The 71,846-nt window shown below is 49.1% G+C and overlaps 2 protein-coding genes across 2 annotated transcripts; one reads left to right on the top strand and one right to left on the bottom strand.

Annotated features, from left to right (window-relative positions):
• The first annotated feature begins 19,821 nt into the window (after positions 1–19,821).
• On the top strand, positions 19,822–22,236 carry LOC136509280 (probable glycerol-3-phosphate acyltransferase 3). Its single transcript, XM_066504091.1, has 2 exons — positions 19,822–20,662; positions 20,785–22,236. Exons 1-2 carry the CDS (start codon positions 19,868–19,870, stop codon positions 21,754–21,756), a joined length of 1,767 nt encoding a protein of 588 aa, XP_066360188.1. The 5' UTR covers positions 19,822–19,867; the 3' UTR covers positions 21,757–22,236.
• A 3,288-nt stretch (positions 22,237–25,524) lies between these two features.
• Positions 25,525–51,625, bottom strand: LOC136507598 (F-box/FBD/LRR-repeat protein At1g13570-like). Its single transcript, XM_066502267.1, has 6 exons — positions 51,536–51,625; positions 50,206–50,996; positions 49,996–50,014; positions 49,422–49,577; positions 49,014–49,322; positions 25,525–25,886 (listed from the first exon to the last, which is right to left on the bottom strand). The coding sequence occupies exons 1-5, from the start codon at positions 51,623–51,625 to the stop codon at positions 49,017–49,019; spliced, it is 1,362 nt and encodes a 453-aa protein (XP_066358364.1). The 3' UTR covers positions 25,525–25,886; positions 49,014–49,016.
• Positions 51,626–71,846: the final 20,221 nt, after the last annotated feature.

Here is a 71,846-nt window from a genome sequence, read left to right as displayed (position 1 = left end):
GAGCGTCTGGAGGCCTACGACGATCATGCTGCTGCCCTTGCCGAAATCACAAACCCCCAATCCGTCCTCAACAAGTTATTTGAGGAGTAGTTTGTATTAGGATGAACTTTTATAAATAATCTCGTCCTTTGGAATAATATTTACTTTGATTCTTTTCGGTAAAATTCCACTTGCGACTGTCAGAAAAAATGCTGAAAACAACCCAGTTTCAGATAACATTTTTGTGCTAGAGGCGATGCAAACTGCATCGGCTATTTTGTGCTAAAGGCGATATGAATGATATCGGCTATTCTCAGTCTTGTATCCGATTTTTAGGCTAAAGGCGATATGAACAATATCGGCTATTCTCAATCTTGTATTCGATCTTTAGGCTAAAGGCAATTTTTTCCTTGTCGTTTTTTCTGATCTACATTCACGAACCAACCTCAACACTGGGGTAGTATTTCTTAAGAAATCTTCCATTGATAGCTCTGGTAAACTCTTCCCCAAATAAAGTCTTCAATATGTATGCATTGCCAGGTACACACTCTACTATTCGGAAAGGACCTTCCCAATTTGGAGACCATTTGCCGAACGCTCTATCCTTTGTTCCAACCGGCAATACAGTTTTCCAAACCAAATCTCCTTTTGCGAATTGCTTCAGCCTAACCCTTTTGTTATAATACTTGGCGACGCGTAATTTATTTTTCTCAATATTTTCTAATGCCTCAAGACGAATCAAATGTAAATCTTCCAATTCATCCATCATCAGATTCTTATAGTTTTCTTCTGCTAATTCTTTCTGTAAAATAACTCGCCTTGATCCTGACCGCAGTTCCCATGGTAACACAGCATGATGTCCATAAACCAGTTCATAGGGAGACGTTTGAGTGGACCCATGACAAGCCATTCAGTAAGCCCACAATGCTTCATTAAGAACCAAGTGCCATTTCCTTGGTTTTTCATCAATCTTCTTCTGGATAATTTTAATCATAATCTTATTTGATGCTTCTGCCTGACCATTAGCTTGTGCATAATAAGGAGAAGAATTATACAACTTAATCCCCATACTTTTGGCAAAGTCACAGAATTCTGAAGAAGTAAATTGAGTTCCTTGATCAGTTGTTATAGTCTGAGGAATCCCAAATCTGTGAACTATATGTTCCTTAACAAAACTGATCATATTCTCTGACGTTACCTTCTTCAAAGGGATAGCTTCAACCCACTTGGTGAAATAATCCGTGGCCAAGAGTACAAATTTGTGTCCCTTACTAGAAGGAGGATTGATCTGACCAATTAAATCCATACCCCACCCTCTGAACGGCCAAGGCTTGATTATAGGATTCATAGCAGACGCTGGAACTTTTTGAATATTGCCGAATTTTTGACAATTGTGACACCCTTTGTAATATTCAAAACAATCTTCCAACATAGTTGGCCAAAAATAACCAGTTCTCCTAATTATCCACTTCATCCGATAAGCCGACTGATGTGCACCACACAATCCTTCGTGAACCTCATACATCACTTTCTTGGCCTCTTCTTGACTTAAACATTTGAGCAACACTGCATCGATGGACTTGTAATATAACTGATCATCAAGAAACACAAATCTGATAGCTTTATACCTGAGTTTTCGGGAAACCTTTTGAGATGGATCTTTCAAATAATTGGTAACTTTGTATCTCCAATCACCATTTACTTGATCAGTATTTAAAACACCTTCTTCTATAGCAAAAATTTCCCGACTCTCTCGATATCCAGAAGCAGCTTGAGCTAACTTATTTGCTTCTTCATTGCACTCTCTAGGGACATGATGCAAGGTTACTACCAGAAAATTCTTCAAAAGTTCTCTACATTCCTCATAATATTCTCTTAACACATTGTTCTTGCATTCATACTGACCATTCAATTGATTAATCACCAACTCAGAATCCCCAAAGATTTCGACAGCAGCGGCCTTTACTTCTATAAGAAGCCGAAGCCCTCTAATCAATGCTTCATACTCTGCCTGATTATTAGTAACATGAAATTCAATAGGAACCGCGTATTCAAAAGTTTTTCCTTGTGGGGAAATCAAGAGAATACCAGCACCACCACCTTTGTTTACAAGATGATCCATCGAAGAACAAAGCCCAAGGCACAATGCTTACCACCTCAACAGAAAGATCCCGATGTTGGGTAATAAAATCGGCAATAATTTGACCCTTCACCGCCTTTGCCGATTTATATCTTAAATTAAATTCCGACAACGCTAAAATCCATTTGCCAATTCTTCCATTCAAAATCGGCATTGATAACATATGTTTGATTACATCAAAACTAGAAACCACCACGCATTCGGAATTCAACAAATAGTGCCGAGATTTGGTACATGAGTAATATACACATAAGCAAAGTTTTTCTGCAGCCGAATACCTTGTTTCCGGGTCTAACAACTTTCGGCTAAGATAAGCTATGACTCTTTCTTTTCCTTCAAACTCTTGCATAAGGGCCGATCCTATCGTTAGGCTATCGGCCGACACATACAACTTAAAAGGCTTGTCAAGTTGTGGAGGTACCAGCACAGGTGGTGCTTTCATATATTGTTTGATCTCATCAAAAGCCTTTTGTTGTATGTCACCCCATACAAATTTTTGATCTTTCTTGAGCTTCAATAAAGGGGAAAAGGGTAAAACTCTTTCTGATAGATTGGATATGAATCTTCTTACAAAGTTGATTTTGCCTAACAATGATTGCAATTCTGTGAGATTAGTTGGCGGCACAACTTTGTCTATTGCTTCCATGCTCTTCTTACCAACTTCAATTCCTCCTTTATGAACTAAAAATCCTAAAAACTCACCAGCCGAAACTCCAAAGGCACATTTGTTTGGATTCATCTTCAAGCCATGCTTTCTTGTGCACTCCAGAGTCTTTCTTAAATCGGCTAAATGTCTTTCATGATTTCTAGACTTGACTACTACATCATCGATGTAGATTTCTACAATCTTGCCAATCAGCTCGTGAAAAATATAATTCATAGCTCTTTGATAAGTTGCACTGGCATTCTTTAACCCAAACGTCATGACTATCCACTCGAACAAACCAATATGACCAGGACATCTGAAAGCTGTTTTCGAAATATCTTCTATTGCCATAAAAATTTGGTTATAGCCAGCATTACCATCCATAAAACTAATGACCTCATAACCTGCTGCTGCATCTACTAGCAAATCGGCAACTGGCATTGGGTAACCATCCATGGGAGTTGCCTTATTAAGATTTCTGAAATCTATACAAACTCTCATTTTTCCATTTTTCTTGTATACCGGTACTATATTCGAAATCCACTCTGCATACTTGCATGGCCGAATGAAGTTTGCTTCTATTAATCTTTCAACTTCCTTCTTTACATCGGCCAATACCTCCTCTTTGTATATCTTCCGTGGAGGTTGTTTGTAAGGACGAAATCTAGGTTTAATGGGTAATCGATGCTCAACAATGGAACGATCCAATCCAAGCATTTCCGTATAATCCCAAGCAAAACAATCTTTAAACTCTTTCAACAGGTTTATCAACTTTGACTTATATTCTGGGTCTAACTTCGCACTAATATACATCGGCCTTGGCTTAGAATCATCACCAACATCAATTTCTTCCAATTTATCAGCCGACATAAAACCACGTCCCAACTTTCCTTTGTTGCCATCGACAGGATTTTCCATTAAAAATTACTATGAGAGCCGACTGCTTGGATCGGCTGTTGGTCCTCGCTGAAAACATTCACAGGACCTTCTTTCCACACTTTTCCGGAGAAACAATCAACGCCTTCATATTCCCAATAGGTAGACTCTGTGGCAGCAACACTTACCGAATCATCAGCATGTACAATTTCAACATCATCTCCAATCCATTGAATGAGAATTTGATGCATGGTTGAAGGAATGCAGCAATTAGCATGGATCCAATCTCTGCCCAAGAGTAGACTATATGCCCCCTTGCCATCAATGACAAAAAAGGTAGTAATCAGAGTTTTCGATCCAATGGTCAACTCGACATGGATAGCACCTCGGGTATCGGAAGGATTGCCAGCAAAGTCTCTGAGCACCATGTCAGTTTTCAACAATTCTTCATTAGTCATCCCAAGTTTCCTGAAGGTAGTATAAGGCATGATATTGATAGCAGCCCCTCCATCGACAAACATCTTAGTTAAAGGCTTGCCATTGACATATCCCTTTAAATAGAGTGGTCTCAAGTGACGATTCTTGATTGGTTTATCAAAAACAGCCTGCTGTGTTAATACAAGCTGAGCCATCAAATCCTGACATTCACTTTCATCAAAATCAGAGTACACCTCTTCTTGGACATCTTGGCTTTCGGGAGCTATAAACTCTGATGGGAGGAAGAAAGCCATGCAAGCATTAGCCGAAGGACCACATCCATCAGGCTTCTTTTTAGGACGCCATATTTGCTTTGTTTCGGCAACTTCCAATTCCAGCTCCCTATTCCTCAACCGTTGCACTCTTCTTTTCTGACTTTTCCTCAGGCCTGGAGGACACCACTGTCCTTTTTGCCATACGTATTTATAGAAGTCAGCTTCCTCATCATGCACTCTATTATGAATCCAACCCGAACCTGCAACTCTTTTCCTTTGCTGATTCTCAAAGCCACTTATCTTTAAGCGCCGATCATCTTCAGGAACCTTCGTTCCAAGTCTTTCATAGACGGGACGGCGGTTGACTCGAGATTGCCTATACTCGGAGTACTGAACACTACACTCCGGACAATTATTTCTTGCAGGCAACCTCAAACCTTCATTCCAACAATGCCTAAAGAACGAACAACCCCAATGAGACTGCTCCTGTTCTGTCATGTATTCTTCTTGCTCCCTTCGGTATACTTCTTCCTCATACCTCCGGCATTCTTGCATAAACCATTGCTTCTTACAGTATTCCTTCTCTTGTTCCCTCTGCCACTTGTTTAGCAAAATACGTGATGTAACTCTGGGTTTGGAAGTTTGACCTTTCTCGGTTCGGCTATTCTGAAACCGAACTCGTTGCTGCAGCTCTCTACTGGTGACTTGCCGATCTGGGTCAACAGCACCACTCTCCTTTGCTCTATCAGAAGTCAACACCTTCACCTTGCCCTTACCCTTGAGATCATTGGCAGAGACCATATTCACAGAGAAAGAAATCATATTTTGTGGAAAAGGTTGATCATCAATTTTCATCTTACCATCAAACCTCAAATGTCCCTCTTGGATAGCTTTCTGGATTCGTATTCTGAATACTCGGCAATCATTAATAGAATGAGAATTAGTGTTATGAAAACCACAATACTTTTTGTCCTTCACTCCTTCAGGACGTAGCATAGGATGTCCTTCTGGTAGCTTGATGCGTCCTTCCTTTATCAACAATGCAAAAAGTCTGTCTGCCTTAGTAACATCAAAATCATAGGTTCCCTTTTGTTGTTTCAACCAGCGTTGACTAACTTGAGTGGGTTCCTTTGCCCAATTTAACTCAGCTGCAGCTATCTCATCTTCATCAATATACTCAGTCGCTTCATCCAGAAAGCCTTGATACACCTCATTAGTGGCACTGTTCTTCTGAAAGCGATTATCTCTCCTGAATCCTTGGGCTTGATTACTCATAGCTGCTAAACGCTGTGCAAGTTGACCAAGATCATCAAACTCTAAACCGAACAACTTCTCCCTGATATTCGGCAACATTCCTGCTATAGCTATTCCAGGTAGTTGATCATCTGGTAAATTTAGAGAATAACACATATTCTTGGTCTCCCTAAACCTGCGAAGATACTCTAATGGTGTCTCATTTGTTCTCATCCTCAGACTCATGAGATCAACCAACTTCTTCTCATTAGTACCCGTATAGAAATATGAATGAAACTTCTGCTCTAGTTCTGCCCACGTACCAATGGAATGAGCTGGTAGAGACGTGAACCATGTGAAAGCTGGTCCTGTAAGAGACAAAGGAAAATATCGAATCCTCCAAGCTTCATCTGAAGCAGCTTCTCCAAGCTGCATTAAGTATCGATTGACGTGCTCTATGGTACTAGTATCATCTTGACCAGAAAACTTAGTTAAATCTGTTGGAGGCTTCACCCTTGGAGGTAACGCCACTCTGTTGTACCATTCTAGATAAGGAGACTTGTATGAATAGGATTGATTCTTTGGCTTCAAGCCGAACTGATTTTGCATCATATCAGCCATCCTGTGCATCAAAACATCAATGCCTGGATCCTGATTTCCTTGTACTTGCACTCCAGAAGGCAATCCTGAAACACTTCTATACCCTGGATTTGGCACAGCATTGATAGCACTGTAATCAGTAAATTCTTGATACCCATCACCATACATATTCTTTTGCAATCTGTTTGATATTGGAGAAACTCTATAAGCTGAAGGTGGCACTTCCCCTGTGGTACCAAATGTCATCTGGCCATAGGTGGGATGTGATTGCTTTTCAGTATGAGTCAATCCACCTATATTTGAAGGTGACGCTACTTCTTTCCCAACAGGCTTCTCTTGATGCTTTAGAACATTGAAAAGCGTCGGCCCACTGAGTGGTCCAACATTTTCTTCGAAGTATTTATCAACCATTGGACCAAAAGTATTGATCATGATCGCCCGAAAGGTATTCAGAAAAGCTGTGTGATGGTTTGTCATGGTTTCTCCCATGGCTTTATAGACCAGGGCTGCCATCTTCTGAGCATCTTCCTCTTCAGTGTAATCAGTTTGATGCGGAAGAAGAACCCTTGGCATTGACTGCTTTTGAAACACTTTATTGCTCTTGTTTTTGGAAAAAGACATCAAACACTTCTGTTGGTATTGCTCACATGCTTGAAGCACTAAATCCTTGTAATTATCTGGCAATTCTGCCATGCTTACATCCAGAACATGATCATTGTTGATCTCAGATGCCATCTTGAACTAACAGATGGTCCCACCGAGCGTGCCAAAAAGTGTGTTGACACAAAATGTGACGTACTGTGCCTCACACACAGCAAGCCGAAAAGCGTGGCTTCAATCGGGTTCCCGGGTGTTTCGTGATCCGGAAGCGTGCCAGTCAGTTTGACCTGAAAAAACTAACAAGGGATAAAACAATTAAATGTCAAACCGGAACATGTCGGGTAATACCGGACAGTTCCACATATACGGCCCTGAAGCCACTTACAACGACATACGGCTATAGAGAGCTGTCTGCCAACAAGTTCATAAACCATTCAGCTAATCGTAGGGTAAATGCACGTAAAGACCTAATTGCCGAATGCATGTGCATGGGAAGACATGTTTGAACAAGTGAAATTAACTATGAGTTAATACACAACCAAGCTCGGCAATCCAGCCGAATTGGGATCCATGAAGAAGGAACGTACAAATAAAAGCGATTAAACTAAACTAAAACCTGCATCTGCCGCACGACACCTAGTTTCGTTAAAGCTTAAACGTGATTAACATGCATGAACCCGCAACATGTGACAATCTAGATTAAGACAATTCAACCACTATGAGCATGTTATCTATTTTGCAAGGGTAATATAAAAATAAACAATGATCGTTGAAGCACGAATAAAACCACAAGAGAAAGAAGGCCGAACAATATCAATCTAGATTGGGCAGAAGTGTGTTACAAATATATAAGAGGTTTAAAACATGCAACACTGGATAACTTAATGAATCTATTTAGATTTGCCATATCTAATATAGAGCCGATAACTATCTCGCTTTCACTAAGCATATGAGTAAACGCCTGCCGCACGGTATCTACTCATAAACGAAGCATAAGCAAAGACTTCTTGATTGTCAAGCAAAGATCCGCCGCACGACCATTGAAAACAAACAAGACTACTTGCACCATGTCTAAATCCACCGCATGATACTAAACATGATAACAAGGTTGTCGGAACTTACGGAGGTCGACGGATCGATGATTCCTCTCGAAGAACTCGACGACACGACAAGAGGACTCGAAAGTTGGCACGGGGCCGGTTGTATTGATTTGGTTGTGAACCCTTATTACAATGGTCGAGGGTCAATATTTATACCCTAGACAAAATGTGAGTCCTAAAGGACTACGATTTACAAAGGAACTTCTAAACAAACTTGGAAACTTACGATTCCTTACCCTAAACTTATAGATTCCTTTATTAATACAACTCTCATCTTTCCGATCGGTCTTGCCTGCCATCTTCTGTTTTCCCGAATGGAGTTACCGCCTTCCAGAATAACCGACCGCACAAGCATTTAGCCGACCGCTTGCGTTGTTTGCCGAACACCCTTCTTCCCGCATGTGGGTCTACCTGTCATCTTCCAGAATCGACCAAAATCCAGTGTTAACACTCTTCAAGATTCCAAACTTCATTGCGAGTGAAGTTGTTCAACTCTTCATGCATGGCATTGATCCAATCCGGATCTTTTAGAGCTTCTTCTACCTTGGTAGGCTCATAGCAAGAGACAAAAGAGTGATGAGCAATAAATGAGGTAAGTTTTTGAGATCGAGTCATCACCCCCTTTGTTGGACTCCCTATGATGAGATCTTGTGGATGATCTTGTAGGAGAGGTGTATTTCTTCTATTGACCACTTGAGGAGGAGGTTGTGGAGCATCAACATCTTGTGCTTGTACCACCATTTGCTCATGGGAGATATGAGTATCTTCATTTTCTACTCTCCCAACTTTTTCACCATCTTGTGGTACATTTGATAAAGAGGGTTGGTTAATGACTTGTACATCATCTTCATCATCTTTTGGCTTGATGTCTCCCACCAGAATATTCTTCATAGCCTCCCTCAATGGTTCATCACCTACATCATCAAGATTCTCATGTGCTCCTTGGGAGCCGTTAGATTCATCAAATTCCACATCATATGTTTCTTCAACCAAGCCGGTGGCATGATTAAATACTCTATATGCTTTGGACTTCAATGAGTAACCAACAAGAAAACCTATATCACAACGCCTTTGAAACTTCCCTAGGTGTTGCCGCTTCTTGTAGATGTAGCACTTGCAACCAAACACCCTAAAGAAGGAGACGTCCGGCTTCTTCCCATTGAGCAACTCATATGGTGTCTTGACAAGGAACTTTTGAAGAAATAGGCGGTTGGATGCATAACATGTGGTGTTGATTGCTTCCGCCCATAGAGCTTCGGGGGTGTTGTACTCATCTAGCATTGTCCTTGCAAGAGTGATCAAAGTCCGGTTCTTCCTCTCAACTACACCATTTTGTTGAGGAGTATAGGTTGCGGAGACTTCATGTTTGATTCCAACTTCATCACAATAAGCTTCTATGTTTGTGTTGTCAAACTCTTTGCCATTGTCACTTCTTATCTTCTTGAGCTTCACTTCAAATTCATTTTGAGCTCTCTTGGCAAACTTCTTGAAACAAGATGCAACTTTGGATTTGTCATGAAGGAAGAACACCCATGTATATCTTGAATAGTCATCCACAATCACAAGACAATAGAGATTTCCTCCCAAACTCTTGTATGTTGTTGGTCCAAATAAATCCATGTGTAGGAGTTCTAGCACTCTTGTGGTTGACATGAAAGCTTTGGTTGGATGAGTGTTTGCAACTTGCTTGCTGGCTTGACATGCACTACAAAGCTTGTCCTTCTCACACTTCACATCCTTCAACCCTCTCACCAAATCATTCTTCATAAGCTTCTTGAGTGAGCTCATCCCAACATGAGCAAGTCTTCTATGCCATAGCCACCCAAGTGTTGTTTTGGTGAATAGGCAAGTCTTCAAGTTTGCATCTTCGGAGGTGAAGTCAACTAGATATAAGTTGTTGTATCTAAATCCATTGAATATCACTTGATTGTCATCTAACTTGGATACAACAACCTCCTTCTCGGTGAATAGGCATTGAAAGCCAAGATCACACAATTGCCCAATGGATAGCAAGTTGAAGCTTAATGAAGCAACATAGAGCACATTGGAGATAGAATGATCATTTGATATTGCCACTTTGCCCAATCCTTTAACCTTGCCCTTTAAATTATCTCCAAATGTTATTTTCTCTTGTCCATCTACCTCTTCATCTAGTGAGGTGAACATACGAGGATCACCGGTCATATGTTGAGTGCAACCACTATCAATAACCCAATGACTTCCACCGGTCTTGTAGTTCACCTACACACAAGAGATTCAAGCTTTAGGGATCCAAGCTTGTTGAGGGCCCTTCACCTTCTCAACAAGTGACTTAGCCACCCAAATTTTCTTAGGCCTACTCTTGTTGGGGGGACCTAAGAACATGACTTTCATCTTTCCACTCGAATCTTTTCTAAGCATGTAGTGAGCATTGAAAGCAAAGGGTCTAGCATGCTTGGGCAAGGGTTGTGGTGGTGGAGTTTGACACTCATGAGCAAAGTGGCCTTCTTGTCCACACTCAAAACATCTCTTTGGCTTTGGCTTTGGCTTTGATTGTTGGTGTTGAGCTTGAGCCTTCTTCTTCTCTACACTTGCCATATATCCAATGCCACTTCTATCCATCTTCATGACGGTATTCATGAGTAGCTCACTTTGGAGATGCTTGCCTCTAGCAAACTTGCTCAATCCCACCTTGAGATGCTCTTTCTCCATCTTAAGCTTCTTGTTCTCTTCCTTGAGAATATCATTGTTCTTCTCCTCCTTGAGTTTCTTGATTTCTTCTTTTAGGTTCTCATTCTCAAGGATCACCTCTTTGTCATGATCAAGAGTTTCTAGCACAATGGTGTTGTGACTTTTCATCTCTTCAAGATCTTTCATGAGCTTCTCATTTTCACTCTTGAGCTTGACATACTCATCATAGTCATTGCACTCAACCACTTGCTTGCCCTTGCTACTAGATCCATGCTCAATGCTTTCATCAATTAAATCATCACATGAGGTAGCTATATCACTCTTAACAACATGGTTAGTAGCATCATGCGGCTCATTTGGTAAGAATTCTTGTGCAATAATAAGGGTATCATAATTGATCTTTAGAGTTGCATATTCATCTTTTAGCTTATTGTGACTAGTGATAAGCTCATTGTGCACCCACTCAAGTTTATCATTTTTATCTTTAAGCTCTTTCTTAGAAGATTTGAGCTCCTTGAGTTTGGATGATATAGAATCATATGTTTCCTTGAGCTCATCATTAGCCTTTTCTAATGTATCACACTTAGCTAAGAGTGAATCATTTTTAGCATCAAGTTTTTCATTTGTAGCTCTACTCTTTCTAATGATCTTAGTATATTTTCTTAGTATTTTGACAAGATCATCATAAGTAGGTGAGTCATCATCATCGCTATCACTATCATCATCACTAGCATGTTCATCATCACTACTATCATCACTCTTAGTTACCTTGCATTCACCTTTGGCCATAAGGCATAGGTGTGTAGAGGATGATGGCGATGGTGGTGGTGAAGATGCAAGATCAATAGCAATGGCGGCCACTTTTTCATCGTCACTATCATCATCGGATGATCCACTTGATGAATCAATGTCCATGAGCCAATCACCGACAATGTAGGCCTTACCACTCTTCTTCTTCTTGTAGAACTCCCTCTTTTTGCCATCTCTCTTCTTGTATGGCTTGTTCTTCTTCTTTTCATCTTCATCACTTGAATCATCTTTCTTGCCCTTGTTCTTGAACTTGTCTTTCTTGGGCTTTGTGCATTGATGAGCTAGATGACCAAGCTCGCCACAATTGTAGCAATCCATCTCGGAGATTGGCTTTCTTCTTGAGCTAGTGAAGAACTTCTTCTTCTTGCCATCAAACTTGATGCCACTCTTGTTTAGCCTTTTTAGCATCTTGGTGGTCTTCTTCACCATGAGGGCAAGGCTTTCTTCATCATCTTCATCACTTGAGCTCTCATACTCAAGTCTTGTTTTGCCCTTGTCTTGGCTAGCTTTGAATGCTAAGTCCTTCTCTTTCTTCTTTGTAGAGGATGAGTCATCTTGTGGTGTGATGTGCATGTACATCTCATGAGCATTGATCTTTCCCAAGATGTGTGTCGGTGTAGCAGCGGAAAGATCACCTTGATGTAGCACGGTCACAATGTGCCCATATTTGTCAATGGGGAGGACACTCAAGATTTTTCTCACAATGTCGGATGGTGACATTTGAGTGAGTCCAAGCCCATTGACTTCCTCTACAAGAACATTTAATCGAGAATACATCTCATTAGCACTTTCTTTGGGAAACATCTCAAAAGAATTTAGCTTTTTAATCACAAGATGATAGCGTTCCTCACACTCACTCTTGGTTCCCTCATGGAGTGCACAAACGTCCGACCATAGTGCATGGGCGTCTTTGTGGTTCCTTACACGATTAAACACATCTTTGCAAAGGCCTCTAAAGATGGTGTTGCGAGCCTTTGCATTCCATTTTTCATAATTCACTTCATCGCCTTGAAGTTGTGTGGCATTCCTAGGTGCTGGGAACCCTTGAGAGGCGGCTTTAAGAATTCCAACATCTAGAGCTTCTAAGTAAGCCTCCATGCGGATTTTCCAATATGGAAAATCATCTCCCTCAAAGATAGGAGGAGGTCCATCCCCGTGAGACATCTTGCTCTAAGCGATTAAGCTTAAAACCATGAGCATGAGGCTCTGATACCAATTGAAAGGATCAAGATGCCCAAGAGGGGGGGGTGAATTGGGCTAATTCTAAATTCTCTTGCAATAATCAAATCCTACGGATAGCCCAATTAACCCCTTGTGCCTAGAAAAGTGTTTATATCAAACTAATGCACAACAACCTCACAACCTATGTTCCAAACTTACTCTAGCAAGCAATTCTATGGATGTAAAGCAAGTATTGAATTGCTCAAAGTAAATACTCAAAGTAAGTGCTCAAAGTAAGTAGAGAGAGAAAGGAACGCGGCGATGTTTTGCCGAGGTATCAGAGAGTCGCCACTCCCCACTAGTCCTCGTTGGAGCACCCGCGCAAGGGTGTAGCTCCCCCTTGATCCGCGCAAGGATCAAGTGCTCTCTACGGGTTGATTCTTCGACACTCCGTCGCGGCGAATCACCCAAAGCCGCTCACAACTTGAGTTGGGTCACCCACAAGCTCCGCCGGGTGAACACCAAACTCCCGATCACCACCAAGCCGTCTAGGTGATGGCGATCACCAAGAGTAACAAGCACGAACTCTCACTTGACCACGCGAAGCCTAATGAGAAGATGGATGCACACTTTGCTACTCTTGATTTGCTAGTGAGGCTACTCTCTTGGATTCTCAAATCACAAATACCTCACTAGGACCTTGCTCTTCTTGGCACTCACAAATGTGTTTCTCGGCTATTGGAATGAGCAAAAGATACTCCACTCACGAGTGGAGCTTCTATTTATAAGCCAGCCTGAAAAACGAACTGTTATGAGCTTCTGCGGGACGACCGGACGCTCCGATCGCTATGACCGGACGTTCCGGTCAGTTCAACCCGCGAACAGTTTTCAAGTGATGACCGGACGCTGTCAGGGTCCGGTCAGTACCGACCGGACGCGTCCGGTCGCTCTTGGATGCTTACTGTAAACGACCGGACACTGGATACTCAGGGTCCGGTCACACTGACCGGACGCGTCCGGTCACTCTTTCCCAAGTCTGGACCCTTACTAGAGTCGACCGGACGCTGGCCCTCAGCGTCCGGTCACATGACCTCCCAGCGTCCGGTCACACCAGACTTGATCCCCTTGGTCAAATGAACTGACCGGACCCTACGGCCAGCGTCCGGTCGCACCGGAGCCAGCGTCCGGTCAGTGTTTGACCCTCCATTCACTTCCAACTTCCGAACATATGTGAATGAAGTTTGCTCCAAAAGATCTTAGGCATTCATAGGAGCTACCTAGAGCTAGTTTTAACAAGTGTGCACCACACCTAACTCACTAGACTTAACTAGGTCAAGCTACCCGTTCATACCCCCCTTCATAGTACGGCCAAAGGAAAAACAAAGTCCTAAACTACTATAAGTGTCTCTCCAACTCCAATTGACACTTAGAACTAGTTATCCTTAACCTTGTCGTCCATCCTTTGAAAACCGAAACGATTTCCATCGAAGGGGCATGACAACCTCGATTGCCCAATCGATCTCCATTACCATGACCTAACTTAATTGCCTCTGCAAAACACACATTAGTCATAGTAATCTTGTATTGACATTAATCACCGAAATCCAACTAGGGGCCTAGATGCTTTCAAGGCCAACTTTGGCTTATTAACTGTTCAATATTATTAATTCTACTGCTTTGTTCAGGCTATGGATTAGAGATGAATACGAGGGGTTCCATGGTGCATTAGCTACCAATTTGAAGGATGCACTAATTATATTCATTTTGCCTTTCAAGCAGGAGTGCCACATAGAAGGAGCATAGCTATGTCATTTGGTTATGTAAGTCTGTATAGATCAGTACCTTTAGTATGCTCTATGTACCACCTGTGTTAGGACATCAGTTGAGAAAAGATGTTATGGTAGCATCCATTGTTATTATAAAAAGTACTCTTGTTTGTGAACATGATTTATAGATGTAATGATTATATATATGTATGTTTTGTGTCCATGTATTAAGGGCCCAGCTAAATTACTAACTATTGTGAAACCAAATTAAATTATGTCACCATCGCTATACGTATGATGTGGCAGGGATCAAAAGCATATCACCGCTGAATCCTTTAGTAACCCGACACCGACTAAACGATCATCAAAGGCGAATTGTGGTGCAAGGTGACGGTGACCATGACTTTTGTACTAGTGGATCAAACGTTGAAGCGATGGTGGTGTTAACCTCTACATAGACATCTCAGCCATCGAACCGACAGTGAACCTGCACCACTGATAGTCAGGTCAAAGTACAAGGCGGTGGTGCTGGTGACCACTACATAGGCGGTTGATATGCCCACACAATGGTTTTGATAGCCTCGACATAGGTGGATCATTTGCCAATGAGGCGGTGTTAGTGTACATCCACAGCCGGGTCATGCTCCAATACGACTGAAGTAAGGACCTAATCATGGATGGATCATAAGCCAATCGACGGTGTTAGTGTACGCCACAGTCGGTCCCAAATGGCGACGGTGAAGGCTACGACTATCATTGTCGACAGCTTACTGTCGAGACCAAAATTGGACTACAATGTGGGTTACGACACGCTGTGAAAGGTGCGAGTGTAGTAGTGGCAGGGGGCTGAGCATTAGGTCATTTTGACCTGTGCATCTAGTCACCTCGAGTAGGGCTCTGTGATGAGTCCAATGGCTCTATTTCATGGGGGCTTCTATTTAAGCCCCATGGCTGGCTCTAGCTCACTCACTTGGCCATTTTCATTGACATAGCAACCTAGTGAGCTAAACCAAAGCCCTCCCACTCATCTCCATAATTGATTCATCATCTTTGTGAGATTAGGAGTGAATCTAAGTGCATTGCTTGAGTGATTGCATCTTAAGGCACTTGGTGATTGTGTTTCGCTGTGGATTTCGCTTGTTTCTCTTGGTGGTTGCCACCACCTAGATGGCTTGGTATAGCAAGGATCATCGAGCGGAGGAAGGTGCTTGTCTCTGGCTCCGATCATGGTGATTGTGAGGGATTCTTGACCTTTCCCCGACGGAGAGCCATAAGGTACTCTAATGGATTGCTCGTGGCTTGTGGATCCTCATCTTGTGTTGGTTGTGCAGCACCCAATTACGGGTTAGGTGTGTGATGCCTATTAGCGCGTGAACCTCCAAGTAAGTGAATCGCCACAATAGAGACTGGCTTACCGGCAAGCAAGTGAACCTCGAAGGAAAAATCTTGTGTCATCATTGTCTCCTTGGTATTCATTGATATTCTTGATTGATCTCTTGCCACGGCGGTATATCCTCACTACTCTACCTTGCATTTACTTTCTTAGTGTAGCTAAGCTCTTTAGTGTAGTTAGTTTTGAGAGCTAGCTTTCTTGCTTGTGTAGTTTGGTTAGTGAGGCTCTTTAGTTAGTCTTTGAGAGCTCACTAACTTAGTGGCAGTGACCTAGCCTTTGTGTGCTTAGAGACTATAGCAACTAGAATTATGGTATGTGGCTTGCATTTTCAGTATGCTAGCGCAAAACTTGCTTCGCCTCATATTTGTCTAACCACTTGGCTTAGTGTTGTTGTAGATTTTTAATAGGCTATTCACCCCCCCCTCTAGCCATTAGGACCTTTCAATGTCTCAAGTGTTTCATCTGTTTTCTTTTGTATGTTGCAAGTGTTGCATCGGGATGTTTCAAATATAGATCGGAATGTTGCACATGTTGCAATGGTGTTTCAACTATATGTCTCAAATGTTTCATCTATTTTAGATGTATGTTGCAAATGTTTCATCTGGATGTTGCAAAAGTAGATTTGATGTTGGAATGATGTTGTAGTTGGACCCACCTACCACAGCCACCTGCTTGCAGCTACTAGGCCTATGTGCATGCTGTGGGAGTGGAGGGGCATGAGCGGTAGACGCGAGAAATGAGAGCGAGCGCAGATCGAGACGTAGCCCCACGTGGGCATGCACATGCACTAGAAACGGAGCAGCGTGGGTCCCCACGTGAAGCAGGCGTAGACATCCATGCGAGCGTGTGGGCGGGCATAGCTAACGCGAGTGTTCGGACGCTAGCGCTCAGATCAGGCGTCCAGCGCTAGCAGTCCCCTAAATTATAAGATACTCTAGGTGAATTAACTCATCAAGTCCAATCACATGTTTAACTATCGCAAGTTTGTACCACAAGGCTCATATGGTAACTACAAAGTCTTTACATAGTTAAAGGATGGTTTACGTACATCATTTGCATTATCCCATAATTTATCCTAAAATTCCTATATAGAATGCATATATTTGATTAGTAGGTCACCACTGAAGCACCGTAACAAAGTTGTATACATATATCCATCCTTTTAGCATTCGATCACATACAGTTCCATATTTAATCTTGAGAATTTGTGTGTGTTTTTTTAAACAAAGGCAGGAGCTCTGCCGCTCAATTAAGACAAAAGCATTTATGTACAAGAGGGCTAGCCAACGGGATGTCAAAAAGGGCACCCGATAGGCTAACCAACCCACATGGCATAGCTGAGCACTAACACGGCACACTACCATGGGTTGTCATTGCCGAGCATGGCTAAAGACGCCAGCAGCTTCGACTTCTCATGGCAGTCCACACACAAGCCACCCACCAACGAGCCCGAAGCAAGCGGCCACAACCGGTCATCGTTGCCAAGCTCAAGCACCCCGCAAAGAGCATCTCCGACTTCCAATCATGGCCACACGCCTCACCTCCAGCACTTGCCGACCCTTAGCAGGCCCTAGCCTACGATGAAGGTGGGGGCTTACCGCGTGTCATCATTGTCGAGCCACATCCCTGACGCAGTAGCTTCAGCTTCTCATAGCAAGACCTGCCTCCATGAGTCATCGAGGCGCCAAGAAGCGAAGAACAATCACCGAGGAGACATCGAGGCCACGACGAAATCCAAACGTGATGCCTTCAGGAAGGTAGCGACGCCGATGGCGCCACCGTTGCACGTCCAAAGTGGACCGGGCTTTCACCCTTGGATGATAGTGCTAGAGGGGATACACGACGCCCCCAACGGAGAAAGCGGCGCCCACAGGTGTCACCGGCGCTAGGCTTTTGCCCAAGGAGTCCTCTAGCATGAACGTCAGGCCAAGAAGCAAGGCCCCTTGCCATCCATCATTGCCTTTGTCGTTGTCCGGCCGCTCCACAGTAACCCCTTTAGAGGGGCCTCGAAGCGCCGGCTGCACGCAGCTACTACACAGCTGTGTCGGTTGTCACCCCCTCCGGCTAGGCAACGTGGAGCCGAACCTAACTCCGCTGCTCGCAAAACACTGCCGCACGACCAATGCCTCAGCCGGCCGCTGTCGCCAGCTCTTGGCATGTGCTGCTGATGCTGCAACCCGACGTCAGCCACCACCAGACATATACCCCACCCCTGTGGGCACCGCCCCTTGCCTAGTGGCGTTAGAACCGGCAGTAGAGCACCGGTGTCGACACCCTTTGTTGTCGCCTCCGCCTTGGCCAGCCACCGCCCTCGCTAGCCCTCCGAGAGAGTGCCAAGTCAAGGAGCTGGAGCTTCAAATCTGGCCGCGTGGACACTAGATCTAGCCGCCCAGGACTCGATCCAGCGATCCAGGCCAATGCCGCCGTCACCGCCAAGTCTAGAGGAAGGGACGGGAGAGGGAGAAGGGGATCCGCCACCGTCCCCACACGCATAGTTGGCCAAGCAGCCTAAGCCCGTCGGCCCAGCCCAAGGCCCATTTTTTTGGCCCAGCACGAAGGCTAGCGGGCCCGGGGTGGCCTGGCTCGGAGGAGCAGGCCGTGCCTAGGCCTTACCCCAGGCACGTGGGTCGGCACGGCATGGCCTGCTACAGAGCAGCCGGCCCGCTAGTGGCCCAGCCTACTGCCTCTCGGCCTCCCCACGCCCCCTCGCGCCCCGCCCCACATATATAAGCAGCTCGCCCAGTCGCCTCGCCCATCTCCGCTCCGCTCTATGCCCTCGCGACCTCCCTCTCCGCTCCGCTCGGCCACGCTGCCCACGCACCGTGCCCCTCCTCCCTTAGTCCCTCCTCGTGACCTCCCTCTCCCACTCCCTCCTCCATCTCTCCAGACAGTGGTGGCAGGCGGCGCCGTCCTCCCCCACCCTCTCCCTCAGATCTGGCGAGCAGCCAGCGACGGTGGCACCCTCTTCCTCAGATCTGGCGAGCCAGCGACGGTGGCACCGTGGCGCCCTCCCCCACCCTCTCCCTCAGATCCGGTGAGCCCAAGGTGGCCCAGGTGGTGGCATCTGCTGTGGGAGCGACCGGGAGCAACAGTCGCGCCCTCCCCCACCCTCTCCTAGATCCAGCCCCGTCCTCCTGGATCCGGTCTTCTCCGCGCGCGGCGGCGGCTTCGCGAGTGGCTGCGCGACCCCGAGCGTCGGCGTCTTCGCGTGGATCCAGCGGGGGCCGAAGGGGCCTCTCTGGTGGCGCGCCACGGCCTCGCTCCTTGGTGATGGATCCGATCCAGGAGCGCGGCGTGGGGATGGGGCCTCCTCCCCTGGTCAGATCCGACGGCGGCGTGGTACGGGGACGCCGGATCCGCGCGGGGATGCAGCGGCGGCGGTGGAGCTGCGCGGAGCAGTCGAGCTCGCCGGTGGGCTTTGGGATTTTTTTGTTTTTTAATTCATTAATCGTGGGCTGGCACAGCCCGTGATTCTAGTCATGCTTCGTGGGCCGGGCCGGCATGGAAATCGGCCCATAGGGCCGTGCCTGGGCCAAAGACCAGGCCCGTGGCCCTGTGAGGCACGGCCCCGGAGGCACGGCGTGCCGTGCCGGCCCGTTGGCTATCAGGCCGTGCTGGCACGGGCCCGTGCTGGGCCGGGCCTGGCCAGCCTGTTGGCCATATATACCCAAGCGCTAGCCGGACACTAGCCGACGCCGCCAACAGCCGTGTCGGATGCCCCCGCCAGGCTCCACGCAGCCCGTGTGCGAGGAGAACCGCCGGCTCGCTGTTACCTGTGCCACCAAATCGCGAGGAGAGAAGGAGCCCCGCCACCGACTGCGTGGCAGGAGGAGGGAAGGGAAGGGGCGGCTGCTAGGGTTTAGGAGGGCGTGGCCGCCCGTGTCACCTGCGCGGGGGAGCCACGCGGGGCGAGAGATTTACATCCGATACAGTGATTGTGCTTGTTCTTCTCGGTGTTTGCCCAGAATTTGTGTTGTGTGCAGTGGCATTTATGACTATCCCTTTCCACCATTTCATCACTCCAGCAAGGCAGCAACAAAGTACGGAGAAACACTCTCTAAACTTTGCTATATATACTGTATAATGTGTGTTTAGGCATTATAATGCTATAGTCGTCAGTTGCCCGCAGTGGTGCAATGCAATAGCGGCTAGCAAGCTAGCAACAGAAGCAAAGCACGTAGCTAGCTGGCTCCTGGCTTCCATGGCGTGGAAGATGTTGCCTGCGGCTAGCGAGCTCTTTCCAGCGCTCGTCCGGGCCGGCAAAGCCACTCCTCCCCGGCCACCGCCACCAGCTGCACGCAACAGCCCATCGTCCACCGTCCACAGGCACGCCCCTCCTCCCGCGGCACGGCTCTCCGGCGGCGCGGGGACAACAACAACGACGCTGGTAGTCGACGTCGACGGCGCCCTGCTCCTGTCGCGCTCGCTCTTCCCCTACTTCATGCTGGTCGCCCTCGAGGCCGGCGGCTTCCTCCGCGCCCTCGTCCTGCTGCTCCTCTACCCCGCCATCCGCTGCTGCTGCTTCTGCCGCCGCCTCGGCGGCGGCGACCTGGCCGTGCGCGCCATGGCCGCGGTCGCCTTCTGCGGCCTGCGCGCGCGGACGTTCCGCGCCGGCCGCGCCGTCCTGCCGCGGTGGCTCCTGGAGGACGTGGCGGACGAGGCGCTCGACGCCGCGCGGCGGGCCGGCGACGACCCGGCAAGGGTGGTGTGGGCGAGCGCCATGCCGCGGGTCATGGTGGAGCCCTTCCTCAGGGAGTACCTGCAGGTGCCGGCCGCCGCAGCCGTCGCGGCGAGGGAGATGAAGACGGCGTGGGGGTTCTACACCGGCCTCATGGAAGGAGACGAAGACTGCGAGGCGGTGCGGATGGTGACGAGGAAGAGGACGACGACCAAGACGGCGGCGTCGGCACGGGAAGGCGACGACGTGGACGTCGTTGGGTTCTCTGCTGGAGGCTCCGTGGAGTTCCTCTCCAGTCCTCTCGCGTCCATTTGCAAGGTCCTAGCTTCCTTTGATTAACTGCTCTTGAATTGATTGATCCCAATTCCCATGCACGACAGCGATGTATCCTTCTTGGCTCCTTGCTGACTACCACCGATCATGTCTCTCCATCTCTGCAGGAGGTGTACGTAGTGAGCCCGGAGGAGCAGAGCAAGTGGCGGCGCCTGGCGCGGCGCGACTACCCTACCCCGCTCGTCTTCCACGACGGCCGGCTCGCGTTCCTGCCGACGCCGCTCAACACGGTGGCCATGTTCACGTGGCTGCCCCTGGGAGCGGCGCTCTCCATCCTCCGCCTCGCCATCTCGCTCGCGATGCCGTACAGGGTCGCCACGGCGCTCCATGCCGCCACGGGCCAGTCGTGGCGCCTCCGCGGCTCGCTCCCCCTTCCACCGCGGAACGGCAGCAGCGGCGGTCAGCTGTACGCGTGCAACCACCGCACGCTGATCGACCCGGTGTACGTGTCCATCGCGCTGGACCGCCCCGTGCGCGCCGTGTCCTACAGCCTGAGCCGCTTGTCGGACCTGCTGTCCCCGATCGGCGCCACCGTGCGCCTGGCCCGGGACCGCGCCCGCGACGGCGCCGCCATGGCGCGCCTGCTGGCGCGCGGCGACAGCGTGGTGGTGTGCCCCGAGGGCACCACCTGCCGGGAGCCCTACCTGCTCCGCTTCAGCCCGCTCTTCGCCGAGCTCGGCGGGGACGCCGGCGTCGTGCCCGTCGCGCTGGCGGCCGAGACCGCCATGTTCTACGGCACCACGGCCAGCGGATGGAAGGCCGTCGACCCCTTCTACTACCTGTCCAACCCCAGGATGTGCTACACGGTGCAGTTCCTCGACAGGGTGGACACGGCGGACGTGAGCGGCGACGGGAAGAAGGCCGCCAGCGCCGACGTGGCCAACTGCGTGCAGCGGCTCATCGCGGAGGCGCTCGGCTACGAGCGCACCATGCTCACCAGAAAGGATAAGTACCTCATGCTCGTCGGCAACGATGGCGCCGTCGCAGCGCCGCCAATAAGAAGTAAGCTAGCGCGCGTGCCGACATGCATTCGTTTGTTCGTGGCTTCGTGCTCATTGGCTGCACATATGAGTATATGACCATATCCGATATCGATTGAAGCTGTTTGTTTTGATTTATTAATTTTCGTTCCGGCCTCCCACCTTTTGCGAGTAGTACATCAGACCCAAAATAAGTGCACATTTCGTACTTTGACGAGTCAAACAAATCTCAAGTATGACCGTAGGAAATAGTATTAGTATTTGTATATCTGAATAGGATTAGTATAAAAATATATGATGTGATTAATCTAATAATAACTATTTGATATTATAAATCTTAGTATTTTTTATACCAATTTGGTCAAATTTAAATTTGTTTGACTCCTTAAAACGTGAGATGTGCACTTATTTGGGGACGGATGGAGTATATATGTACGATGTACTAGTAGAATGTAGTGGTTCATGTGTATAGGAAAATGTACTGTACTTAAGGAAAGAGTATTATGTCACATTCACCATTATATGAGTATACATATACATATACATATAAGAAGATGAGTTTGTTTGTACTTCAACGTATAATATTAAAGTTTTCGTTATGGGTTGCTAAGCACCGTGCGATATAGTCAGCCTCATGCAAGGGCTATAAGTTAGGTTAACGACAAAAGATCCCATATATACTCGATGTTTACTTAAATTTCTCTCTTTTATTAGTTTGTTTATTATTCAGGGCAAAACATCCATGTAATCTAGACAAGCTAAACTAATAGCCGTCTAAACCTGATGATAAACTTGATTAAACAGACACGGCCGGGCCATCTTGTACTAGAATTTAAACGCCGCTGTACTTTTGGTGAACAGTGGTTTCAACATGTACCACTAGCCACACGAAAAGTCTCAACTCTGCAATTGTTTGGTACTAGAAGAGAAAGAGATTCATATGTACCCTTTAGACTCCAAAAGAGTAATTTGTGTTTTACCAGCCAGAGTCAGGTACCAATTATATTGTTGCAGTGACCTCATCTCTGAAGGCAGTCTGGTTTAGTTCCAAATTTGGGTTGCTTTGTCAGGTTGGTCACCCAAGGGTATGCTCGCCCGACAAGTTAACTTTGTCACCTTCGTTACGTTCGAGTGAGAAAAAAAATGGCTCAACAACATGGGCACGACATCTAAATGAAACTGAAACACTTCTATTTCTGTAATTCTGTTGAATGTTGTGCTGTGGCATTCAGAAAACAAGACGGAAACGGTAGGATGGTTACATTTACACGACCATCCTTTTCTGGGTAATAGTAATTCCAGGCAGTCACATGCAGTAAGCAGGAACGTCAGCGTCAACGAAAAATGTCTTTGTTTCTTAACCTCTAGTTCTTGTGCGTCTCCCAAACTCGCGAGAATTCCGGTCCGGTGGCATTCAGTTACTGTAGCTCAACCATGTTATCCCTACACATCACACATTTCAGTTTTCAGATATATAAGCATTCAAGTTTCACTAGCATGGCTGCAGATTCTGGAATAATGGTAGCATGGGCACTAATAAATGAGTTCGATGAGATATTCTTTTCTTGTTCGCTTGTCTTATGAGGCGTACTTTTTCAGCGAAAGAACAGTGGTTTTCTCTCACAGCGAATCAGTGAACAGTACTTTTCATCTTGTCTTTTCAGCGAAGCGACGTTTGCCATTCAAGGGTTTAGCGGCAAATGATGAGTCTGGCATTTCTATAGCTCATAAAGCATTATTACCACTTCTGCATTGGACTGACGGACCGTTTGAAGAACTTGCAAGAAAAAACGATCAGATGAGACCAGAACTGCTACAGGAATGGGTGCAATTAAAGTGCCAAGAAGCCAAGGTTTTGGACCAGGAAGAATAATAGAATATGATCATGTAGCCAGTATGTATTTGTACTGCATTTTTTGCACTCATGCTTTGCTAGCTGTTTGTACTATATATGTAATAGCAGCAGCTAGGGGGATCTAGTTTGGGTCTTCTTAAAATAGATTGTACTATGTAGGAAAAGCGATGTATTAACATACAACCAGAAAAATGAGTACACAAAGGATGGTGTTTTAGGCGTCAGTTTGGTCTACAATTATACAACTTTAGTCGTTTTTTTTCTTTTTTATTTTATGACTAGTAGTAATAAAATTACCATTTTATTAAAATACTTTTCATGAAAAAAAGCAATGATATTTTGCATGTGTTACCTATCCAAAACAATTCCTCTAAAATCAACAATCAAAGCTAAATAGGTTACAGTATTTTGACTGCATGCTTTCTAAAACATCACATGCCTGTAAACGAGCAAGCACATTGTGCAGTTTCTGGTGTCCACTAAAAAACAAATTTAAATCAATGCCGAAGATCATTCCTGGTGGGAACAATAAATTCCCTGGACTTTAGAATTTGGTAGAAGACAATAACGACAACACTGGTGCTATTGGGCTGATAGCAACCGTCCACAGAAATTTGTGCTGCGTACTAATAATCTCTCAAACTAGAAATCTAGAATCGATAGGAAGAAATAGATCACATTAATAAGGCGGCATCATCTAGTGTGTAGCCACAAGTTTTATCTAAGTTCCTAAGTTCCTCAATCCTGATCACAACATCTGGCAAGCTGAAAACCTGGACGAAGTCAAATGGAAGCCCAGACCAGCAGCAGCAACATATTGACCAGGTTCAGAAGCATCTTAACCGCATAAAGCGTGTGAGATCATGTAGTGCTTGTGAGGCCAGTCAGTCAGACTGCAGCGCAGCAGGGAGCTGAGGGCAAAAACTCCTACTTAGCCCTCGTCTGATTTTGAGAGCTCAAACTCATAAAAAAAAACTTTCCAACTGAGCCCCTATTCAAACCCCGATGGATGAGTAACTATCATTTCTCTCTCCTAAACTCCCAGATATAGGAGTCCCTCATCCTCTCCCCTATTCTTCCTTTCTCTCTTCTCATAAAGCTGACAAATGGATCAATAAACAAGACCCATGTCAATACAGTGTAAAGTAGGAAAAATTTAGGAGATCTATTAGAGTGCGGTAAGGAGCAGAGGATAAAATATGGATGATGAACTCTCACGTAAAGGAATAGGAGGGCAAAATTTGAGAGTTTGGTTGGAGTTGCCCTGAAGAAGCTCTTGTTGACGGCGAGAGGGCAGGTTGCCCAGACCAACGAAGATCGCGTTCTGAGTTCAGTGCTGGGCGGCCTGTCGGCGGCAGTCGACGCCGCTCGTCGGCCAATTGAGCGGCGGCGCATGTCACAGACCTGGTAGATCAGGTAGTTATTGGGTCAGCTTTTTGGTCAGATTCAAACTTGTTCGACACGGTGGTCAACTCTCATCATCGTGCTCATGCAGTAGCATCAACACAAATTACAGGCTGGCCAAATAAAGGTCAAATCAGACAGTTAGCAGTTGAGACCGACGGATCAGCTCGGTCTGCAATCTCTTGATGTTAGGGTAAAATGCTGCTTATAGTCAGTTCAGACTGAAAAAGGCGCAGATTTTTTTTTTTAAGTAAAGGCGCAGCTTGTCTCCATCTGTGTCGAGACAATTACTACTGTACAGCTATAAACATTGACCAGCAACGTAATATCATCCATCAACTAGAGCAATGTGAATCTGTTAGCCAGGCTTCCTTTAAAGCCCTGATGATGTGAGATCTATTAGTGCTCAACTTTGTTTTTTCTTCTTTTGTCTTCTGAAAACCTTGCTCAACATGACAACAGGGAATTGCAGTGCAGTAAACTTAAAACGTGTCAGAGTTTTATCTTTACGACTTTACCCAACCCAACTACGTGTGTTTGGCAATTGCAAAGGCTTAGGAACGATAATAAACTAGCTTTATCAAATGTGAACTATAAAACCATAACAACCCAAGTACCCCACACAGATTATCCGTCGGAGAAAAGAGGAAACGGTCACCATTTTCATAGGCCTGCATTATGCAACCTACCTGCTAGCACGAGGAAATCCAACTGAAAGTACCAGAGGGAAGTTCTACTCCCAGTGCGCAACAGTGCTTAACTACGGAGTAGAAACTAATTACAACCAACAAGTACAATTGCCTCCACAATCATGCATACAGGAGTTAAGTCAAACCCTAGTGACCAAAAGAGACTCTCTTTACTTCCCCTTCCCTAGAAGCTGCAAAAGCTCCTCAGTTGTCAGTTCCAATGCCAGGTCGTCAGGCATACCTTCCACACTTCAAGCTAGCACATTGTGTTACTTGTCAACCTGCAAAACAATTTGAATGTAAGCAAACGAGGAGCATATAATGCTATGAAATTATGAAGTTTCAAAACTAAAGGCATTAGTATGTAAGGAGCTTGGTGCAGGTATATTTCTAGGAAAATACACATAACGAACATGTCAGTTTAAGTGTTCTATCATGTTCGGAGACTGGTGCCAAGATCGTGTGAAGAAATCAATGACGTATACTCTGTGTTGAGAAGGTCACATTAGAGAAGTATATGGGTTTAAGAGTAAATGAAAGCTTTAAGGTTCCAGCATGTTTTTTCCCTCTCAAGAACGTGCAGGCTACATGCCATTATATTAAGGAGGATGAAAGGTTGGCAACCGATACAAAGGCAAACAAACTGAAAGAACAGAAACAAAAACAAAAATACCAGAACCAAACAAAAAACAACAAAAATGAAAACATAAGATGCCAAACAAAACACACGCTAACACAAACTCTAACAAGAACTCTGAATGCTAACTGAAGTCGCATGTTATGAAACTCATTGCTGAGGGACAATGCTATGGGTGAGGTAACCCTCTGCTAGCAAATGTGTTAGCTGTCCTGCATCGGATATGAATAGCAAGTCTAATGTAAAACTTGGATCTCTGAGACGCCTTAGTCAATGCACCTCCAAGGTTGCAACTCAACAAAACTGGTGAAGGATTTGTAGGCTGATTTGATAGACAAGACACCTCCAGCTTCGGTTAGCCACTTGTGATCATCTAAGATACCTGGTTGCAGAACCACTTCAGCAACAATAAGCTAAAGAAAATCTACTAGAACCACAACAGTTAGATCTCCTTTGATGCACCGCATCAACAATTGGGATGCAAGGACTGGCACACCAATTGCTAACTGGCGGCTCGTCAAGATAATACTGCAAACACATGAAGTGCAAGATCTGCCACTGACTTCCCATGCAGTCTGCAGTCCTAGCCAAAAAAAGTATTTCACACCGTGGCCCACTTCAGAGACAGTTAAGACGGAGAAGAGAGCTCTTGAGTTAGCATGCATCGGCAAATTGAAACTTGCCCATGTCTTGTTCGGTTTGGGCCTGTTAATTGTTAAAAAGTACGGTTGCAAGAAGATTGACATATTGGAATGAGAAGCATCTATCCTTGAGTGCTACATAGGTCCTTCCTAAATCAGTAGCACAGGTCCTGCCAACATATGTGATGCATGTTCAAATCTGTGAATAAGTATGCTAACGATTCATATTTTTTAGAAAAAAATTCTAAAAAACGATTCATATTTTTTGGCAGGGAGATAAGACGACAAGAGGAAAGGTCATTTGTTACATGGGAGCAAAATGGTGTTTCAATATTACCTAAATCACGTGGAGGCCTTGGGTTTCAAGATTGCAGCAATTTAATCAAGCTCTTCTTGCAAGACAGGCACGGCGACTAATTTAGTTGGCAGAGTGGGCGTACAAGATTGTTAAAGGCTAAATACTACCAAGCAGGTGAACTAACTGATATCGCGTTCAGGTCACAAGTGTCTCTGCTATGCAGAGGAGTTGAACATGGGCTTGAGCTATTGAAGAAATGACTAGTTTGGAGAGTTGGTTCATGCAGCAAATTTCAAATATGAAGAAACAGCTGGATTCCATGACAACCATCACGACATATTTAGCCAAGTAAAACCTGAAGCAGGTTTGAGATGGGTGTATAGAAAATGGTCATGAATGCCACGAAAATCTTATTTGAAATATTTGCTATTGTTATGATTTGACAAAGGTTCTAAACAAATTTTTACCTGATCAGGTGCAGGATGGCATTTTACAATTTTTGCCAGACATTTATGAGAAGAAAGGAATTTTTACAGCGTGCCAGTGTTCTAAGGCAGTAAGGCAAGGTATAGTGCCATGGATATGCCTCATCTCCTAGGTGATTTAGGCGGATGGATGCCTAGGCGACACCATGCGCGCCTGTATACAACAGAAAAAATGTTAGAAGATAGATGGGCCATTGCCACTCTTAGATCAGGCAGTCCTTGCAACTCAGTTAGCCCATCAGTCCACTGCACCTGGGCCTCATTGCATAGGCAGCAACTTAAAACCATGCTGTTCACACTGCCCACAAGCTTGCTGTGAGCCATGGGGTCACAACATAGTAACAATGCTGATGGAAATTGGAAAATATGGAATTTTATATGGTCCAATGATGTACCACAGAAAGTCAAGGTGTTTACATGGTGTCTTGTTTGATGGGATAAGTCTCTGTGTTGGCTGGTCTTTGTGGGGCTGTAGCATGTGGTTGTCCTTGTGGCTGCATGGTGGTCTTACTGTCCATCAAGGACAGCATCCTTGACTGACTAGGACAGCATCTTAGCATCTAGGAGGACAGCATCTTAGCATCTAGGACAGCATCTATTTTAGGACAGCATCTTAGCATTTAGGAGGACTGCACAGCATCTTAGCATTTAGGAGGACAGCATCTTAGCATCTAGGACAACATCTGTTTTAGCATCTTGGCATATGCTTGGCTGGCTAGCAGCCTATAAATATGTATCCCCAACCCCTCAGGTTGGTATGGCATTTGTGTGAGAAATAAACTAGAAAATTGCCCCAACTCCTAGTGTCATCCTATCTCGATGAGAGTAAGAATTCTGCTACTACCAAGAGTAAGAATTCTGCGACTAACAACTGGTATCAGAGTCGTACTATCCTGTAGCCTAAGCATCTCCTGCTCATCTCCTTTCCCAGCCGCGCAACAGCCCCAGCTAGGAGCAGCAGCAGCTCCGGCCGCTCCTGCTCACTCCTCTCCCTCTGCGCAGACGAGCAGCAACTCGTCTGAAGCAGCCCTGTCCCCACGCAGCAGCCCCCCGGTAGCGCGTCATGTCTGCAGGACAGTCTCAGCGCTCGGTCGCCTCGAGCACGCGGCGTCGGCAGGAGGCCGAACTTGCCGCGGCAGAGGAACGCGAGCGAGCGGCGGCGGCAAGGGCGTCGAGGCTGGCAGCGACGGAGCTGGCAGCAGCCAGAGCCAAGGCAGAAGCAGCGGCGGCGGCGGATGCAGCGCGTGCGGCGGCAGCAGAGGTCGAGGCTCTGCGCGGCAGCATCAGCAGCTCCGTTTCTGCTGACGACAGCGCCGACGCGGACCTCGAGCTGCAGGGGAGGGAGGCAGCATGAGCGCGGGCAGCATAGTGGGGAGCCGCACACTCCCACGAGCATGGCGGCAGCCCAGACAGGCGCGCACGGTGGTGGCGCTCCTAGAGGAGGCGCGCACGGCAACGGAGGCGGACGGGTCGATGGAGAGGGTGGCCTTCACAGGCAGCGTGGCTCCCTCTCACCGGATCGGTACCATGGTTACTGTTAGTCATTGAACTCACTCTCGGTAGTAGCAAAATTCTAACTCTCATCGAGAGAGGATGACACTAGAGTTGGGGCAATTTTCTGGTTTATTTCTCAGACAAACTCACATAAATGCCATGTCAATCCGAGGGGTTGGGGATACATATTTATAGGCTGCTAACCAGCCAAGCATATACCAAGATGCTAGTCTAAGATGCTGTCCTAGATACTAAGATGTTGTCCAAGATGTTGTCCTCTAGTCTAAGATGTTGTCCTATGCTGTCCTAAAAACAGCATAGCCCCACAAAGACCAACATATGAGACTTATCCCATCATTCTTTCCCTAAGTCTTGTTCGTCGTCTTGTGGGAAAGTTGAACCATCCCGGTCCTGAAGCAGAGCTCAAGGAACTTGATCCTCCCAAGGGACTTGGTGAGCAGGTCCACAAGCTGGTCCTTAGTGTTGATGTAGCTCGCCTTGATGCTCCCTTCCTCCAAACAGCCTCAGATGAAGTGGTACCTCACCTGGATGTGCTTGCTGCATTCATGGAAGACGGGGTTCTTTGCCAGGGCTAGAGCGGACTTGCTGTCCACCCTGAGCTCCACCGCTCTAGTGTCTCTACCGAGGAGATCACCAAGTAGTCGAGCAAGCTAGAGCGCCTGAGTCAAAGCGGTGGAGGCCGCTATGTACTCGGCCTCGCAGCTGGACAGGGCCACCACCTGCTGCTTGACCGACTGCCGGCTAACGAGGCACTTGCCGATGAAGAAGAGGATCCCGCTCGTGCTCTTGCTGGTGTCGGTGTCGCCGGCGTGGTCGCTGTCGCTGTACCCGACAAAGTGTGCCGCCCCAGGGCACCTAGGGTAGTAGAGGTTGTGGTCGAGAGTCCCCGCAATGTAGCGGATGATCCTCTTCATAGCCTGCTGGTGCTCCATTGTCGGTCGCTGCATGAACCGACTAACGTAGCCGACGAAGAATGCCAAGTCCAGCCATGTGTGGGCGAGGTAGCGAATGCTCCCCATAAGGCGCCGGTACTGCATAGCATCCACCTCCTCCGTCGTGCTGTCGCGGCTTAGCTTCAGCCTCTCCTCCATCGGAGTGAGAGCTAGGTTGCAGTCGGTGAGCCCAGCTAGCTCAACGACGCGCTTGGCATAGGCGGTCTATCGAAGCGTGATCCCGGAGTCATCCTAGTGCACCTCGATTCCCAGGTAGAAGGAGAGAGGCCCTAGGTCACTCATCTAGAAGGTGGCCTTCATCTCTTCCTTGAATGCCGCCACCTCCGCATCCTTGGTGCCAGTGATCACCAAGTCATCGACGTAGACACCCACCAGCAGAGCATTTCCTCCACTACCCCGTCGGTAGATGGCCGCCTCGTGCAGGCTTTGCTCGAAGCCCATCCCCTTTAGCGTGGAATCCAACTTGGCATTCCACGCCCTCGGTGCCTGCCGCAAGCCATAGAGGGCCTTGCATAGGCGGAGCACCTTGCCCTCCTTGCCGAGGATCGCAAATTCCGGTGGCTGGTGCACGTAGACCTCCTCCTTCAAGTCGCCGTTAAGGAATGCCGACTTGACGTCCATGTGATGAACACGCCAGCCCTCCTAGGCAGCTAGCGCAAGGAGGAGTCGCACGGACTCCATCCGTGCCACGGGAGCAAAGGCGTCGTCGAAGTCAACCCCCTCCCGCTGCACGAAACCTCGTGCCACCAAGCGAGCCTTATGCTTGACGATGGCACCGGCTTTGTCCCTCTTCAACTTGTACACCCACTTAAGGGTGATCGTGCGGTGACCACGAGGAAGGTCAGCAAGCTCCCAGGTGCGGTTCTTCTCAACCGCATCCATTTCCAACTGCATCGCGGCGCGCCATGCCGCGTGTCTCTCGGACTCTGCAAACGACCGAGGCTCTCCGTCGTCACACGCAAAGTGCAACTGCGCCTCTAGGTCATGAGGCACCGGTCCCGGCACCGGCTGGTCGTCGAGAAGGTTCTCCATCGTATGGTACCGCAACGGCTCGCCGTCGTGGTACGCGTCGACGCGCTCCTCGTCGTGAGAGAGCAGAGTAGCGAGCTCAACCGGGCCGTGCTCGACACAAGCTGGTGGTGGAGTAGACGTGCCTGGAGTGGTGCCTGTCGGTGTTGGAGTGTGTGGCGTTGCCGGGTGTGGTGGAGCCGGCGAGGAACTCATCGCAGCCGAGGTCCTGGCTAGAGAGCGTGGTGCTGTCGGAGTAGCAAGCACCGGGGTCGGTGGAGGCTCGGGGACTGGGGTAGACGCGCTCGCCGAAGGAGAGCTACCTACTCCCCCAGCTCCCTCGAAGTGGACGTACTCGACAGTGAAGTCGTCGTACGTCGGAGCCGAGCCGTCGTCCACCGCCTTATCCCACGCCCATCCTCGCCCTTCGTCGAACACAACGTCGCGCGCCGTGCGCACACACTGTGTCTTCGGGTCAAGGATGCGGTAGGCCTTCGAGCCCTCCGCGTAGCCGATGAACACTCCCGGAGTGCTCCTGTCGTCGAGCTTGCTGATGTGGCCAAGCTCCTTGGCGAACGCGAGGCAGCCGAAGACTCGCAAGTGGGAGACCGCCGGCTTGCTCCCATGCCAAGCCTCGTACGGCGTCCTGCCACCGAGCGCCTTGGTAAAAGAGCGATTGAGGATGTAGACGGCCATCACCACCGCCTCTCCCCAGAAGACAGCCGGCATCCCCCTTTGCTTGAGGAGGGCCCGAGCCATCCCCACAACCGTCTGGTTGCGCCGCTCGACGACGCTGTTCTGCTGCGGGCTGTACGGTGCGGAGTAGTGGCACTGAATGCCCTCGTCAGCGTAGTATGACGTGAATTCAGCCGCCATGAATTCGCCGCCATTGTCGGTGCGCAGCACGCGCAGCTTGCGGCCGCACTCTGCCTCTGCAGCAGCCTACGCGCGCCTGATGGCGTCCGCAACCTCTCCCTTACTGCCGAGGACCATCACCCACATGTAGCGGGAGAGGTCGTCGACGAGCAGCAGGAAGTAGCATCGTCCTCCCGGTGTGGCCGGTGTCACCGGGCCACACAAGTCCCCGTGCACAAGCTCGAGCCTCTCCTTGGCTCGAAAGCTCGCCTGCTGGGGAAAGGGGAGTCGCCTCTGCTTCATCAACACGCAGACGTCGCAGAGCTGCTCCACATGGTCGAGGCACGGAAGGCCTCGCACCATCTCCGTGGCACTGAGCCGCTTCAGGGCCTCAAAGTGAAGGTGCCCGAAACGCTCGTGCCACTGCCACGCCTCGTCGTCCCGATGAGCAGCGAGATAGAGGGGTTGTGCCATCTGCACGTTAAGGACGTAGAGTCGATTTGCGCTTCTGGATACCTTGGCAAGAAGGCGACGACGACGATCCCAAATCCTCATGACTCCATCCTCAACCACCACGCATGAACCGTTCTCATCCAGCTATCCCAAGCTGATGATGGAGTTCCTCAACGCGGGGATGTAGTAGACTCCGGTGAGCAGCCTGTGCTCACCAGACACAGCGGTGAAGATGACGGAGCCGACACCCTTGATCTCCACGCCGGAGGCATCCCCAAACTTGACGGAGCCTCGGACGCTAGAGTCAAGCTCGGTGAAGAACTCCCGTCGACTGGTCATGTGGTGGGTGGCACCGGTGTTGAGGCACCACCCGTCAGTCTTGTCGTTGCCGGAGCCATCACCGAGGAAGGCATGTGCTTTCGGCTCGTCAAGATGGAGGAGGGCCGCTGCGGCCGGTGCCGCTGGAGGTAGCTCGATGCTTGCATGTGCCATGAACAGAGCCGGCTCCTCCTCCTCTGCCTGTGCGATGTGGGCCTGGCCACGTCGTGGCTGTCGGCAGTCCTTGGCCCAATGGCTAAGCTAGCCGCAGTTGCGGCAGGCGTCGTCTCGTGCCGGCTTGTGCCTACCGGCGGCGCCGCCCTGGGCGCCTCCACGAGCATCACCCTTGGCACGTCCTCACGCCCTGCCCTGGGCGTCTCTGTGAGCCTTGCGTGGCTTGCCACGCTTGCGACCGCCTATCGTGGAAGAAGGCTCCCCCTTCTTCCGGTCACCTTGGTTGGCAAGCCACTGCTCCTGAGTGAGAAAGAGCTTCCCGCCAGTGGTGATGGGCCCCGAGAGAGACTGTGGCTCATTGCTGTCGACGACCTTGGGGCGACCTATCGCCTCCTCGATCAACATCGTGGAGAGATCCAGCAGGGACTCGATCGAGCGAGCCATCTGCTTATACTTCTCGGGGACGCAGCGAAAGAGCTTTTCGACAGCTCTCTCCTCACCGTAGGTGTCATCGCCGAACTGCACCATCTTCTGCAACAGAGTGTTGAGACAGAGAGCAAAGTCATCAACGTCCTCATCGGGCTTGAAGGCTAGGTTCTCCCACTCCTTGCGAAGTGCCTACAGTGTGGACTTGCAAGCGCGGTCGCTGCCGATGCGTGCCACAGCGATGACGTCCCAAGCCTCCATGGCAATCCGCTTGTTGGTAAGCGAGAACTGCATCTCAGGCGGGACTGCAGCGATGAGGGCATCCAGCGCCCGTCGATCTAGGTCGTAGTCGACGTCGCCGTATCAGACTGCCTCCCACATGTGCCGCACCTGGAGCTTTACCCTCATCACCGCAGCCCACTCGACGTAGTTGGTCTTCGTGAGGGTATGCCACCCACCGCCGGGACCGACGTCCCTGACAACAGCCTGGAGCCCGTGATAACCACGGTACCGATCTGGGGAGAGAGAGCCACGCTGCCTATGAAGGCCGCGCTCTTCATCGACCCGTCGGTACCGATCCGGGGAGAGAGCCACGCTGCCTGTGAAGGCCACGCTCTCCATCGACCTGTCCGCCACCGTTGCCGTGCGCGCCTCCTCCAGGAGCGCCGTCGCCGTGCGCGCCTCCTCCAAGAGCGCCGCCGGCGCGTCCGTGCCTGTCTGGGCTGCCGCTGCGCTCGTGGGCGTGCGCGGCTGCCCCAGGAGCACCACCACCGTGCGCGCCTCCTCCAGGAGCGCCGCCAACGCGTCCACGCCTGTCTAGGCTGCCGCCACGCTCATGGGCGTGCGCGGCTACCCACTGCACCGCCCGCGCTCACGCTGCCTCCCTCTCTAGCAGCTCGAGGTCCGCGTCGGCGGTGTTGTCAGCGGAAATGGAGCTGCCGATGCTGCCGCACAGAGCCTCGACCTCCGCTACCGCCGCACGCGCTGCATTTCGCCGGCGCCACTGCTTCCACCTCCGCTCTGGTTGCTGCCAGCTCCGCCGCTGCCAGCCTCGACGCCCTTGCCACCGCCGCAGCGGTCTCTGCCGCCGCTTGATCGCGTTCCTCTGTCGCGGCAAGTTCGGCCTCCTGCCGGCGTAGCGTGCTCGAGGCGACCGAGCGCTGAGACTGCCCTGCAGACATGACGAGCTACCGAGGGCTGCTACGTGGGGAGAGGGCTGCTTCAAACGAGCTGCTGCTCGTCTGTGCGGGGGAGGAGTGAGCAGGAGCGGCCGAAGCTGCTGCTCGCAGCTGGGGCTGTTGCGAGGCTGGGAGGGAAGATGAGCAGGAGATGCTCAGGCTACAGAATAATACGGCTCTGATACCAGTTGTTAGTCGTTGAACTCTCACTCTCGGTAGTAGCAGAATTCTTACTCTCATCGAGAGAGGATGACACTAGGAGTTGGAGCAATTTTCTGCGCCTCCTCCAGGAGCGCCGCCAACGCGTCCACGCCTGTCTAGGCTGCCGCCACGCTCATGGGCGTGCGCGGCTACCCACTGCACCGCCCGCGCTCACGCTGCCTCCCTCTCTAGCAGCTCGAGGTCCGCGTCGGCGGTGTTGTCAGCGGAAATGGAGCTGCCGATGCTGCCGCACAGAGCCTCGACCTCCGCTACCGCCGCACGCGCTGCATTTCGCCGGCGCCACTGCTTCCACCTCCGCTCTGGTTGCTGCCAGCTCCGCCGCTGCCAGCCTCGACGCCCTTGCCACCGCCGCAGCGGTCTCTGCCGCCGCTTGATCGCGTTCCTCTGTCGCGGCAAGTTCGGCCTCCTGCCGGCGTAGCGTGCTCGAGGCGACCGAGCGCTGAGACTGCCCTGCAGACATGACGAGCTACCGAGGGCTGCTACGTGGGGAGAGGGCTGCTTCAAACGAGCTGCTGCTCGTCTGTGCGGGGGAGGAGTGAGCAGGAGCGGCCGAAGCTGCTGCTCGCAGCTGGGGCTGTTGCGAGGCTGGGAGGGAAGATGAGCAGGAGATGCTCAGGCTACAGAATAATACGGCTCTGATACCAGTTGTTAGTCGTTGAACTCTCACTCTCGGTAGTAGCAGAATTCTTACTCTCATCGAGAGAGGATGACACTAGGAGTTGGAGCAATTTTCTGATTTATTTCTCACACACTCACATAAATGCCATGCCAACCCGAGGGGTTGGGGAAACATATTTATAGGCTGCTAGCCAGCCAAGCATATGCCAAGATGCTAGTCTAAGATGCTGTCATAGATGCTAAGATGTTGTCATAGATGCTGTCCTCTAGTCTAAGATGTTGTCCTATGCTATCCTAAAAACAACACAGCCCCACAAAGACCAACACATGAGACTTATCCCATCAGTTACCACGGGCTCCAGGCTGTTGTCAGGGACGTCGGCCCCAGCGGTGGGTGGCCTACCCTCACTAAGACCAACTACGTCGAGTGGGCTATGGTGATGAGGGTAATGCTCCAGGTGCGGCACATGTGGGAGGTAGTCCGGTATGGCGACGTCGACTACGACCAAGATCGATAGGCGCTGGATGCCCTCATCGCTGCAGTCCCGTCTGAGATGCAGTTCTCGCTTACCAACAAGCGGACTGCCAAGGAGGCTTGGGACGCCATCGCATCGGCACGCATCGACAGCGACCGCGCCCGCAAGTCCACACTACAGGCACTTCGCAGGGAGTGGGAGAACCTGGGCTTCAAGCCAGGTGAGGACGTTGATGACTTTGCTCTCCGTCTCAACACTCTGTTGCAGAAGATGGTGCAGTTCGACGATGACACCTACAGCGAGGAGAGAGCTGTCGAAAAGCTCTTCCGCTATGTCCTCGAGAAGTACAAGCAGATGGCTCGCTCAATCGAGTCCTTGCTGGATCTCTCCACGATGTCGTCGAGGAGGCGATAGGTTGCCTCAAGGTCGTCGGCAGTGATGAGCCACAGTCTCTCTCGAGGCCTATCACCACTGGCGGGAAGCTCCTTCTCACTCGGGAGCAGTGAACTGGGTGACCGAAAGAAGAGGGAACCTTCTTTCGTGACAGGCGGCCGCAAGCGTGGCAAGCCGCGCAAGGCGCGTAGAGACGCCCAGGCCAGGGCACGAGGATGTGCCGAGGGTGTTGCCCGCGGAGGTGCCTAGGGCGGCGCCACCGGCAAGCACAAGCCGGCACAAGACGACACCTGCCGTAACTGCGGCTAGCTTGGCCATTGGGCCAAGGACTGTCGACAGCCATGACGCGGCCCGGCCCACATCGCACAGGCGGAGGAGGAGCCGGCTCTATTCATGGCACATGCAAGCATCGAGCCACCTCCAGTGGCACCGGCCGTAGTGGCTCTCCTCCACCTTGACGAGCCAAAAGCACACGCCCTCCTCAACGATAGCTCTGGCAACGACAAGACTAATGGGTGGTGCCTCGACACCGGTGCCACCCATCACATGAACACAGGCTGCTCACAGGAGTCTACTACATCCCCGTGTTGAGGAACTCCATCATCAGCTTGGGACAGCTGGATGAGAATGGTTCGCACGTGGTGGTTGAGGATGGAGTCATGAGGATTTGGGATCGCCGTCGTCGCCTTCTTGCCAAGGTATCCAGAAGCACAAATCGACTCTACGTCCTTAACGTGCAGGTGGCACAACCCCTCTGTCTCACTGCTCGTCGGGATGATGAGGCGTGGCAGTGGCACGAGCACTTCGGGCACCTTCACTTCGAGGCCCTAAAGCGGCTCAGTGCCACGGAGATGGTGCGAGGCCTACCGTGCCTCGACCATGTGGAGCAGCTCTACGACATTTGCGTGTTGACGAAGCAAAGGCGACTCCCCTTTCCCCAGTAGGCGAGCTAAGCCAAGGAGAGGCTTGAGCTTGTGCACGGGGACTTGTGTGGCCTGGTGACACCGGCCACACCGGGAGGACGACGCTACTTCCTGCTGCTCGTCGACGACCTCTCCCGCTACATGTGGGTGATGGTCCTCGGCAGCAAGGGAGAGGTTGCGGACGCCATCAGGCGCTCGCAGGCTGCCGCGGAGGCGGAGTGTGACCGCAAGCTGCGCGTCCTGCACACCGACAACGGTGGCGAATTCACAGTGGCGGAATTCGCGTCATACTGCGCTGATGAGGGCATTCAGCGTCACTACTCCGCACCGTACAGCCCACAGTAGAACGGCGTCGTCGAGCGGCGCAACCAGATAGTTGTGGGGATGGTTCGGGCCCTTCTCAAGCAGAGGGGGATGTCGGCAGTCTTCTGGGGAGAAGCGGTGGTGGCGGCCGTCTACATCCTCAACCGCTCGCCTACCAAGGCGCTCGATGGCAGGACGTCGTACGAGGCTTGGCATGGGCGCAAGCCGACGGTCTCCCACTTGCAGGTCTTCGGCTGCCTCGCGTTCGCCAAGGAGCTTGGCCACATCAGCAAGCTCGATGATAGGAGCACTCCGGGAGTGTTCATCGGCTACGCAGAGGGCTCGAAGGCCTACCGCATCCTCGACCCGAAGAGCGAGGATGGGCGTGGGACAAGGCGGTGGACGATAGCTCGGCTCCGACGTACGACGACTTCACAGTCGAGTACGTCCACTTCGAGGGAGCTGGGGGAGTAGGCAGCTCTTCTTCGACGAGTGCGTCTACCCCAGTCCCCGAGCCTCCACCGACCCCGGCGCCTGCTACTTCGACAGCACCACGCTCTCCAGCCAGGACCTCGACTGCGATGAGTTCTTTGCCGGCTCCACCATAGCCGGCACCGCCACGCACTCTAGCACCGACAGGCACCTCTCCGGGCACGTCTACTCCAACACCAGCTCGTGTCGAGCACAGCCCGGTTGAGCTCGCTACTCTGCTCTCTCACGACGAGGAGCGCATCGACGCGTACCATGACAGCGAGCTGTTGCGGTACCGTACGATGAAGAATCTTCTCGACAACCAGCCGGTGCCGGGACTGGTGCCTCATGACCTGGAGGCGCAGTTGCACCTTGCGTGTGACGACGGCGAGCCTCGGTCGCTTGCAGAGGCCGAGAGACACGCGGCATGGCGTGCCGCGATGCAATTGGAGATGGATGCGGTTGAGAAGAACCGCACCTGGGAGCTTGTTGACCTTCCTCGTGGTCACCGCGTGATCACCCTTAAGTGGGTGTACAAGCTGAAGAGGGACGAAGCCGGCGCCATCGTCTAGCACAAGGCTCGCTTGGTGGCACGAGGTTTCGTGCAGCAGGAAGGGGTCGGCTTCGACGACCCCTTTGCTCCCGTGGCACAGATGGAGTCCATGCGACTCCTTGCGCTAGCTGCCCAAGAGGGTTGGCGTGTTCATCACATGGACGACAAGTTGGCGTTCCTTAACAGCGACTTGAAGGAGGAGGTCTACATGCACCAGCCGTCGGGATTTGTGATCCTCGGCAAGGAGGGCAAGGTGCTTCGCCTGCGCAAGGCCCTCTATGGCTTGCGGCAGGTACCGAGGGCGTGGAATGCCAAGTTGGATTCCATGCTTAAGGGGATGGGCTTCGAGCAAAGCCCACACGAGACGGCCATCTACCGATGGGGCAGTGGAGGAAATGCTCTGCTGGTGGGTGTCTACGTCGATGACTTGGTGATCATCGACACCAAGGATGCGAAGGTGGCGGCATTCAAGGAAGAGATGAAGGCCACCTTCCAGATAAGTGACCTAGGGCCTCTCTCCTTCTACCTGGGAATCAAGGTGCACCAGGATGACTCCGGGATCACGCTTCCACAAACCGCCTACGCCAAGCATGTCGTTGAGCTAGCTGGGCTCACTGACTGCAACACAGCTCTCACTCCGACGGAGGAGAGGCTGAAGCTGAGCCGTGACAGCACGACGGAGGAGGTGGACGCTACGCAGTACCGACGTCTTGTGGGGAGCCTTCGCTACCTCGCCCACATACGGCCGGACTTGGCATTCTCCGTCGGCTATGTTAGTCGGTTCATGCAGCGACCGACGACGGAGCACCAGCAGGCTGTGAAGAGGATCATCCACTATATTGCGGGGACTCTCGACCACGGCCTCTACTACCCTAGGTGCCCTGGGACGGCACACTTCGTCGGGTACAGCGACAGCGACCACACCGGCGACATCGACACCAGCAAGAGCACGAGCGGGATCCTCTTCCTCCTCGGCAAGTGCCTCGTTAGCTGGCAGTCGGTCAAGCAGCAGGTGGTGGCCCTGTCCAGCTGCGAGGCCGAGTACATAGCGGCCTCCACCACTTCAACTCAGGCGCTCTGGCTCGCTCGACTGCTTGGTGATCTCCTCGGCAAAGACACTAGAGCGGTGGAGCTCAGGATGGACAGCAAGTCCGCTCTGGCCCTGACAAAGAATCCCGTTTTCCATGAACGGAGTAAGCACATCCGGGTGAGGTACCACTTCATCCGAGGCTGTTTGGAGGAAGGGAGCATCAAGGCGAGCTACATCAACATCAAGGACCAGCTTGCGGACCTGCTTACCAAGCCTCTTAGGAGGATCAAGTTCCTTGAGTTCTGCTCCAGGACTGGGATGGTTCAACTTTCCCACAAGACGACGCACAAGACTTAGGGAGAGAATAATGGGATAAGTCTCTGTGTTGGCTGGTCTTTGTGGGGCTACAGCATGTGGCTGTCCTTGTGGCTGCATGGTGGTCTTGCTGTCCATCAAGGACAGCATCCTTGACTGACTAGGACAGCATCTTAGCATCTAGGAGGACAGCGTCTTAGTATCTAGGACAACATCTGTTTTAGGACAGCATCTTAGCATCTAGGAGGACAGCATCTTAGCATCTAGGACAGCATCTGTTTTAGCATCTTGGCACATGCTTGGCTGGCTAGCAGCCTATAAATATGTATCCCCAACCCCTCAGATTGGTATGGCATTTGTGTGAGAAATAAACCAGAAAATTGCCTCAACTCCTAGTGTCATCCTCTCTCGATGAGAGTAAGAATTCTGCTACTACCAAGAGTAAGAATTCAGCAACTAACATTGTTTGCAATGGTTTGCCTACCTAGGAGAATCATCATTGGATAACACTTCCTCCAGATGACAAACGTAAAGTTTGTGGAGTGGGAGCACAAAGTATTACTAGATGCTGTCCAGATGACAAACTGTTAAAGGCTCCGTTCAGTTTCCAGTGAATAACAGAGATAATTCATGCTGTTCATCAGTAAATGAAAAAGGAAAAGGGAAACTTGTTGAGGGAAAAAAAAAGAGAGAATTGTAGGAGTGTTAGTAGATGCATTGGCCACAGTGTGATAGGAAAAATGTGAACCGCCATAAAGGATGGTGTGAACCAATGTAGATCCTCCTTACCAGGAAGATTCAGGGAAGGATAGCATTGATATTGCTCAGGATGGCAGGGGTTATGTTCTTGCTGTATTGTGTACTATCCAGTGGCAGTGGTGGAACCGTGGAAGGTGAAGCTTTAGTATGTCTAGAATGGACTATGTTGATTGCTGGCAGAGTGCCAGGTGAGTGCATGAGGTTATCTTTGATTCTTGAATCAGACTTGATCCTACTAACCACATGTTACTTCCAACTATCCACAAGTTATATCCTGTGCTTTGGAAGTAGATAAATTTAACTGAGAATATGTAAAAAGCAGTTTAAAAAAACATACAAAGCTTAAAAGTTACATTATATACCAAAAAAGTTACATAAGCTAGGAAGAATGTTACAACCTAGCAACACATGTTACACCATCAACAAGTTACATCCATGAACTAGAAAAACTACATCCTTCTCGTTTTTCAAAATCCAAATTGCTGCATGGAACAAGATAGCATGATTGTTAGAAAACAATAGCTGGCGAGATGAACAGAGAACGCACGCAAGAACACAGAGGACACAGAGTAGTTTTGGTGTTACTAAGTGGCAACGTTTTCTGTATTAGATTGCTGAATATAAACAAACTTACAAGCCTTAGTGGCTGCGAAAATCACGGCACGTTCGTGCTCACGAAGTGCCATCCCACACCGTTGGGACGTGCCGTGAAGCTAGCGCGCATGGCGAGCTGGAGCGAGCGGCTGTGAAAGATCCTTGTTTGGTTTTGGTAATTGAGTGACAACCTAGGTGGACTAATTGTGTTTATGTGAGATACACAGGTGATTAGTCCACAGGTACATGTGTGTGAGCAACATATGCCATGAAGGTGAAAATGGCTTGGAGATGTTGCAAAGCTCACACATATGATGATGAAGGAGCTTAAATGCACATGAGACATGACATTGAGTCATGTGATCAAGGTGGAGAAGATCAAGACAAGACTTGGCTTGATGGACCGGTTGCAAGCGTGAAGGGCAAGTCGAAGGCTTTGGAGTGATGGACCGCGTGACGGTGAAGCTTGAGCAAGACTTGGTGCCGATGGACGATGGCAACGGTGAAGAGCAAGTAGAGTCAAGATCGATGAACCAATATGATCATGTGATGATATGAAGTGGATCATATCATTGTTGATCGTATTGGTGCATGTGTTGCATCGACATTGAAGGAGATGGAATGGAATGCGCAAGGCAAAGGTATAACCTAGGGCATTTCATTTCACCAGTCATAGGTGTGTAGAGAAGTTTATGACCGGGTTTAGGATAGATGGCCGTACTATCAAAAGGGGCAAACCTGTTTACATATCGGTCATCTAGTGCCACTCGAGTGATCTAACTTTGCATCATCGCTAGGATCGAGTGGCGTGGCAAGTTGAGTGGCTAACATCCTTTGGGAAATGATTGTGAAAATGCTAACACGCATACACATGGTGGTGTACACTTGGTGGTGTTGGCGCATTTACAAAGGAGGTGGTGTTTGCAGGGTTGAGATGGGTTTGGGTCCCTCTCTCGGCGGGATTCGGCGCTTTCGGGAAAATGGAATGCCTATTTTCTATTGCGCCGGATGCAAATTCTTGTGGTTGGCTCTTTGGAGCAAGGGTGAAGAAGTTAGAAGTGAAAACGAGTTGATCGCGAAGATGCTGGCATCGGTCAACTGACCGGACGCTAGATCTGAATGCACCGGACGCTGGCAGGGTGCGTCCGGTCAGGCTGACGTATGATGACGCAGAAGCTGGAGTGTGATCGGACGCTGGCTGCATCCGATCAAGTGTGACCGGACGCGTCCGGTCGAGGTCGGTACCTTACTGGAAACGACCGGATGCTGGGGGTTCAGCGTTCGGTCAGTTGAAAGCTGCTGCGTCCGGTCAAGTCAAGTGACCGTTGGAACCAGGACACGTGGCCGTCTGCGGGCGACCGGACGCTGAGGTCCAGCGTCCGATCAACACGACCGGAGCGTCCGGTCGGCCCGATTTTTGCCCAGTGAAGGGGTAACGGCTAGTTTAGCCCTTGGGGCTATAAATAGAAGTGGCCTTCGGCCATGGCTGGTGCTGAGCACCTTGGGGGACTTTGTGTCCATGCTTGAGAGTGCTTAGGAGCCCTCCATCTCACACATATTTGATAGCGATCATCCGATTATGTGAGTGAGTGATTCTAGTGCGATTGCATCGTGAGGTTGCATCGAGTGGCACTAGGTGATCGAGTTGCAAGCCGGTGGTGCTTGTTACTCTTGGAGGTTGCCACCTCCTAGATGGCTTGGTGGTGGTCTCCGTCGAAGCGCGCAAGAAGCTTGTGCGACGCTCCGGAGAAGTGCTTGTGAGGGGCATTTTGCTCGCCCTGCGGGAGCCGCGAAGAGCAACTCTAGTAAAGCGTGTCATTGAGCAACCCTCACTCAAGGGGTAGGTTCTTGCAGCGCCCGACGTGCGGGCTTAGCGGGTGATGCTAATTAGCCGCCGAACCACCAAGTGAGCGGTCGACACAACGGGGACTAGCGTGTTGGCAAACACGTGAACCTCGGGAGAAAAATCATCGTGTCAACCTTTGTTCTTCCCGTTGGTTTGCATCCCCGTTATACAAGCTTGCAATTACTTTCATATACATTGAGCTTGTGTTGTTGCTTTAGTAATTAGTTAGTTTGTGTAGTTTGCTAATTATCTTCTTGCTTGTGTAGCATAGAAGTGGCTCCCTTGCGTGGCTATTTTGGTTTTAGTAACCTTGTTAGTCACATTGCTTAGTTTGTGTAGCTAAGTATTTGCGCTCTCTAATTAGGCATTGGTTGCCTTGTTATTGAGCATTGCTAGTGAGCTTTGTTAGCTTTGTGCTTTTGCTTACTAGCATGTGTAGGAGCTCCCTTGTTGCTTAAAATACTAGTGACATAGGTTTGTGTAACCTTGCTCCTAGAATTGTTTAGGAGAGCTCTAACTAGCTCGGCATCTTTGTTGCATAATTATTATCTTTGCAAGGTGCTAGTGAACATATATAGTGGGGTATAGTCTTGGCTAGACCGATAGTTTTAATTCCGCATTTGTATCGGTTAGTCGACGTGATTAAGTTTAAAAGACTATTCACCCCCCCTCTAGTCCGCCATCTCGACCCTTCAGGCTGCATGCGCACAGGCTAAACTTAGCTACTGAAACTGAAAACGCTTAAGAATAGCTACTGACGAAACTGAAAAGAAACAGCTACTATGCACAATCCGGCATCAGGCTTATCCAACAAATCACCCCCTAAGCCCTGCTGCCGGGAAGGAGCTTGGTGAGGCCAATCTTGCTCTTGAGCTCTTCGTACTTTAGGCGGTCGAGTGCTTTCATCAGAATGTCACCTAGCTGCTCAGCTGTTCCGATGAACTGAACATCGATCAGACCTCCTTCTGCACACTCCCGGACATAGTGATACTTCACGTCGATATGCTTAGTCCGGTCATGGTGCACAGGGTTCTTGATCAAGGAGATGGCAGACTTGTTGTCCACCCTTAGTGTCGGTGCTCTAGCCTCTATGTTGAGCAAATCTGCAAGAAGCCGAGCCAACCACACACCTTGACATGTCGCGGTCGCCGCCGCGATGTACTCCGCTTCACAACGACGAGAGGGCCACCACCTTCTGTTTGCTGGACTGCCAGGAAATTGGCCCATCTCCGAGGAAGTAGATTACCCCGCCGGTGCTCTTGCGATCATTGACATCACCGACAAGGTCACTGTCGCTGAAGCCATGCAACAGCGGCAGCTCCTTCTTGTTGCCCGTCTTGTAATGAATGCCCAGCCTGACCGTCCCCGCCAGGTAGCGCAGTATGCGCTTGACGGCAGCCTGGTGTTCTTCCGTGGGAGCCTCCATGAAATGGCTCACATAGCCCACGCTGAATGAGAGATCAGGGCGGGTATGGAGCAAATACCTGAGGCCTCCGACGATACTCTTGTAGTTTGTGGCGTCGACGGGCGCAACGGTGTTCTCCTTGAGCAGCTTGAGGTGTGGCTCCATTGGAGTCGAGGTGGGGTTGCAGCCCAGCATCCCAGCTCGCTCCAACAGCTTGAGTGCGTAGCGTTCTTGAGAGATTGTGATCCCTGAGTGAGCCTGGTGCACCTCAATACCAAGATAGTACGAGAGGGCACCAAGGTCACTCATCTGGAACCGTGCCTTCATATCATCCTTGAACGCCTGGAGCTCATCCACATCACCACCTGTGATTATGAGATCATCGACATAAATGCCAACGATCAGCCTCTTCTAGCCCCTTCTGCGCGTGTACAACCCATGCTCATTCTCGCTGCGCCTGAAGCCGAGTGAGAGCAGTGTGGCGTCTAGCTTGACATTCCACGCACGGAGAGCTTGGCGCAGCCCGTACAACGCCTTGTGAAGGCGCAACACCTTGCCGGGGCTATGCTTGTCGACGAAGCCAGGTGGTTGAGCGACGTAGACTTCCTCCTTCAGATCTCCATTGAGGAAAGCCGATTTCACATCCATGTGATGAACCGACCAGCTCCAGTGCACGGCGATGGCGAGCATGAGGCGGACAGACTCGAGGCGAGCCACGGGTGCGAACACTTCTTCGAAATCCACCCCCTGGCGCTGGACGTACCCCTTTGCCACCAAACGCGCCTTGTGACGGACGATGGCACCCCGCTGGTCACGCTTCACCTTATAGACCCACTTGAGGCCAATGGCGCGGTGACCAGCAGGAAGCTCGGTGAGGCTCCAAGTCCCGTTGTCGATGATGGCGTCCATCTCCTCCTTCATGGCACGCTGCCATTCCGACGCATGCTCCGCCTCCTCGAACGAGCCTGGTTCCTCGGCACTGACAGCATGGACTTCATCAAAGTCAAGTGGCCGGGGTGCATACCCAGGGAGAGCTCCTTCGCCAAGGATGTTGTCGACAAGCCGGTAGCGTTGGGGTTCGGAGTCGTCCACGTCCGCGTCCAGAGCGTCGTCGAACGACGGTGGCGTCGCAAACTCGATGTCGTCCTGCGGAGAAGCCGGAGCAGCAGAGGATGCAGCGCCTGGGGTGTGTTCAGACGCCGCGATGGGAGTCGGTGAGCCCGATGGAGACAGCGCAGGTGCGGGGCTTGATGGAGTTGGCGACGTCGGTGATGCAGATGGCTCCGGTGTCCTGCCGCTGATAGGCAGGACCATGTACTCGACGCTGAATGGCTCAGCGCCCTGAGCCGGAGTCGATGCAGACTCCCAGACCCAGCTCGCGTTCTCATCAAAAACGACATCGCGGGACACATGGACACGGTCACCAGCAGGATCATAGAGCCGGTACGCCTTGCTCCCTTGTTCGTAACCGAGCAGCACCATCGGCGTCGAACGATCAGCCAGCTTCTTGAGGTGAGGCCGAACATCTTTGACATGGCCGATACAACCGAATGTCCTCAGGTGATGGACAGACGGCTGCTCGCCATGCCAGGCTTCATAAGGCATCACTCCATTCAGCACCTTCATGGGGGAGCGATTCAAGAGGTAGACCGCGGTGTGCACGGCTTCTCCCCAGAACCTCCCGGGAACGCCCTTTGCCTTCATCATGCTGCGAGCGGTGGCAACCACAGTTTGGTTCCGACGCTCGACAACCCCATTTTGCTGGGGCGTGTAGGGGGCTGTCAGCTGCCGGTGGACGCCATGTTCCGCCATGAATTCGCCAAACTCGATGGACGTGAACTCCCCGCCCCGGTCAGTGCACAGGGCTCGGAGCTTACGCCCGCTCTCCAGCTCTGCACGGGCCTTGAACTTCTTGATGGCCGCGGCTGCCTCATCCTTGCTGGTGATCAAGGTAAGCCACATAAAGCGACTCATGTCATCGATCAACAGAAGGAAGTACCTCTTGCCACCCGGCGTGGCAGGCTCGATCGGTCCACAGATGTCGCCGTGCACGAGTTCCAGCTGCTCGTCGGCGCGCCAGGAGGCCTGCTGCGGGAACGGCCCCCCCTTCTGCTTCCCAACCAGACAAGCATCGCACAGCTGGTTCACCCGATCAATCGGTGGTATTCCGCACACCATGGACTCACGGCTCAGTCGACGCAGCGCCTGGAAGTTCAGGTGCCCGTTGCGGGCATGCCAGAGCCACTCCGGCTCGCTGGCGCACGCCGCCAGGCACACGGGGCGGGCGATGTGGACGTCAAGGTAGTAGAGGCGATTTGGTGAGCGCTTGATCTTGGCGAGGAGGCGACGGTCGGGGTCGAAGAGTCGCAGGATACCGTGCTCGATGTCGACCTTACTCCCGGCGTCGTCCAACTGCCCGACACTGATGATGTTGGCAGTGAGACGCGGGATGTAGTACATGCCAGTGAGTGCACGGTGCTCGCCTGACTTGCATGCCAGAAGCACCGTGCCTCGTCCTTCAATGTTCACCACCGAGCCGTCGCCGAAACGCACCGTCCCAGAGACGTCGGGGCTGAGCTCGGCAAAAGCGCTGCGCACACCTGTCATATGGTTAGTTGCTCCTGTGTCAAGCAGCCAGCGCCCGGCCGCCTCATCGGCCTCGCCCTCGAACTGGCCGAAGACTTTGGCCTCGTTCAGCTCGACGTGGTGCGCGACGCCCGTCGCTGGTGGTGCCGTTGGCACAGGCGCAATGACGTCGCCCGCATCCAGTTCCACCATGGTCAGCATGAGCGCCGGTTCTTCTTCATCGCCGTGCGCCTCCGCGACGTGGGCTGCCGCCTTCTTCTTGCTGCGGCAGTCCTTGGCCCAGTGGCTCGTGTTGCCGCAGTTCTTGCAGCGGTCGCCGGGTGGTGGCTTCCCGCCACCAGCGTTCGCGTTCTGGCCAGTGCGGCCATCACGCCCTGAGGACCCCGAACCGCCGCGCCCACGACCACGTCCCTTGGACTTGCCGCGGTTGCTGGAACCGCCGTCGCCGCCGGAGTTCTCCCCTTCGCGACGCCCCTTGCGGCGGGCCTCCCAGTCCTCTTCGCACATCATCAGGCGCCCCATGGCGTCCGTGACTTGCTTCGGCTTGGCTCGTTCCTCGAACACGCGCAGCCTCCCGACTACGTCCTCCACCTTGGCCGTGTTCAAGTTCATGAACATCTCGATGGAGACCGCCGCCTGGTTGAGGCTCTCCGGGACGACCTGCAGCAGCTTCTTCACCACCTCGGAGTCGGTGATCTCGTCCCCGAGCGTGCGGAGGTTGGTGGCGAGCGTGTCGATGCGGAGGCCGAACTCGCTGACGGTTTCCCCTTCCTTGAAGGAGATGGAGTTGAACTCACGGCGTAGCTGCTGCGCGCTGGCGTCGCGTGCGCGCTCGTCGCCAATCCGCAGACTCTTGATGGTCTCCCACGCCTCCATCGCCGTGGGCTTGCGGGCGAGTGTGCTCCATAGTTCAGCGGGGACCGAACGCAGGATTCTGGCCATGGCAACTCGATCGTCGTGGTACTCTTCGTCGTCGTGCTCGTCGTTGATGCCGTCCCGGACAACCTCCCAGACCCTGAGAGTCTAGAAGTTCACCATCATCACCAACGCCCATTCGGAATAATTTGTCCAGGTGAGCATCGGCCAGGAGACGTTCGCGGACGGTCGCTCGATGACGCGCTCGATGATGCGCTCCCCGGCGTCCCGGGTGCGCGAGCGGCTGGAGCGGCCGCGCCGACGTCGAGGCGACGAACGCGACGGCTTGGCTTCCTTCTTCTCGCCGGAGATGTCGCCCTGGGCCTTCGACTTGTCGGGCGAAGGCTGCGACGACATGGCGACGGCGTAACCGTGGCTCCGGTACCAATTGTTAGAAAACAATTGCCGGCGAGATGAACAGAGAACGCACGCAAGAACACAGAGGACACAGAGTAGTTTTGGTGTTACCAAGTGGCAACGTTTTCTGTATTAGATTGCTGAATATAAACAAACTTACAAGCCTTAGTGGCTGCAAAAATCACGGCACGTTCGTGCTCACGAAGTGCCATCCCACACCGTTGGGACGTGCTGTGAAGCTAGCGCGCATGGCGAGCTGGAGCGAGCGGCTGCATGCGCACAGGCTAAACTTAGCTACTGAAACTGAAAACGCTTAAGAATAGCTACTGACGAAACTGAAAAGAAACAGCTACTATGCACAATCCGGCATCAGGCTTATCCAACAATGATAGTTTTTTTTCCTTCATATATTAGGAAAGTTGGGGAGCTTTCCACCTTTCCCTCTATGACCAGATAGAAAGGTTCTCGGTTTTTATCAAGTCATGGTTCTAAGATATGCCACAATGTTAGATAACGTTGCAGCTGCATTTGGAAGTGGATGATAGTATGATACTAAATAGTTGTACAAATCTAGAACTACAAATCTAGAACATGTCATGCTAACAATCACCAGTTGACCTGGTAATATAGAAAAGCTCTTTCTTTTTCAAGGAACAGATACAGGAGACCTATGCAATCCACCATACTCTCTGGGAACTTACCACTTAATGTGCCGATGCAACATTGTACTTAATTTGAGCTCCTTGTGATACTCTCTTAAACTTCAGAATTTCAATGCAAGCTTCCAAGCTGGAACTTTCATTCTCAGCGCGGTGAACAATAGTGAAGTTTTCTAGCACTTGAGCTTTTGATAAAACCAACTTTATGAATTGCAGCTCATTGTATGACAGGTACACATCGATCAATTCCATAATGCGCAGGCACCGAAACAAATCTCCATACCCATGTGCATTCCAAAATTCTTGGGTTTCTTCGAAATGATGATGAAAACCATGCCTTGAAACAGGGAACTGTTTTCCATATGGAAATTAGTGAAGTAATAACAAAAACGAGGAGAAGAAACTCATAACAGATATTAGGTTGAAACTCATAACAGATATTAGGTTTACCTCAATCTTAAGCCCCCTTAGGTTTGGACAACATCTTAAGAACTCAAAAATGAAAACAATATGTGCTGCATCACCCAGATCAGCATCTGTTGTTAAATATTGCAAGTTCTCAAATTTAGTTTGGATTTTGAATGGCACCATAGCTTGAAAATCAACCTAGAGAGGACAACAAATATGGAAAAACATGTCAGAGATGAAAAAGGATCCTATATTTGTAAAGTCCGAGGTTGCTCCAATAGCAGAAAATGGAACAGTACAAAAAAAAAGCTAAAGATATAAGCTGTATGTCCTTATTCTAGAATATTCCTCTTGAGCAAGAGTACAAACTCAAAAAAATACTTCAAGGGGAAAAGAAGTATCATTTTTTTTTTTGGAAATAGAGAACTACATCTGTGTACATATGCATGAAACAAATATATTAACACAGAAAATAGGCGAAGCTTGTTAGCAATATTAATAAAAACATTATCTTAATACATAGAGTTATATGTGATGAAAGTTTTTATTTTCATGATAAATCTGGTAGCACCAATAGTGTTGTCAATTATGGACATAGATGGTCAAATATAAATACTTTTTGACTTGAGACAAACCTGAATGAGCTTTATTTGTGATTAATGGAAATAAAAACTTTGGTGAGAATACTGAATACACCAGGCTCTCATGGCAATTCAAATTTCTAAACAAACCTTAATATTGTGAGCATGGATAAGAATTCAGTGGTAGCAAACTTCTTTATTGGGGTAAATAACAAACATGAGACAAACAATCATTATCTTCTTACCAAGGGATTACGATCAAGCAACTCCAGCTTCTCCACCTGTGAAATGCTCTGTAAAATATGCAGAAGCTTCGACCCCCTTCCTGGACATAGAGGAAAAACGGCAATCGAAGCCGGGCACGAGCAAGATCGGGAAGCAGACTCTGAAACTCCACCATCAAATGAGTGGAACGTGTCTTAATGAACAAGTGGCGAAGGTGAGGTGCAGCAATCTTTAGCGTCACACCGAGCACATTTGGGTCAACAGTTATTTCCAATCTACGAAGCCGTGGGCAACCAGTAATCAAAGCCGCCAGCGCGTCAAACTGAGCCGAGTTCAGATGGGGCTTCAACATCACGGTGTAATGCATTTTAAGCTTCCTGAGATTACGCAGCCTCAGGAAACCCGGGGTAGAGTCTGGGAGCAGACAACCTTTAAGCTCGAGGTAGACGAGTTCGTCGCAGGAGAAGATGGAGGAGTGCAGCTTGTAGGATGGGACCTGAAGGGTGAGGGACTCAAGGGCATGGCGGTGCGAGAGGTGGCCGAGAAGGTCGTCGAGGCGTGGGTGGTCGGCCTCTGGAAGCGGCGGTGAACACGCATCGAGGGCGAGGCCCCATACCTGGGAGAGGTGGCGCAGGAGGACAGATTGGGCGGCGGACAAGGAGCAGCCTGTGAAGTCGAGGAAACAGAGATGACGCCAGCGGTGGCGCCAGGCGCGGGAGAGCGCGGAGGTGCGGACGGCGTCGCGGAGGTCGAGGCAACTGAGGATCTCGAGGACCACCTCGTCAGGGAGGTCGGTCAGGCACAGCGGCCTCTACCGCTGGGATCTCGCCGCCATTGGAGTCGCCGCCGCGGCGACGAGACAATATTGGGGTTGGGGGTGCGGGGTGCGGGGTGCCACCGTGTGGAGTGCGGTGTTTGTTGCGTATTCAATCCAGGAGAGGTGTATGGGAGTGGAATGCAAACGTGGATCGAGGTAGATACCCATGCATCTAAACTAAGCCCTTAGGGTTTTTCGTGCCATTATAATTTACAAATTTTAAATTTTTGAAATACACCAATAAAGTTCACCTTATTGGAAACTTGAAATTTGATATCTACCATACACATGCATCTAAACTAAGCTCTTAGGGTTTTTCGTGCCATTATAATTTACAAATTTTAAAATTTTGAAATACACCAATAAAGTTCACCTTATTGGAAACTTGAAATTCGATATCTACCACGTTCCCGTTCTACATCTCCTGCGTACTGGCTCACTTTTAGGTGGTATATTTTCGTATCTCCCCGTCTTGTCCCATGGACGTGGATAAGGCACATCTCTGTTCGTCTCCATTCATCTCTCCCACAAACCCTCTCTGCTCGTACTCCTTTATTGCCGCCACCATCCTTTCTCCCCGCCGACGCCTGTCTGCCTTTTGCTGGCGATGAGGAGTAGCCCATTGAGGGGGAGCAGCCCATTGAGGGGGAGCAGTGGCGATGGCTCTAGCTCGATGGACTTGGGGATCCAGAGCGCGCGGCAAGCCCCACTCGTGGACTGCCTGAGATGTGGCGTCCCTGAGATTAGAAGCGGGAAACTCTCGGCGAGACCTTCGTCAAGTTCCCGAGCAACATCCGTAAGGAAATTTGTCTTCAACTTTGAGTTTTTTTTATGGTTTTGAAGTGGCTAGGATTTCATGGGATGCAGGATGACCCAACAACATCATCGTGTCTGAGGCACAGTATGATGTATACTTATGTGATCCGAAGGAACGCTAATTTCGGGTGAAGAAGATGAGCCATTTTAGTGCATGAGACAGTGGACATGGGTCTGTCGGCCGCATTGTGGACCTGAAGCAAGAATTGGAAGAAGTGATAGAAGGTGTTCAGAATATGGCAATGCTTGCATTTGCATGTACTTGGAGTTGAACTTGTTGCTCCTTTTTATAAAAGTTTGTTGCTCTTGTTGACGGATAGGGCCATATATTGGGCAACGCAAGTGGCACGACCACACCGGCCCACCAAAATTTGGGAGCTCCTAATCAGTAATTAGTCATTCTCCACTCCAGAAGTCCTTCCTGCTGCTTGTTTTACTTTTCTTCTCGAGCGACATGCCTTCTCAATTCTTGTTCTCATCTAACTTCTCAATTAATAATAGTGTGCGCTCTTACCTAATGGTTTAGTGAATGCTTGAGAAAGTTATTAAATACCTATTATAGTTCTTATTACTGAAAATTGCAACCTATCATATAATAGAACCTAATTTAGTTATTTTATTTGTCTAGATATAGGGGCCTCATTTTGTGTTTCGTTCCGGGGCCATAAAATCCTAGGTACGGGCCTGTTGACAGTCAGAAAGAGAGGGAAATCTGACCAACAAAGGCCTTACCGATTGTCTGCTCAAAGAAGAAGAAGAAAAAGGCCTTACCGATTGCACCATGGTTCAGCTACGTTGTGGCCTGTCAGCGGCCATCAACGCTTGTCTCGTCGGCATAGTGGCCGGCAGCGGTGCAGAGAGGGAGAGAGATGCAAACAAGAGAGCCTTGTCCTGACCGGTCACGTAGTTACAGGATCAGCTTTTGTTAAATCCAAACTTGTTCAATAAGCTGGTCAACTCTTGGCATCTGCTCACTCCGTCCCCAAACTTCGTCACGATTTACGTGCCGATAACTTTGACTTGATTTATAAAAAATACGTACAATATTTATGTTGGTGTGTAAAATGACCAACTAGTAAATATTTATAGGTCCCGTTTGTGTGCTCTTAAACCCGGCTTTCCGTTTATTTTTTCATCCGGAAAGTGTTTTTCTCTCACAAATTCCTCCAGCATTCCTCCAAACCATCCAAATTCCTCCAGAATTCAGATAAGCGAACATGCCCATAGTTTTGCCGTACATTGTGATCAGAGGTGGCCTAGCACTCAATGACACAGGGTTTATACTAGTTCAGGCAACGTGCCCTACGACCAGTTGGAGTCGGTTGGTGATTTATTCCTGAGCCCAGGTGCTCGAAGTCTGCAGTGGGATTACAAACGAGAAGGAGAAAGATGGGGGATACAAGAGGTCCGGTCGAACTCTAGTCAGAGGGACCGGAAGCGACAGGAGCCCCACTATGAGCTAAGTGTTCAACACGTGCTTGAGGTTTGAACATGGCGGTTCTGTGTTTGTGGACTAGTCAACTTGATCAATCTAGTGAATCTGGAATGCCTTATCTGTTAGAAGAAAGCGCATCCCCTTTTATAGATGAAGGGGGTGGCCTTACAAGTGAGAGGGAGAGAGTACGTATGCTACTGAGCATTGTTGCCCACGCCGGCGGATACAGGATGATGGTAGCCGCCGACAACATTGTTGGATATCGGATGCATGTGGGAGGTTTCGTCGTTTTGTTCGGGTATGGCAGATGTCGGTGCCTACTATACTGTTGATGCCCAGAGGCATGTGGGGAGTTTCACCGTATTCACTTGGTACGGTAAATACCGACGCCCACAACACTGTCGATGTCCAAAGACATGTGGGGGAGCCTTACCGTATGGAAGTTAATGGCGCCCACAATACTGTAGGGACAAATGTCGACGCCTACAACACTGTGTGTCAGGGAGGTTGCAGAGTACTGTTTCTGCAGGCGTAGAGGGTACGGTTCCTGGTATCGTGGTTTGACTTGTGCGCCTTGCCTTGCTTTCTTTGAACGTTTCCTGGTCCTTACTGGGCGGGCGTCCCCAGTCGGTTGGTCCCAGTCGGCTATGATCGCGTCAGTCAGAGAAGAGCAGTGAGCAGGGGCTTGACGCATCCCCAGTCGAAGACGCGGGTCGGAGTCAGAAACAACGCTTTGGCCAGGCCGTCCGGAGGCGGGCTAGAGACCGAGACGAGTGCTCCGGTCGGGGAGGCGGGCCGGAGTTGGAAAACGGGTGTTGTTCCTCCTCGACCTGACCTTTCGGTTAGTTTTGGGATCGGATGAGACGGAGCTCATGGGTCCTGGCGTCGGTGCGCGTAGTGGGATCAGGCGAGGTAGTTAGTTTTTGGGATCGGACGAGACGGAGCTCGCGGGTCCTGGCGTCGGGGCACGCCGTGGGATCAGGCGAGTGGGAGTCGTGGATCCTAGCCTCGATGCAGCCCGCGTAGCCGATGCAGTTAGTTTGTTAGTCTAGGATCGAGTGAGGCGATAAGGCAGTGCTCGTGGATCCTAGCCTTGGTGCAGCCCGCGCAGCCACGGCAGTTAGTTTGTTAGTCTGGGATCGGGCGAGGCGATAAGACGGTGTTCGTGGATCCTAACGGGGCGAGTTTAGGGTCGCAGACCTAGGCATTTGGTGTGCAGTCGGAGCGTAGCCAGATGGGGCGAGTTTGGGGTCGTAGACCTAGGTGGTTTTGGAGAGCAGTCGAAGCGTAGCCGGATAGGGTGAGTTCGGGGTCGCAGACCCAGGGTTTTGGTGTGCAGTTGTAGTGTAGCCGAGAGATGGGGTGAATCAGAGTTGTGGATCTTGGCATCAGTGCACGCCGTGGGATCAGGTGAGTCGGGGTTATCCTGGCGTCGGTGCGCGTCGTGGGATCAGGTGAGTTGGAGTTATCCTAGCGTCAGTGCGTGTCGTGGGGTTGAGTGAGTTTTGGAGTCACGGATCCTAGCATTGGTGGCGTCGGTGCGTTTTGGTTTTTGGCAGGGGTCGGTTGAGTTTTGCGCGTTACCCCATCCTCGGTTTCTCACAACCAGAGGGGTGGAGTTTTGTCCCTTGTCCCGATCGCTCGAGCTCGAGTGACGCGCTCAGTGAGTTCGCTAACGGGTATGATCGAGCGGAATCCGAGTCCGTCGTTTGTGATGGGGTCGGCATAGGCCTCTTGTGACATTCCACTGCTCCCTTACCTATAACCCGGTAGATGCCTAGGTCATTCCGAATACCGACCTGGGTGGCCTGACGGCCTCCCCTCAATGGAGATTTTGTGGGCTTGGCAGAGGTTTAGGATCGAACGAGAAGGTTGAGATGACCCTGTCTGCTTCGGGGCAGACTAGACGAGGGCCGCACAGGGCTCATCTATGTTTTTCTCCCCTGGCTCTATTTGATGCGGGGCTCAGCTTTCGAACCCCGATCTGTCGTTGCTCATGTTGAATGAGGCAACTGCCGCTTCATGACGCAACACGGAGCGTTGTGATGCATTTCGCTGCACGTGTGATGCTTAGTTCCCGAGCCCTCGGGCGGTTCAGGGCCCAAATCGTCCAAGGGGCATGGGCGTATGGAATGAATACGTGTATGGATGTATGAATGAATTTATATAAAGAAATATCTGGGGTCAGTAGTGTTACCTTGTTTGACTTGAGTGACGGGGTTTGAAGAGTTTCCAATAGAAAATGTCTGACTAGGACCTGTGCTCGTCATTCGTGATGGAGTCGGCGTGGCCCGCATGGGGCATCCTTTTGCTCCTTACCTGTCTCTCGATGTTTATCCTGAGCCGTTCGATCGACTTTAGGATGCCCAAAGGTCTCCTCTGGCAGAGATCTTGTTTTGGGTTTTTCCAAGTCCCACCTAGGGATGCGGAGAGCTACCCGTGTGTGGTGGCACTTTGGTTCTTGTGCCTGGCGTGCGGTGGTGGTTGACGTGCGGTAGTGGTGGGCCATGCCTAGGCCACGTCCTATCTGATCAGGAGCCATTCCATCGAGCAGGACGCGTCTCTTCGATCAAGGTGCGTCCCATCTGCATTAAAATGGGAAAGAGAGAGGGTTTTTTGCTCTGTCATTTCAATTTTCCCGATCGGCGTGCCTGCCACAACCGCTACACCCTTTTCCTTAAGTAGGAGGAGGGAAAAGATTTTTGCCTTGTTCTTTCGCCTATTCCTCGTCTGCCGCCTCCCTTCCTTTTCCTTCTTGCCGAGAGCGTTCTTGAGAGCCACGGTCGTTTCTAGGAAAGAAAAGGGAGAGAGGGAGAAGAGAAAAACTCACAAATCCTTTCATGATCTCGAAGCAAAATGTTGGACTAGAGGTCATCCACGGTGAGGGAGTCGGTGCTGAAGGCCTTCATCGAGAAGTGGCGCACTGGAGGGTTCCCAGGACAGAGGAGTTTCTGCAACCTCGTTCCGATGAGGTGATTTCCTTTCTCGCCTTCCATGAGCGTGGGTTGGGATACCCCACGCACTGGTTCTTGCACGAGCTCCTTAATGAGTGGGGTCTGGAGTTGCGACGCCTCAATCCAACGGGGGTGCTGCACATCGCCGGCTTTGTCACCGTCTACGAGGCCTTCCTCAGGATGGAGCCGCACGTGGACTTCTTCCGCCGGCTGTTCTCTGGGCGAGCTTTGATGGTGGGGAATCTATTCGAGGTCACGGCGGTGGGGGGTTTCGCCCTACAGTGGAAACCGAGCGTGGGAGGCTCGTATTCTGCGTACACCCCCTATGACTCCAATTGGGGTGGCACAGGGAGTGGTTTTATATTAGGAATCTAGCGGGGGCGCTGTTCCCGGTGTTCACCGGTAGGAGGCCAGAGAAGCAGGAAAGTTGGTCGTGGAGTTGTCCCCGTCGGGAGAACATAAGGTAGGGTCATCGAGGAGGAGCTCCAGAAACTCATATGGCGTGGCCTTAATGGGGTGCGGGTGTTCCACACTCTCTACAAATGCCGGGTTGCTCCATTGGCGAAGAGGACGTGGCCGATGTGGAAGTATGATGGCCCGTCGGACCCAGACCGTGCATCGCCAGAGGAGCTGCTGAACGACAAGGTCTGGAGTCGTCTTGACCGAGTGCTGCAGTTGAAGCCTAAGGAGAAGGTCGATGGGAAGCCTGCACCTTTCAACTCCGCAATCGTGTCTAGACTGGTATGCTCCCTTCTCTTTAGTCTGTACTTCTTCCTCTGCTTTTCCTTATTTTTTGATTTGGAGCCACATGTTCTGTAGGGGCTTGGAGTTTATAAGTCCCGGCCGTACCTTCCCAAGGGTCCGGAGGGTGTGGCCCGGCAGGCCACCCAGAAGGAGGCGGCGGATGCTAGGAAGAAGAAGAGAACCAAGGAGGTTCGGTGGAAGCAAGAGAAGGAGCAGGAGATTGCCCGGCGTGTGAAGGCCAGGGAACGTAGGAGCGACATTGAGTCAGAGCTTGCGTCAGAGGATCCCACGGATGTGGACAACATGGTTTTCTCTGAGGAGGAGGAAAGTCGGGAGGTCATTGTGACCTCGGCGGTGCGTCGCGACCCAGTGGCGATGTTCATCGGTGATGAGCAAGAGGCAGAGAAGCACGCGGTGGTTCCCGTGCTGAGGAAGCGTGCGGCAAGCGCGGACGTCATTGGCGAACGGTGAAAGGTCCTAATATGGCTAGAGGGGGGTGAATAGCCTATTTAAAAATCTACAAATCAACTAGAGCAATTTGATTAGTATAACAAATAGCGAAATGCAAACTTGCTCTAGCTCTACAAGGGTTGCAAGCCACCTATGCAACAATTCTAGTTGCTATGATCACTAATCACACAAGTTGCTATGTCACTACTTACTAAGAGCTCTCACACTTGCTACACTAAAGAGCTCCACTAGATGAACTTAAAGTACAATGCAAGCTCTCAATTCTAGTTACACTAAAGACCTTGCTACAACTAGTTTGCAAGAATATAAATAAGTGAGTAGGGTGATTATACCGCCGTGTAGAGGAGTGAACCAATTACAAGATGAATACTAAACCAATCACCGGGAGAATATCAAAGTGCAAGAGACAACCATTTTTTCTCCCAAGGTTCATGTGCTTGCTAGCACGCTAGTCCTCGTTGTGTCGACCAACACTTAGTGGTTCGGCAGCTAAGAGGTGTTGCACGAACCTCATCCACACAATTGGACACCGCAAGAACCTACCCACAAGTGAGGTAACTCAATGACACGAGCAATCCACTAGAGTTACTTTCGGCGCTCTGCCGAGGAAGGCATAAGACCCCTCACAATCACCATGATCGGAGTCGGAGACAATCACCAACCTCCGCTCAACTATCCTCGCTGCTCCAAGCCATCTAGGTGGCGGCAACCACCAAGAGAAACAAGCGAAATCCACAGCAAAACACGAATACCAAGTGCCTCTAGATGTAATCACTCAAGCAATGCACTTGGATTCACTCCCAATCTCACAATGATGATGAATCAATGATGGAGATGAGTGGGAGGGCTTTGGCTAAGCTCACAAGGTTGCTATGTCAATGAAAATGGCCAAGAGAGTGAGCTTGAGCTAGCCATGGGGCTTAAATAGAAGCCCCCATGAAAAAGAGCCGTTGGGCTCCTCACTGCACCGAACACGGGCCGACCGGACGCTCCGGTCATATTGACCGGACGCTGGACCTCAGCATCCGGTCGTGCAATGTGCGCCATGTATCATCGGCTTCAAGCGTCGATCGCCCAATTTCAATGGTCAGGAGATGACCGGACGCGTTAGTTAGAAAGTGACCGGACGCAGAACCCCCAGCATCTGGTCGTTTCTAGTAAGCTTCCAGAGATGGGTTTTCCCGACCGGACGCGTTCGATCATGCTTGACTAGACACAGCCAGCGTCCGGTCACTTAGTATCTCCTCTATGCGTCCCACGTTAGTGTACGTTAGCACTGACCGGACACACCCTGCCAGCGTCCGGTCATAAGACCAAAACGTGCACCCTCTGCTGCCACTGACCAGACGCGCTGGTCCAACCGAGGCCAGCGTCCGGTCACTTACAGTGACCTCCAATTTTTCTGTCTTGGGCACCGGTGGCACTGTCAGACTGTCCGCACTCTATAGGCGGATACTCTGCCAGTGAAGTTCCTAACCCTTGCTCAAATGTGCCAACCACCAAGTGTATCACCATGTGTACATGTGTTAGCATATTTTCACAAACATTTTCAAGGGTGTTAGCACTTTACTAGATCCTAAATGCATATGCAATGAGTTAGAGCATTTAGTGGCACTTTGATAACCGCATTTCAATACAAGTTTTGCCCCTCTTAATAGTAGAGCTATCAATCCTAAATGTGATCACACTCGCTAAGTGTCTCGATCACTAAAACAAAATAGCTCCTACAATTTGTACCTTTGCCTTGAGCCTTTTGTTTTTCTCTTTCTTCTTTTCCAAGTTTAAGCATTTGATCATCACCATCATCATGATCTTCACCATTGCTTCATCACTTGGAGTAGTGCTACATATCTCATAATCACTGTGATAAACTAGGTTAGCACTTTAGGATTTCATCAATTAACCAAAATCAAACTAGAGCTTTCAATCTCCCCCTTTTTGGTAATTGATGACAACCCTTTCACAAAGATATGAATTATAATTTAATTGAATCCATGTTGCTTGCCCAAGCATATTTACCATGTGTAAAAGAATTTGGACAAGTTTCATGAACTCCAAATGGTAGCAATTGCTCCCCCTACATATATGCTAAGAGTTTGGATTGAAACTTGCACATATGCTTAGATAGGAAATATAGGAGTCAATTTCTACCAAATGATACTAAGGTATAAGAGATAGGCCTTTGAAGCGTGATACCAATTGGAGTGCACCAATATATCATCCTTAGCACCATTAGTAACTAGACAAACACAAAAACTAGAATACCCATGAGATCAACATTACAAGCAAGGGTCTAGTTTCCATAAAATGAACATAAGTCTAGTTACTTTAGCTTGATACCACTTGGAAACATATGGAAATGAGTTCACTAGATAACCTATGCATGCTAGATTTTCATTTCATCATTCAAACCTACAACTAGCATACACCACACAAGCATAGATATTAAATATTTAAAACTTGTGCCATACAAGCAAATATATGAAATGCACAATCGAATGCAACATACAAGTTTATGAGCTTGCTCCCCCTACTGGTGTGCATTTTTGATTGATCCCCTTACAGTGTCATTTCATTTGTTCGCTCCTTCTATCTTACTATCTTTGTGAATTTCTCTCCTCCTTTGTCAACAATTAGCACAAAAGGTGAGCTCAAATTATGGATAGGTTTGGGTGAAACCATGTTAAATGAGGATCATTTTCCTAATTTGGTTCAATCTAGATTACTTGCAAAAGATATTTAACTCAGTTTGATCCAAGGACAAGCTTCTTCACACCTCTAAATAAGGGTTATCTTGTACCATATTGAGTTAAACACTTATAGCTTATTTTCTAGATCAAACACTAGGTCTACAAGCCCATAAACATGTCATATGCTACCACTAGATCATTTCAAGCATACAAGCAATAGTGGTACCATACAAGCATCAAATTCATTTGATTTTCATTAATGAGCCTATTCAAATGTGAAATATGTCTAGATGCACTAAACATGTCCTTAGCAAGGATGTATGTCATGCCAATTAACTTTTACCTTGAATTGCTCAAAGGAGAGACATGTCATATAAGTGGGGGTGCATCAACACATATTAGAGAAGTCAAGTATGTTCAATTTATTCCTTAGCTTGCAAAACCTCTTCTCATCAAGTGGCTTGGTGAAGATATCGGCAAGTTGATCTTTGATGCCCACACTCTCAATGCAAATGTCCCCTTTTTGTTGGTGATCTCTTATGAAATGATGGTGGACATCAATGTGCTTTGTTCTTGAATGTTGAACTGAGTTGTTGGTAAGCTTTACGGCACTCTCATTGTCACATAGCAATGGCACTTGCTTGAATTTGATTCCAAAGTCACTCAAAGTAGCCTTCATCCAAAGTAATTGAGCACAACAACTACTGGCCGAAATGTACTCTGCTTTGGTGGTTGAAAGTGCCACACTATTTTGCTTCTTTGATGACCAAGACACAAGTGATCTTCCCAATAGTTGACATGTGCCCAATGTGCTCTTTCTCTCAACTTTGCATCCTGCATAATCAGAGTTCGAATATCCAATCAACTCAAATCTTGCTCCTTTGGGATACCACAATCCAACATTTTATGTATGCTTCAAGTACCTCAATACTCTCTTTGTTGCTTTTAAATGACTTTCTCTTGGTGAGGCTTGAAATCTAGCACACATGTATACACTAAACATCATATCCGACCTTGATGCGGTCACATAGAGTAGGCTTCCAATCATAGACCGATACATCTTTTGATCCACCAAGTTGCTACTAGCATCACTATCCAAGCTTCCACTTGTCCCTATTGGTGTACTAATAGCTTTACTATCATCCATTCCAAACTTCTTGAGCATGTCCTTGATATACTTGCCTTGACTTACAAATGTGCCATTCTTCATTTGCTTGATTTGAAGACCAAGGAAGTAACTAAGCTCTCCAATCATGGACATCTCAAACTCACTTGCCATCATATTGCCAAACTCTTCACAAAAATCTTAATTTGTTGACCCAAATATGATATCATCAACATAGATTTGCAATACAAACAAGTCATTTCCAAGCTTCTTGGTGAAGAGAGTGGTATCAACCTTTCCCATCTTGAATCTCTTAGAGAGTAGGAAATTCCTCAATCTCTCATACCATGCTCTAGGTGCTTGTTTCAATCCATACAAAGCCTTTCTTAACTTGTAAACATGGTTGGGTTTCTTTTCATCTTCAAAACTGGGAGGTTGCTCAACATACACAAGTTCATTGATGTACCCATTTAGAAATGCACTCTTCACATCCATTTGGTATAACTTGATGTTGTAGGCACAAGCATAGGCTAACAAGATCCTAATTGCTTCTAATCTTGCAACTGGGGCATATGTTTCTCTAAAGTCCAGACCTTCAACTTGAGTGTAACCTTGAGCTACTAATCTTGTTTTGTTCCTTATTACTATCCCATCTTGATCTTGCTTGTTCCAAAAGACTCACTTAGTTCCAATCATATTATAATCCTTAGGCCTCTCAACTAACTCCCATACTTAGTTTCTTGTAAAGTTATTTAGCTCTTCATGCATAGCATTGACCCAATCAACATCCTTCAAAGCTTCATCTATCTTCTTAGGTTCAATGGATGACACAAATGAGAAATGCTCATAAAATGAAGCCAATCTTGATCTAGTTTGCACTCCTCTTGAAATATCACCAATGATAGTGTCCAATGGATGATCTCTTGCAATATTGGTTGGTTGAAGTACTTGCACTTGATTGCTTGCATTTGATTGATCACTTGGTTGAGATGATGAACTAGCCACTTGTTGTTGATCTTGCACTTTGTCATGACTAATACTTGCTTGAACTTGATCATGAGAACCACTAGCTTGCACATTTGAGTTAGAGAGCACTTGATTCTTCTCATTTTTAACATCAATCATCTCTCTAGGCCTTATATCACCAATGTCCATGTTATTCATTGCATTTACCAATTGAGTGCCTTTTACATCATCTAGATTTTCATCTTTCTCTTGGGAACCATTTGTTTTATCAAACTCCACATCATGAACCTCCTCAAGAGTACCACTAGCCAAATTCCAAACTCTATAAGCCTTGCTAGTAGTGGAGTAACCAAGCAAGAAACCTTCATCACATTTCTTTTCAAACTTGCTCAATCTAGTGCCTTTCTTCAATATGTAGCATTTGCAACCAAAAACCCGAAAGTATGCTATGTTGGGCTTTCTTCCATTCAATAGCTCATAAGGTGTCTTCTCCATCATGGGGTGACAATAGAGTCGGTTGCTATAGTAGCAAGCCGTGTTGATTGCTTTGGCCCAAAATGAATGACTCACATTGTACTCATTTAACATTGATCTTGCCATATCAATCAAAGTTCTATTCTTTCTCTCAACTAGGCCATTTGATTGAGGAGTATACTTGGTCGAGAATTGATGTCTAATTCCAAATTCATCACACAACTCATCAATTCTAGTGTTCTTAAATTCACTACCATTATCACTTCTAACTTTCTTGATGGTTGTTTCAAACTCATTGTGAATGCCCTTGACAAATGATTTGAATGTTGCAAACACATCACTCTTGTCAACAAGAAAGAACACCCATATGTATCTAGTGAAATCATCCACAATCACAAATCTATATTTGTTTCCACCAATGCTAGTGTATGTGGTTGGTCCAAACAAGTCCATGTGCATCAACTCAAATGCCTTAGATGTGCTCATCATGCTCTTCTTAGGGTGTGTGTTGCCAACTTGCTTTCCAGCTTGACATGCACTACATAGCTTATCCTTTTCAAATGTGACATCTTTCAAGCCTCTAACTAAATCATGCTCGATCAACTTGTTCAATTGTTTCATTCCAACATGACCAAGTCTTCTATGCCATAACCAACCCAAGCTAGACTTAGTGATCAAACATGTTGACAATTGAGCTTCTCTAGCATTGAAATCAACCAAGTATAGATTCTCATATCTAAATCCTTTGAATATCAAGTTAAGGCCATCTACACTTATGATCTCTACATCATCCACACCAAATATGCACTTGAAACCAAGATCACATAATTGAGCTACCAACAATAGGTTGAAGTTAAAGCTCTCTACTAGTAGCACATTGGAAATGCTCAAGTCATTGGATATTGCAATCTTACCAAGCTCTTTGACCTTGCCTTTGCCATTGTCACTAAATGTGATACCATCAATCCCATTGCTCTTGTTTTCATTGATTGAATTGAACATTCTTGGATCACCGGTCATGTGTTGTGTGCACCCACTATCAAGCACCCAATGCCTTCCTCTGGCTTTATAATTGACCTACAAAAGAAAATCAATTCCTTTTAGGTACCCAAACTTGCTTGGGTTCTTGTAGGTTAGTTACTAAGGTCTTTGGTACCCAAATGGCCTTCTTCTTTAGGCCCACAATTGGTGTACTAATGAACTTAGCCTTCACACCATTTGCACCCTTAAAAAGCATGTAACAAGACTCAAATTTAATTGAGGATATATTAGGTAGCTTGTTCTTGTTAATCTTGCAATATTGCTCTATATGCCCAACTTGCTTGCATCTATTGCAAAATCGACCATTGCCCTTCACAAAGCTAGCTTTGGGAGAGACAAAGGCTGCCTTGCCTTTCTTAGGGGTATAGCCTAATCCTGCTTTGTTAAGAGAAAACCTTTGGCTACCCAAACACTTTAGCAAGCGGGCATCTCCACCATAGGCATTGCCTAAGGAACGAGTAAGCTCATTCACCTCCTTCTTGAGGGTCTCATTTTCCACCATTAGTGAGGTATCACTAGTGAGACCATCACTCAAAGATGAAGTAGAAGTGGTAGTACTACAAGAAGTGTTAGTAGGAGCAACTACAATAGGCTTATGAAAAGATTCATCAATAAGATCACATGTTAGTCCCACATCACATGATATTGGGAACCATTTGTTTTATCAAACTCCACATCATGAACCTCCTCAAGAGTACCACTAGCCAAATTCCAAACTCTATAAGCCTTGCTAGTAGTGGAGTAACCAAGCAAGAAACCTTCATCACATTTCTTTTCAAACTTGCTCAATCTAGTGCCTTTCTTCAATATGTAGCATTTGCAACCAAAAACCCGAAAGTATGCTATGTTGGGCTTTCTTCCATTCAATAGCTCATAAGGTGTCTTCTCCATCATGGGGTGACAATAGAGTCGGTTGCTATAGTAGCAAGCCGTGTTGATTGCTTTGGCCCAAAATGAATGACTCACATTGTACTCATTTAACATTGATCTTGCCATATCAATCAAAGTTCTATTCTTTCTCTCAACTAGGCCATTTGATTGAGGAGTATACTTGGTCGAGAATTGATGTCTAATTCCAAATTCATCACACAACTCATCAATTCTAGTGTTCTTAAATTCACTACCATTATCACTTCTAACTTTCTTGATGGTTGTTTCAAACTCATTGTGAATGCCCTTGACAAATGATTTGAATGTTGCAAACACATCACTCTTGTCAACAAGAAAGAACACCCATATGTATCTAGTGAAATCATCCACAATCACAAATCTATATTTGTTTCCACCAATGCTAGTGTATGTGGTTGGTCCAAACAAGTCCATGTGCATCAACTCAAATGCCTTAGATGTGCTCATCATGCTCTTCTTAGGGTGTGTGTTGCCAACTTGCTTTCCAGCTTGACATGCACTACATAGCTTATCCTTTTCAAATGTGACATCTTTCAAGCCTCTAACTAAATCATGCTCGATCAACTTGTTCAATTGTTTCATTCCAACATGACCAAGTCTTCTATGCCATAACCAACCCAAGCTAGACTTAGTGATCAAACATGTTGACAATTGAGCTTCTCTAGCATTGAAATCAACCAAGTATAGATTCTCATATCTAAATCCTTTGAATATCAAGTTAAGGCCATCTACACTTATGATCTCTACATCATCCACACCAAATATGCACTTGAAACCAAGATCACATAATTGAGCTACCAACAATAGGTTGAAGTTAAAGCTCTCTACTAGTAGCACATTGGAAATGCTCAAGTCATTGGATATTGCAATCTTACCAAGCTCTTTGACCTTGCCTTTGCCATTGTCACTAAATGTGATACCATCAATCCCATTGCTCTTGTTTTCATTGATTGAATTGAACATTCTTGGATCACCGGTCATGTGTTGTGTGCACCCACTATCAAGCACCCAATGCCTTCCTCTGGCTTTATAATTGACCTACAAAAGAAAATCAATTCCTTTTAGGTACCCAAACTTGCTTGGGTTCTTGTAGGTTAGTTACTAAGGTCTTTGGTACCCAAATGGCCTTCTTCTTTAGGCCCACAATTGGTGTACTAATGAACTTAGCCTTCACACCATTTGCACCCTTAAAAAGCATGTAACAAGACTCAAATTTAATTGAGGATATATTAGGTAGCTTGTTCTTGTTAATCTTGCAATATTGCTCTATATGCCCAACTTGCTTGCATCTATTGCAAAATCGACCATTGCCCTTCACAAAGCTAGCTTTGGGAGAGACAAAGGCTGCCTTGCCTTTCTTAGGGGTATAGCCTAATCCTGCTTTGTTAAGAGAAAACCTTTGGCTACCCAAACACTTTAGCAAGCGGGCATCTCCACCATAGGCATTGCCTAAGGAACGAGTAAGCTCATTCACCTCCTTCTTGAGGGTCTCATTTTCCACCATTAGTGAGGTATCACTAGTGAGACCATCACTCAAAGATGAAGTAGAAGTGGTAGTACTACAAGAAGTGTTAGTAGGAGCAACTACAATAGGCTTATGAAAAGATTCATCAATAAGATCACATGTTAGTCCCACATCACATGATATGATCACTTGCTCCTTCTTGGCTTCCTCCACTTTGACTTGCTCAATGAGAGAGGAGTGAGCCTTTTCAAGCTTAGAGTGAGCTTTGCCAAGCTTCTCATAGGCTTTCATTAGCCTCTCATGAGTAGCATTGAGCTCATCAAAGAATTGCTCAAGAAGTCACTTTCACATTCATCATCATCACTCTCATCATATTTTATCTTGGTAGGCTTTGCCATGAGGCATGTCGATGGAGTGTCGAAGATGGAGGGCTTGTTGTTGATGGCGATGCTTGCTAGTGCTTTCTTGATAGATTTTTTGCCATCATTACTAGAGTCATCACTATTCGAAGAGCCATCGCTATCCCAAGTGACCACATAGCCTCCACCCTTCTTCTTCTTTTGGAAGGTTATTCTCTTCTCCTTCTTTTCTTTCTTATCCTTCTTGTGCATCTTCTCATCCTCATCATTGTCACTATTGTAGGGACAATTTGCTACAACATGATCGGGGCTCTTGCAATTGTAGCATCTTCTCACATACTCTTTGCTCTTGGTATGATCTCTTCTCTTTCTTGCACCATAGCCCTTCTTCTTCATGAATTTTCCCATCTTGCGGACAAAGAGGGCCATAGCTTCATCATCAATATCACTAAGATCATCATCATCACTTGATTCTTTCTTGGACTTGCCCTTGTTCTTGGATGATGATGAGCTAGCCTTGAATGTTATACTCTTCTTCTTCTTGTCTTCATCTTCCTTCTTGTCATCCCCCTCCCTTTCCACACGGTATGTCTCTTGTGTTATGGCATCACCTAGTACTTGGTTGGAGGTAATCTCCTTTAATCCTCCTCTTATGATTAGCAATCTCAACATCTCAAATCTTGGAGGTAGGCACATCAAGAACTGATGAGAGATATCATCATCCTTGATCTTCTCTCCCAAAGCCTTCAAGTCATTTACAATCACTTGCAACCGATGGAACATTTCTGGAATGCTCTCATCTTTCTTCATCTTGAAGCTTGTCAATTTATCCTTGAGTATATACAACTTGGCACTCTTCCCCGCCGGTGTGCCCTCATATGTTTCCTCCAATCTCCTCCATACCTCATTTGCTCTTTCACAATCCTTGATTTGTTCAAACACCTTGGAATCAATGGCATTGTATATGGTGTTGAGAGCCATTGTATTACATTGCTTGTTAGTTTTATCTTGGTTGGTGGGATTGTCGGGATCAATGATAGCATAATCATTCTCGGTCACTTCCCATACTTGATCATTGATTGAACCAAGATACATTCTCATCTTTCTCTTCCAATAATCATAGCATGTGCCATCAAAGAACGGTGGTTTGCCCCCCACATGGTTGAACACAACTTGAGCCATAACTTGACACCGAGGTTGTTAAGCCTTTAATCAAATGGTGACTACGGCTCTGATACCACTTGAAAGGTCCTAATATGGCTAGAGGGGGGGTGAATAGCCTATTTAAAAATCTACAAATCAACTAGAGCAATTTAATTAGTATAACAAATAGCGAAATGCAAACTTGCTCTAGCTCTACAAGGGTTGCAAGCCACCTATGCAACAATTTTAGTTGCTATGATCACTAATCACACAAGTTACTATGTCACTACTTACTAAGAGCTCTCACACTTGCTACATTAAAGAGCTCCACTAGATGAACTTAAAGTACAATGCAAGCTCTCAATTCTAGTTACACTAAAGAGCTTGCTACAACTAGTTTGCAAGAATATAAATGAGTGAGTAGGGTGATTATACCGCCATGTAGAGGAGTGAACCAATTACAAGATGAATACTAAACCAATCACTAGGAGAATATCAAAGTGCAAGAGACAACCAATTTTTCTCCTGAGGTTCACGTGCTTGCCGGCACGCTAGTCCTCGTTGTGTCGACCAACACTTGGTGGTTCGGCGGCTAAGAGGTGTTGCACGAACCTCATCCACACAATTGGACACCGCAAGAACCTACCCATAAGTGAGGTAACTCAATGATATGAGCAATCCACTAGAGTTACCTTTCGGCGCTCCACCGAGGAAGGCACAAGACCCCTCACAATCACCACGATCGGAGTCGGAGACAATCACCAACCTCCGCTCAACGATCCTCGCTGCTCCAAGCTATCTAGGTGGCAGCAACCACCAAGAGAAACAAGCGAAATCTACAGCAAAACACGAATACCAAGTGCCTCTAGATGCAATCACTCAAGCAATGCACTTGGATTCACTCCCAATCTCACAATGATGATGAATCAATGATGGAGATGAGTGGGAGGGCTTTGGCTAAGCTCACAAGGTTGCTATGTCAATGAAAATGGCCAAGAGAGTGAGCTTGAGCCAGCCATGGGGCTTAAATAGAAGCCCCTATGAAAAAGAGCCGTTGGGCTCCTCACTGCACCGAACACGGGCCGACCGGATGCTCCGGTCATATTGACCGAACGCTGGACCTTAGCGTCCGGTCGTGCGATGTGCGCCATGTGTCATCGGCTTCAAGCGCCGATCGCCCAGTTTCAACGGTCAAGAGATGACTGGACGTGTCAGTTAGAAAGTGACCGGACGCTGAACCGCCAGCGTCCGGTCGTTTCCAATAAGCTTCCAGAGACGGTTTTTCCCGACCGGACGCGTCCGGTCATGCTTGACCGGACACAGCCAGCATCCGGTCACTTAGTGTCTCCTCTGTGCATCCCACGTTAGTGTACGTCAGCACTAATCGGACGCACCCTGGCAGTGTTCGGTCACTAAGTGACCCAGTGTCCGGTCATAAGACCAAAACACGCACCCTCTGCTGCCACTGACCGGACGCGCTGGTCCAACCGAGGTCAGCGTTCGGTTACTTACAGTGACCTCCAATTTTTCTATCTAGGGCGCCGGTGGCACCATCGGACTGTCCGCACTCTATGGGTGGACACTCCGCCGGTGAAGTTCCTAACCCTTGCTCAAATGTGCCAACCACCAAGTGTATCACCATGTGTACATGTGTTAGCATATTTTCACAAACATTTTCAAGGGTGTTAGCACTTCACTAGATCCTAAATGCATATGCAATGAGTTAGAGCATCTAGTGGCACTTTGATAACCGCATTTCAATATGAGTTTCGCCCCTCTTAATAGTACGGCTATCGATCCTAAATGTGATCACACTCGCTAAGTGTCTCGATCACTAAAACATAATAGCACCTACAATTTATACCTTTGCCTTGAGCCTTTTGTTTTTCTCTTTCTTCTTTTCCAAGTTTAATCATTTGATCATCACCATCATCATGATCTTCACCATTGCTTCATCACTTGGAGTAGTGCTACCTATCTCATAATCACTGTGATAAACTAGGTTAGCACTTTAGGATTTCATCAATTAACCAAAACCAAACTAGAGCTTTCAAACAGGAGGCAAAGCGGGCGCGGTCACCACACCCCTTGGTGGCATCGCTGGTCCTGTCCCCGCCTACGATGGACATGGTCGAGCAAGCTGGGTGGTCCGAGGAGTGGACTAGCACCCGTGCGTCGCACGACCCATAGCCGAAGGATGCTCCGCCTGATGCTCTGGTCAGGGAGTCCTGAGCCGAGGGTCGTGGCGACCCACAGGCTGGGAAGGAGCCAATTGGGATGACTTCGCCCCCAGCTGAAGTAAGGGGCCGCGGGTTGTAGCCTGGGTGCGGTCCTTGCCCTACAGGCTCATCGATGTCGGGTCTTGCCTTCAGGGTCATGCCGCTTACCTCCCGGTATATTTTTCTTCGTTTCTTTTTGATCTTTTGTTGTTGAGTCTTTTTGGAGTGTGACTTACCTACACTTTCTGTTAGTGGCCGGGGGATGACGGGTTTGAGCATCGCCCCAACTCTAGTGCAGGAGGCTTGGAGGCCCACCTTGCAGCGTGCCACGGTGAGCGGCGGGAGGAACAGGGTGGTGGCGGTGAGCCCATCCCTTTCAGGGGTGGTGCCCCCTGGGTTGGTTGCTAATACAGTGGCAGTAGTGGTAGCGGCATTAGCGGTGATCCTAGTGCTGATAGCGGAGGTCGCATCAGAGGTAACCTTTGTGGCCCCTCCTCCACCAGCTGCGGCAGAAGAGGAGAGGGAGATTGAGCTCCCTACCTCACCGGGTGGAGGGCTACATGGCTCCCTCATGGTCAGAGTGAAACGCACCGGGGGAGACATGGCTGGGGCAGAGCCAGAACGCCCGGTGGTGGCCCACGCAACCGAGGTAGTGGACATCCCATCCAACAATGAGGCTGATGACATGGTGGAGCTGTCGGTGTCGTTGCGGGAGCTAGCGGTGGTTCCATCAGAGGCTGGGCCCTCTGACGGGCAGCTGGAGGGCGACTTGGAGTGGCCCTGCCCCAAGGACCCAGCAAAGGTATGGTTCATCCTTTGAGATTCGCAGGAGCGTTAGCTCTGGGACATCCTTGGGGAGCAAGGACATGCCATGATGTATGAACTCACCAACCTATCTGCGAAGCTTGGAGACACCCAGGAGTGGGTTAAGTCTACCCAGCAGTTAGTCGGGGTCGACCTGCAGCTTGCCACGAAGGTGGGTTTCCCATACTTGTCCTTGACCTCTGAATCTTTTGTTGGTTGCCTTAGCAAGCTTGTTTTTTGTAGAGTCTGAAGGGGATGTCATCCCACAAGTCCTGCTTCCTCTGAATGGAGCATGCCTAGATGGCTGAGCTTGAGCATCAGCTAGAGTCCACTCGCCGCAAGTCCCTAGACCAGGCAGCCAAGGCAATCACAGTGTGGGCGGAGGGGCAGCGTGCAGCAGAGCGAGCGACTGCCACCGAGTGAGGTCTTGAGGTGGCGAAGGCCCGCCAGGTGGAGACCGAGGCAGGGTTGCAGAAATCCTTGGCGGACACTAAGGCAGCGCTTCAAGAATCCTTGGTGGCCCTTGAGTCAGAGTGGAGCGCCTTGGTGATGGAGCGGAACACCCTAGAGTTGGCGCGAAAGGCCCTAGAGTCAGAGCGGAAGGCCCGGTCAGAGGTAGACCAGGAAGTGCTCACGCTTTGGGGCTAGGTGATGGGGATGGAGGAGGCAAGCACCCGGCTATGCGAGCAGGTGACCCGATAAGCAGAGGAGTTCTCCACCCTTGAGAACTTCCATGTCGATACGTGCCTTTTTTGTTTTTTCATTGTGTTGGTTTCTTACTTCAGCCTATTTCTGAGCTTGTCGCTCCTCTGTCGAAGCTAGACAGAAAGGTGAAGTCGCTAGAGCGGGACCTAGAGACGGTCAAGGTGACTGATAGCCAGAATGCAGAGGAGCTGGCCAAGTCCCATGAAGAGCGACATGCTCTTGAGGGGGAGCTTGATTAGATCCACAATGTTGCCCAACTCATCATCTCAAAGGTCTTCGGGTCAGTGCCAAGTACTAGCACGCCCACTGTCCAGCTAGTAGAGGTCCCAGATGCGGTCTAGGACCTCATCACAAGTGGGTTGTTCTACGGAGCGTCGAGGGTGTTGACTTTGGTGGCGACGCACCATCCAAACCTAGACTTCACCACTATCTGCAGTGGGTATGCTGATGGCTTGAGCACAGAGGACATCTAATCGATCGGGTGGAGCTTGCTGCTGCATGCAAGGTCAGTGGCAGAGCAAGTCTCTGCTTAGTGGGTGATGGA

This window comes from Miscanthus floridulus, chromosome 15, assembly GCF_019320115.1.
Source record: "Miscanthus floridulus cultivar M001 chromosome 15, ASM1932011v1, whole genome shotgun sequence".
Lineage (NCBI taxonomy): Eukaryota > Viridiplantae > Streptophyta > Magnoliopsida > Poales > Poaceae > Miscanthus > Miscanthus floridulus.
This window is presented reverse-complemented; position numbering and strand designations above follow the sequence as displayed.

Bases quoted from the DNA above. Each gene is read 5' to 3' on its own strand.
- LOC136509280 (XM_066504091.1), top strand. From the start codon at position 19,868: ATGGCGTGGAAGATGTTGCCTGCGGCTAGCGAGCTCTTTCCAGCGCTC. The intron at 20,663-20,784 runs GTCCTAGCTTCC...CCATCTCTGCAG, and splicing joins CTCTCGCGTCCATTTGCAAG to GAGGTGTACGTAGTGAGCCC.
- LOC136507598 (XM_066502267.1), bottom strand. From the start codon at position 51,625: ATGGGCTACTCCTCATCGCCAGCAAAAGGCAGACAGGCGTCGGCGGGG. The intron at 50,997-51,535 runs GTTTGTGGGAGA...TCCCAGCGGTAG, and splicing joins AAGGAGTACGAGCAGAGAGG to AGGCCGCTGTGCCTGACCGA. The intron at 49,323-49,421 runs GTAAACCTAATA...TATGGAAAACAG, and splicing joins TAAGGGGGCTTAAGATTGAG to TTCCCTGTTTCAAGGCATGG.